Source organism: Gorilla gorilla, chromosome X, assembly GCF_029281585.2.
Source record: "Gorilla gorilla gorilla isolate KB3781 chromosome X, NHGRI_mGorGor1-v2.1_pri, whole genome shotgun sequence".
Classification (NCBI taxonomy): Eukaryota; Metazoa; Chordata; class Mammalia; order Primates; family Hominidae; genus Gorilla; species Gorilla gorilla.
The window spans coordinates 57,840,325-57,912,413 of NC_073247.2; the positions used below are offsets into that span (position 1 = coordinate 57,840,325).

At 43.4% G+C, this 72,089-nt stretch overlaps 1 protein-coding gene and 1 pseudogene across 24 annotated transcripts; one reads left to right on the forward strand and one right to left on the reverse strand.

Annotated features, from left to right (window-relative positions):
* Nucleotides 1–460: 460 nt before the first annotated feature.
* Nucleotides 461–44,209, reverse strand: ZNF41 (zinc finger protein 41). Of its 24 annotated transcripts, none has more exons than XM_055375668.2 (5): nt 41,358–44,209; nt 24,070–24,330; nt 11,556–11,682; nt 11,205–11,300; nt 461–4,762 (listed from the first exon to the last, which is right to left on the reverse strand). In XM_055375668.2, exons 2-5 carry the CDS (start codon nt 24,139–24,141, stop codon nt 2,718–2,720), a joined length of 2,340 nt encoding a protein of 779 aa, XP_055231643.1. In that variant the 5' UTR covers nt 24,142–24,330; nt 41,358–44,209; the 3' UTR covers nt 461–2,717. The 24 variants fall into 24 exon arrangements, with proteins under 24 accessions (XP_055231643.1, XP_063559259.1, XP_055231639.1 ...); XM_063703189.1 differs by having other exon boundaries at nt 461–4,654; nt 11,556–11,698; nt 41,358–41,520; XM_055375664.2 differs by having other exon boundaries at nt 11,556–11,698; nt 24,070–24,420; nt 41,358–41,514.
* LOC115932542 (uncharacterized) lies at nt 33,839–34,010 on the forward strand (annotated as a pseudogene).
* Nucleotides 44,210–72,089: the final 27,880 nt, after the last annotated feature.

The window sequence follows — 72,089 nt, forward strand, 5'->3', positions numbered from 1 at the left end:
AAATGGTGTGGAAACATTTGAATATCCATAAGCAAAAACAAAACAAAACAAAACAAAAACATAAAAGAACTTGGATCCATATTTCACACCATATAACTCAAAATACATGCTAGATCTAGATGTAAAACTTAAACCTTTAGAAGAAAACACAGGAAAAAATCATTGTAATCTTTGGTTAGGCAAGGATTTCTTAGATACAGCACCCAAAGCACAACCCAGAAATGAACAAATGGAAAGAACGGACTTCATCAAAATAAGCAGTTCTGTTCTTCAAAAGACACTCTTAAGAGAATGAAAAGACAATCCAGAGACTGGGAGAAAACCTTTGCAAGGATAATGGACTGATAGTGAAGTTACGCCCAGAATATATTTTTAAAAACTATCAGTGCTCAACAATAAAAAAACCCAAATAACCCAACTGATAATGGGCAAAAGATTTAAACAGACACTTCATCAAAGATTCTCAATAAAAGATGATCAATATTATTAATCATTAGGGCAGTGTAAATTAATATCACAATATCACTTCACATGTACTAGGATAGCTATAATAAAAAAGACTGATAATAATAAGAGTTGGTAAGGATGTGGAGAAACCGGAACCCTCATACATTGATAGAATGTAAAATGGTGCAGTCATGTGAGGAACAGGCCTAGGTCTCAGGTCTCAGCCATCACTCATCTATCCTGGGGAGATACTACAATGGTTTGGAGGACAAGAAAATAAAACCGAAAACTAAAACTGACATATCACTATATGCCCACCACTAATGGCTATAGTAAAAAAGATGGAAAATGCCAAATGTTGGCAAGTATGTGGAGCACTAGAACTCGCATACTGGGTTGGTGGGGGTGTACATTGGTACAACCACTTGAAAACTGGTTTTATAACATATAGCTGAACATATGGATACACTTAGGTACATACCTAACAGGAATACATACATATGTTCACCAATACACAGCAACACAATTCCTAATAGGCCAAGCTGCAAACAACCCAAATGTCTACAAACAGTAGAATGGATAAATTATATTGCAGCATATTCACAGAATGGGATACAACATGACAATGAAAATGAATTATCTACAACTATATGCAACATATGGATGACTCTCACATAGATAATGTGAATGACAGAAGACAGATGCTAAAGAGTATATGGCTCAATTATATGATATATAATTGACTCAATTTATATAAAATACAAAACAGGCAAAATGAATCTATGCTGTGAGAAGCCAGGATAGCGTATACCCTTGGGGGCTTGCCTGGAAGGGAAAGTGGGGAAGGCTTCTGGGGTGCTGGTCATGTTCTGTTTCTTGATCTGAGTATGTTCAGTTTTTGAGAATGCACTGAGCTGTATGTTTATGATATATGCATTTTCTGTATACATTATAGTTTAATAAAAAGATTTTAAAATAAAATAAAAATACAATTGCATGCTAGAAAGAAAGTTCCTTTTTATGAGTATTGTAAAAAATGTTTAAGGGAAAATGAGAACGTGTCTATATATCAGTGTTAAAAAAGAGCAGTGCTCTTTCTTGAGAAGTCTTCCAGTTATTCAACTATGATAAACTGTAATTATGTCTTAGAATAACTAATTGCAATGCAACATGACTTTATCACATATCAGTCTACACAAAACTACCCTTAATGTGCATGTAGGAAATGAATATACCTTAACCAAATAGGAAGAAAAACAAAATATTAGGAAGTGAAACTCAATTTTTCAACCATTCTTTTTCAGGAAATCCCAAGGAAAGCAGGGGTGTTGGTGGGTTAGCCTGAAAATCTAGAGTGCCGTGGATCAGTTCCATTGTCGTAGGGTCAGTTACTGAGGGGATCAGGAATCTATGGCCTGCAGCTTATGCAAATGACAGCTTTGGGGACATAGGTTAGAAGGCATGCATACTTCTTATAGGGTATGACTCACCTGCTCTCCCAGCAGGGAATTAACAATGAGACAACTACTACGTTTATATGTCTGTATCATTCAATGACTATATTTCTGTAACATAGGCTAGAGCTAGGCCTAATTTCTCAATTCATAAAGTTATATCTTTAAATTTAAAAATTCCATTGCACTTAGAATATATATACCATGAGGACTTCCCAAGGGAAGAGAAAAGAAAAAAGTTTTTCATGGGAATCTTTTCTATGTCTTAAGTGCCAATGATCACAAAAACAGATATCTGCATTCCCAAGTAGGTTTTCTGCCTTGATGTCAGTGCCCTGCCAGTGTCTGGACAATGAAAACTCTTCTCCTCAACCTAGAAATTTGAAAAAGTTTTTCCCAGTAGTGAGTACTTTTATGTCCCAGGATATGCTGAACCGATCAGTACTGAATTTAAAAAGTTCTTTATCCAAAAAGTGAAGCATAAGAGATGACGAGTCATCTCCTCAGATCTTAATTCTACTATTTCCAGGAGCTCAAGAGGTCTGTATGAATCATGTCACCAAACATGACTTTCGCTCAAATGCTTTCTCTAAAGGCTCTTCCTATGCATAGAATTGCATATACACTGTGGTGATGCAGGAACTTGTCTTTCCAGTGGACTGAAGGATACTTGGCTCTGTTTGCCTTCAGTTCACTCAAGCCTCAGTCTCTCATACCCATTTCCCCCTGTACAATGATTGCAGCAACAGGCCTTCCTCCTCCCTACTATTAGATACCTGATGCATACCCAGTTGTGATTTCCAGGTGAAGACTTTCTCAGTCACTGGCTTTATAGCGTTTTTCTCCACTATGCGTTTTCTGGTGTTTAATGAGATTCGATCTGTCAGTAAAGGCCTTCTGACATTCTGTACAAGCATAAGGTTTCTTTCCTGTATGAATTATCTGATGCATACTTAGTGTGGCTTTCTGGATGAAAGCTTTCCCACATTTACTACATTCATAGTGTCTTTCTCCAGTATGAGACTTCTGATGTATATTGAGGCGTGACTTCCAGGTGAAGGTTTTCCCGCAGTCACCACATTCATAGGGTTTCTCCCTAGTGTGGATTTTCTGATGTGTTATGAGATTTGATCGGTCAGTGAAGGCCTTTCCACATTCAGCACATATATTGGGCTTCTCACCTGTGTGGATTTTCTGATGCACACGGAGTTGTGACTTCTTAGTGAAGCATTTCCCACAGTCGCTGCATTCATAAGGCTTCTCTCCAGTATGGATTCTATGATGCGCAATGAAGTGCGATTTCTGGATAAAGGCCTTCCCGCATTCAGGACAAACGTACGGTTTCTCTCCTGTATGGATTCTCTGATGCACGCTTAGTGTTGATTTCTGGATGAAGGCTTTCCCGCAGTCCTTGCATTCATAGTGTCTCTCTCCAATATGAGATTTCTGATGTATTTTGAGGCGTGACTTCCATATGAAGGCTTTTCCACAGCCGTTGCACTTATAGGGTTTCTCTCCAGTGTGAGTTTTCTGGTGTTTAATGAGATTTGACTGGTCAGTAAAAGCCTTTCCACATTCAGCACACATATAGGGTTTTTCCCCAGTATGAGTTTTCTGATGTGTGGTGAGGTTTGTCCTGTGAGTGAAGACCTTTCCACATTCTGTACATATATAGGGTTTCTCTCCGGTGTGAATCCTTTGATGCACATGGAGTTGTGACTTCTTAGTGAAGGATTTCCCACAGTCACTGCATTCATACGGCTTTTCTCCAGTATGAATTCTCTGATGTGTGTTGAAATGTGATTTCTGGATGAAGGCCTTCCCACAGTCAGCGCATACATAAGGTTTCTCTCCCGTGTGGATTCTCTGATGCATCCTGAGTGCTGATTTTCTTGTGAAAGCCTTCCCACATTCATTGCATTCATAGTGTTTCTCTCCGGTATGAGTTTTCTGATGTATACTGAGGTCTGAGTTCTGGGAGAAGCCTTTTCCACATTCACTGCATTCATAAGGTTTTTCTCCTGTATGAATTCTCAGATGTCTAAAGAGGTCTGATCTCTGGAAAAAGGCTTTTCCACATTCACTGCATTTGTAGGGTTTCTGCCCGGTATGAATTTTTTGATGTGTAATGAGGTTTGATTTGAGGGTAAAGACTTTCCCACATTGAGTACACAGATAGGGTTTTTCTCCTGTATAAACACTTGGATGTACATCAACCTGGGGTTTCTGGGGGAAGACTTTGTTGCTTTTGTCACATTCACGGGACTTTTCTTCAGCATGAATTCTCTGATGCTCAAACAGATGTGACTTCTGAGTGAAGCCCATTACACATTCAGTACACACATAAAGCTTCTCCTCAGGATGAATTTTCTGATGGTGGGTGGGAGCTTGTTTGTGGCTGAGATGTTTTTCATAGTGATCATGTTCACAGGAATTTGCTCCTGTCTTAGCATTCTCATTCTTAGTAGAGGAAGGGCTATGGGGGAAATTGTTACCATTTCCAAAAATCTTGCCAACGTTCTTTGTTGCACTGTTTCTGTTATGATTATGTGAGTTTAAAGTATGCTTCAAAATTGTGTCACAGTTATGGAGTCTTTTAATTGAAGGAAAAAGCTTGGTAGTCACATGAATTATTTTTTCAATGTTTTTATGTTCATAGCCCCTCTCCTTAATCAATACTTTCACATGACTTAAAAGGTTATTCTGGTTTTCCTGACGTTGCTCTAGCTGGTCATTATCTTGCCACAGTTCTTCTAAAATAGAACACAATGAATATTCTCCTATGGGTTGATCAAATCTCTCACAGTGGAAGAAAATTCCTCCAGGAATTCCCTGTTGCTGCATTTTCCCAATAGCCTCACCTAAAAAGAAAATGAAAGAAATGAAAACGACACAAAGAACAATCAGCAGAGGCTAGAGGGGACATGTAGTTCAGACAGGATGAACACAGATAAATGGAAGAGCCCATAGGACAATATAGTAGTAATAATGTAGCAACACAATATTCTTATAGAACACTTAATAAATGCAAAACAACTGTATACCATTTATGATGCACAGAGACTGTTACAAGTGCTTTACATGAAACAGCTCATTTAATCCTCACTAAACCCTATGAGGTAGCTACGATTATCATTTGTTTTACAATTAAGAAAACAGAGGCACAGAGAAGTCATGCAACTTGCTGAATATCGAATAGCTAAATAAGTGGGAGAGATGGGATTTGAATTCTGGGAGTCCAGCTCCACTATGTAAGAGGCCTGGATTGTGAGTAGAGTAACCAGAAGAAACTGCAGCCTGTGAGGGGAAGCTTGGCATGGAAGAAATATTTCAGAATTTATGTTCTTAATACATATCAGCTCCACCACTTTACTAAGCTCTCTGCTTCTTCTTGCTTTTCCCTCTATACCATTACGAGTGGAGCCCTTCAAATTTAATGTTAATTTGAACATTAAATCTATATGCCTCAAACACCAATTCCTTTATATCTATAGGAAAACTAGTTGCAACATGCCATCCTGACATAGACAAACAGTAAATAGACATTTGCACTCCAACTTTATAACCAGCTGCAAGTTTCTTTCTTTCTTTCTTTCTTTCTTTTTTTTGAAATGGAGTCTTGCTCTGTCACCCAGGCTGGAGTGCGGTGGTGCGATCTCGGCTCACTGCAACCTCCGCCTCCCGGGTTCAAGTGGTTCGCCTGCTTCAGCCTCCCGAGTAGCTGGGATTACAGGCATGCACCACCACGCCCAGCTAATTTTTGTATTTTTAGTAGAGACGGGGTTTCACCATGTTGGCCAGGCTGGTCTTGAACTCCTGACCTCAAGTGATCTGCCCACCTCGGGCTCCCAAAGTGCTGGGATTACAGGTGTGAGCCACCGTGCCGGCCCCAGCTGCAGTTTCTATTGGTTCCAGGAATACATGCTTATAACAAGGCGTGTAAAAGAGGAAAGGGAAAGCTATCTGTGGCAGAATCTGCAGGCCCTCCCCTGAGATCTATTCTCCCCTTCTTTTACAGGAATAGAATGTAGCTGGGCCTTATATCCACTGGCCTCGCTATGTTCTCACCAGTGGAATATGAGCAGAAGTGATATATGCTACTTGCAGGCCAGCCTTAAGACAGTGGGCAAATGTCCTCTATTTCCTCTTCCCTCTTCCCACTGGACTCCACAGTGACCCATCATTAACCAGGCAGGTGACAACAATGCCCCAGGAGATGCCAGAGGAGTGACTTAGAACATGGTCCCTGAATGACCCGTCAGGATTAGAGTTGACTTGTTGAACTGGACCCATTCACCTCAGAATTATCATGTAGGGGAAGACATACATCTATATTTAGCCTCTTGTTTCGTTCCTCTGTGCATATCCAAATGTATTGTCTTTCTAAATATTAGCTCTAATTTTGGTATACCTCTAGGGAGCTTATGTTTGCTATGAATTTGTAAAGCAGACACTGTACCATTCATATTGATACTCAGTTTGGCACAGTTTATAACAGAAAGGACAAATACACAAAGGGTGAGAGTGTTAACATTTCATGCGGTCATCTTCCCTTTCCAAATATAATGTATGTTCCTTTGAATTCCTCTGAGCAGACACTTGAAAATTTCATCTGAAAGAGGAAAAATCTCCTCCTCTGCCTATATCCCCAAATTCAATAAATTCATTTACTAAATATTTTCTACATGCTCCACTTCAGGAAACTGAAGAATAAGTGTGCTGGTTATCAATGTTTTGCCTCTCAGTTCCAAATTCACCCTTCCTTGCCTGCTCAACAAAAACGGATCTGGCCCCAGTTACCCTGATGTGTTTATTACACATCGTATGCTGTATCAAAATATCCCATGCAGGCTGGGTGCGGTGGCTCATGTCTGTAATCCTAGCACTTTGGGAGGCTGAGGTGGGTGGATCACTTGAGGCCAGGAGTTTGAGACATGACAAAATCCCGTCTCTACTAAAGATACAAAAATTAGCTGGGCATGTTGGCATGTGCCTGTAATCCCAGCACTTTGGGAGGCCAAGGGAGGCGGATCACCTGAGGTCAGGAGTTAGAGACCAGCCTGGCCAACATGGCAAAACCCTGTCTCTACTAAAAATACAAAAATTAGCCAGGCATGGTGGCATGCACCTGTAATCCCAGCCACTCGGGAGGCTGAGGCAGGAGAATCGCTTGAATCCGGGAGGTGGAGGTTGCAGTGAGCCAAGATTGCACCACTGTACTCCAGCCTAGGTGACAGAGCGAGATTCTGTCTCAAAAATAAAAAACTCCAAAACTCCCAAATATCCCATGTACCCCATAAATATATATACCTATGTACCCATAAAAATTAAAAATTTAAACAGTGGATCTCGATCTCTTTAAATATTTTTTTCTTCTGCCAGCTGGCACGATATTAAACTTTGTCAGTGTAAGATGCTAGAGAGACGCTGCAGGATGAGGAAGGTTTGCTTCCTGGTTCTAGGGGGCTCACTCAGCAGGCTCATCCAGCAGGGGCAGGCTGTCTAGCACCAGGCTCATGTAGTGTGGGCATCTTTGCCAACATCTGGCTCCTGACGCACATGTAGTGTCCCCAGTACCCAGGTCTCGTGGTCTTCTCTAGAGCTTGGCTCCTGCAGTGTGGGTGACTTCTCCAGCACCCAGCTCCTGCAGCTCATATGGCTTCCCAAGCACCTAGTTCCTGCAGGCCCCCGCAGTGCTGTACAGTCAGCAGCACCCAACACCCCCCAGTTTACTCTCAGACGATTTGTAGTGGAATAGCTCTAGTGAGTCACCTCCGCATCAACAGCTTTCCCTGGAATCCTAGAGGGCAGGTTTCCAGCAAGTTCCACCAGCACAGCACCACAGCAAGTATTCTACCTGCCTCGAGCCATGGTTGTGCCCTCCCTACAAGGTCTGAATTTCATCCCTGGGAAGTAGGGAGCCTCTTCCTTGGATGCTTGCTCACAACCCTAGAAGAACCTGCTGTGCTTTCTATCTGCTATTCCTTTATTCTTCAGAGTTTCTTTTTTTGCTAGCAAATCCCTCATTATTCCAGTCCCATGGCTCACTGCAACCTCTGCCTCCTGGGTTCAAGCGATTCTCCTGCTTCAGCCACCTGAGTAACTGGGATTACAGGCGTGGGCCACCACACCCAGCTAATTTTTGTATTTTTAGTAGAGACGGGATTTCACCATGTTGGCCAGGATGGTCTTGAACTCTTGATCTCAGGTGATCTACCTGCCTTGTCCTCCCAAAGTGCTGGGATTATAGGTGTGAGCCACCACGCCTGGCTGCAAAGAATCTTTATGTTAACCATTCTCTGTTCACATTAGTCTGTGGTTTCTCCCTCGGTAAGACCCTGAGTTATACTACAAGAAATAGGCTCTTCATGTATACATATTTCAAAACATCATGTTTTACATGATAAATACATACAATTCTTATTTGTCAAATTAATAGATTTTTCTATAAAAAGAAATAGGCTCTTTTTTCTTAAATTCTTTTTTTGAAATAGAGATGGAATCTTGTTGTGTTGCCCAGGCTGGTCTTGAACTCCTGGCCTCAAGTGATCCTCCCGCCTCGGCCTCCCAAAGTTCTGGGTTTACAGACATGAGCTACCACACTCAGCCTGAAACAGGCTCTTAATTCCGGAGACTTTCTAAAAACATAGAGGTAAAAGCCTCAGTTACCCTATATGCTAAAATCCTGTGATTTTCTCAGAATTCTTGTGGGATGGAGGATGAGAAAAAGGAAAGAGCCATACAGGCTAGAATAATTAAAAGCCATTTTGTGAGACAGGTGAGAACTGATCACAAGGTGGAAAATGTCTCATCTGAATAGATAGAGCACAGAATAAACAGTCAGATTCAGGGAGGACTATCAGATATGGTCAACATTAAGAAAATATTAAAAATGGAGTTGAGCAGAGGTTACAGAAAATATACAGATATGAGTTGAACTGGAAATATGTGGCCATGTTGTTTATTTCTTTGAAAGAAGAGTTTAATTGTCACATACTAGGTAATGGAGAACAATTGTAGGTTTGTTTCATAATGCTCATGACAAGAGAAATAGAATGTTTTAGGTAAAGATATCTGTCATTAGCATTTAATATGAACTAGTAAAAACAATGGAATCAGCAAATCAAATCAGGAAGAGAATAATTACAATTCAGGCAGCAGAAAATATGGAGCTGGCCGGGCGCGGTGGGTCACACCTATAATCCCAGCACTTTGGGAGGCTGAGGCAGGCAGATCACTTGAGGTCAGGAGATCGAGACCAGCCTGGCCAACATGGCAAAACCCCATCTCTACTAAATATACAAGAATTAGCAGAGTATGGTGGTGCACATCTGTAATCCCAGCTACTCAGGAGGCTGAGGCAGGAGAATCGCTTGAACCCAGGAGGCATAGGCTGCAGTAAGCCGAAATGGCACCACTGCATTCCAGCCTGGGTGGCAGAGTGAGACTCTGTCTCAAAAAACAAAAAAAGAAAAGAAAAAGACTGAACAGGAGAAAAGGTCCCTAGGGAAACCTTGCTTATAGGGAAAATGAGGAAGAGAAGGCTGAAAAAGGGGCAAATAATAAATGGGATGCAGATCAGTAAGAAACAGACAATTGAGGAGGCACAATTGAAACCAGGGCAATGTTATGAACAAGGTAATTCATAGGAGGGAAGCTCAAAGAGGTATCAGGTAAATCATGAAATGTCCAAATTAAAAATGAGATACCCTACTGTTGCATCACGAGGTTAAAAAAAAAACAGAGAGCTACCCCTTTATACCCACTATTGACCAAAAAATGAGAAACTCTGGCACTACTAATTGTTAGCAGAAACACTGGGGAAGCCAGAACACTTGTACAGTGCAGCTAATCTGAGAATAATATGGTGGTACTCAGTCCTATTCTGGATGAGATACTCCATGATTAGGCGCAAATCCTCTCTTCTCTACACATCCCTGAGAAATTCTCATACCCTGTAAGGAAACATTTATGTAGAAGTTGATTGCAGAATTGTTTGTATTAGATGGGACTTGGACACAATGCTCAGCCTCCATGACTAGGTGAGTGGTTAAGTATGATGTGGTGCTGGGGACATTGTGAAATACTATGTAGCAATTTGAAGAACAGAGCCAGACAAACACACTAAAATATGGAGAGACCATAGGAATGAGCGAAAAAAAAAGGAACAGAATTGAGAAACATAGTACAATATGTTTTATATATAATAAAAATACATACTCATAAACCAATACTTCAGGCTTTAAGAGAATATCACACAATTTCAAGGTTCAAACACATTAGATCAGCTGCCCATGGGAGGAGGCATAAAGAATGGATATGGAGAATTGGAATAAAAGAAAAGACCTGGCCAAGCGCAGTGGCTCATGCCTGTAATCCCAGCACTTTGGGAGGCTGAGGCAGGCAGATCACCTGAGGTTGGGAGTTCGAGACCAGCCTGATCAACATGGAGAAACCCCATCTCTACTAAAAATACAAAATTAGCTGGGTGTGGTGGCACATGCCTGTAATCTCAGCTACTAGGGAGGCTGAGGCAGGAGAATCGCTTGAACCTGGGAGGCGGAAGTTGCAGTGAAACGAGATCGCGCCATTGCACTCCAGCCTGGGCAACAAGAGCGAAACTCCGTCTCAAAAAATAAATAAATAAATAAAAATAAAAATTAAAATTAAAATTAAAAAAAAAAAGACCCGTAATCCCAGCAATGACCTGTAATCCCAGCACTCTGGGAGGCCGAGTCAGGCAGATCAGTTGAGCCCAGGAGTTCGAGTCCAGCCTGGCCAACATGGTGAAATCACGTCTCTACAAAAAATACAAAAATTAGCTGGGCATGGTGGCATGTGCATGTAGTCCCCACTACTTGGGAGGCTGAGGTGGGAGGATCGCTTGAACCTGGGAGGTGGAGGTTGCATTGAGCCAAGATCATGTCACTGCACTCCAGCCTGGGCCACAGAAATTTTAAAACACTTGGATGTATAAGAAAAGACTAAGATGGGGGGCAGGGGTAGAGTAGGAAGAATAAAAAGGTCCTAGATAAGACAGGGTGGTATGTGATACAGAGTACAGAGACTAGAGACAGCTCTCTTGCCAAAAGGCCAATCAAAGAAGACAATAATGTGGCAAGGGTCATACATGGAAATGGCATTTAGGTATTTGAGGGCTATTGTCAACTATCTCCAATTGACTCCAAAAGTTTAGAACTTTCAAGATGGGTTATCTTCAGAGTGTTTCAAAGGCATCGGGCTTTCCTAGGGAAAGTGACACTGACTTCCATGTCCCCATCTGTCTGGGTCATGCTCACTCACCTGAACAGCTCTGATGTGGGGCTTCCCCCTCCAGCATCCATGGCCCCTCTCCTTGCTCCAACTTGAAGGCAGCCTCTGACTTGGGAACTTGGTACCCTGTTAACAGGACATGATACACGATTGGGTCCAGCTGATTGGGTTTCAGGGGCCTTTCAGTGACACTTTCCCTTTGTTTTTCAGAAAAGTAAACACATTTCACTGGGAACAGAGTAATAATCACAGAGGTGAAAAGGAACTGAATCCCAGACAAATCCAGGATGACACCATCACATAGGTTAGGTGTCGGGCAGCACTCAGCAGCCAAGAATGGAAATACCCTCATTAGCAGATGCAGAGGGCGGCCGTGCTTACCCACTGAGAGCAGGTGGCTGTAGTTCTCTAGTGTCACATCCCAGTACAGGCGTCTCTGGGCAGGGTCCAAGTGCTGCCACTCCTCCCTGCTGAAGTCCACAGTCACGTCCTCAAATGACACTGAAGCCTGTAACGACACAATGCTGTTCAAGGCAGCATGGTCAGCACTGGGGGATGGAAGAAGGTAGATAGCAAGTTGTTTTTAATGCTTTTTACCATAATGTATCATGTAGGGTTTTCACTAAGTACTTAGTTTTGTATTTTATTTTGTGAGAGCAAAAAAACTTATTAAAGTATCTTGACATTTGTTGTGTACTACATTAATTCATTTATTCATTCATTCTCTTTTCAAAATGAGGATTTTAAATGGGCTCTCTTTAAGTCCTCCAGCTAATTTAAAAACAAGATACTGGCCGATTATGTGTCAGATGATGTGCTAGGCAATGGTGATAAAGAGTTCAGTAAAATATAAAGCAACTTAAAGACTTGGATAACCAACAGAAGACACAAAGGGAGCTTTAGGAATTTGGAAGAAAAGTATAGGAGGTATAAGGTTAGATTTCATAGAGACAGTGGGGCGAGAGTTATCTAGAAGGGAGAAGCATGAGCAACAGTGTGGAGAAAGGAAAATAGAAAAATACATGGTGGATTCTGGGAACTGCAAGTAGTACCACATAAAGGAAAGGAGTCTGTATAGTATATTGAGAAGGTGACTATGAGGAAAATCCAGTAGAGATATACTAGCATCAGAAAAAGGAACAAGTCTTTTTTTCTAATAGAGAATGGACTGCAATTTATATGCAGGAAAAGACATGATTGTAATTGTGTGATTTCAAACAGTATTCAACATACATCAGGCTGGGCACGGTGGCTCACTCCTGTAATCTCAGCCCTTTGGGAGGCCGAGGCAGGTGGATCACCTGAGGTCAGGAGTTTGAGATCAGCCTGACCAATATGGTAAAGCCCCGTCTCTACTAAAAATACAAAAGTTAGCTGGGCGTGGTGGCGCACGCCCGTAATCCCAGCTACTTGAGAGGCTGAGACAGGAGAATTGCTTGAACCCAGGAGGTGGAGGTTGCAGTGAGCCGAGATTGTATCATTGCACTTCAGCCTGGGTGATACAGAGTGAGACTCCGTCTAAAAAAAAAAAGGATTGATCACGAGGAATGTTTGAAATGGGTGAGTCCAGATCAGTCTGGAGATGCACTGCAGAGTTTATGTGAGAGAATAAGACAATCTGGACTTAAGGCAGTGGTTGTCATGGGCAAGTAAAAGAAGGTGTTGGCTGGGCATGGTGGCTCATGCCTGTAATCCCACCACTTTGGGAGGCTGAGGCAGGCGGATCGCCTGAGGTCAGGAGTTCGAGACCAGCCTGGCCAACATGGCAAAAACCCCGTCTCTACCAAAAATACAAAAATTAGCCGGGCAGGGCGGGCGTCTGTAATCCCAGCTACTCGGGAAGCTGAGGCAGGAGAATTGCTTGAACTCAGGAGGCGGAGGTTGCAGTGAGCTGAGATCACGCCACTGCACTCCAGCCTGGGCAACAGAACGAGACTCCATCTCAAAAACAAACAAACAAACAAACAAAAAGAAGGTGTTCATGCTGTGTTTTAAAGAGTCTGAATTACGGGAGTGAGAAAAAGAAAGATTTCTAGGGCAATTCTCAGTTATCAGTTTTGTACAACCATGCAGACGGTGGTGTTATATACTGAGAGGGGCTAGTAGATTAGGAAGGGAGTGGGGAAGAGAATGAAACATAATGTTACATTTTGTCCATGTTGAAATAAAGGTGGTAAAACATGCAGGGAGTTATACAATAAGCTTTTGGGCTATTATAGAGGTAAGATTTGGGAGTTCTCATATAGAGCTGGGAAACAGATGAGACGAACCAGGAAGGGCACACAGATAGAGACGATACAGAAACCATCTCTTACAGACCATCTCTAAACCAAGTGTATTTAAGTCAGAAATCAGTAATAAGATGAAACTTTTCTGAAATCATCATTTTAAAGTTTAAAAATACAGTTCAAAATAACCGATCGTCTAAGAAGATACACTCAATATCAATGTAATCAGTACATGTAAGAATTTATTGGATTAAGAAATGGTAACTAAAGTGGAAATTAGGGTCTCCAGTGCTCATATTACAAAAGAATAAAGTCCAAAATTCCATGCATTAAGCATCGAAATAAAGACATTATAAAAATAACAATAGAGTAAAGCCCAAGAGAAAAAATCTTTAAAAAGCAGAAATCAATACATTCAATGCCATCCCAATTGAAATCACAACAGGATTTTTGTAAAATCTGACAAACCAATTCTAAAATTTCTGTGGAAGTGCAAATGGCCAGGAATAGCTAAGGCATTTAAAAAAAATATTTTGTATCTTGTTTTCAGAGACATGGTCTTGCTTTGTCACCCAGGCTAGGGTGCAGTGGCGCAACCACAGCCCACTGCAGCCTCAACCACAGGCATATGTCACCATATGCTGCTTCGTTGTTTTTTTTGTTTTGTTTTGTTTTGTTTTTTTGTATTTTGTAGAGACAGGGGTCTCCCTATGTTGCCTAGGCTGGTCTAGAACTCCTGGCCTCAAGTGATCCACCTGCCTCAGCCTCCTAAAGCACTGGGATTGTAGGCGTGAGCCACTGTGCCCGGCCTGCCAAGACACTCTTGAATAGTTAAAGCAATGTGGGAGGACATGCTTTACAAGACCTCAAGACTTACAAAGCAATGGAAATTTAAGACATTGTTGTCCTGGTGCTAGGATAGACAAATAATCCATTGCAACAGAATATAGAGTACAGGCCGGGTGCAGTGGATCAGGCCTGTAATCCCAGCACTTTGGGAGGCTGAGGCAGGTGGATCACTTGAGGTCAGGAGTTTGTGACCAGCCTGGCCAACATGGAGAAATCTCGTCTCTTCTAGAAATACAGAAATTACATGGGCATGGTGGCACGTGACTGTAGTCTCAGCTACTTGGGAGGCTGAAGCAGGAGGATCACTAGAACCTGGAAGGCGGAGGTTGCAGTGAGCCAAGACCGGGCCACTGCACTCCAGCTTGGACAACAGAGTGAGACTCAGTCTCAAAAAAAAAAAAGAGTACAGAAACAGACCCACATATACAGTCACCTGATTTATGCCAAAGGTGTCCAGGCAGATAGTGAGGAAAAATATTTTCAACAAATGTTGCCAGGGCCTGGGCGTGGAGGCTCACACCTGTAACCCCAGCACTTTGGGAGGCTGAGGCAGGTGGATCACTTGAGCTCAGGAGTTTGAGACCAGCCTGGACAACATGGCAAAACCCCATCTCTACAAAAAACACAAAAAATTAGCCAGGCATGGTTGCGCGTGCCTGTAGTCCCAGCTACTCAGGAGGCTGAGGTGGGAGAATCACCTGAACCTGGGAAGCTGAGGCTGCAGTGAGCCATGACTGTGCCACTGCACTCCAGCCTGGGTGACGGAGCAAGACCCTATCTAAAAAAAAAAAAAAAGAAAGAAAGAAAGAAAAGAAGACAAGGTTGTGTATAGAAAAAATAAAGTAAAATCTGAGCTCTATTTCACATTACATGCCAAAACAATAACATCGTTTGAACCTGGGAGGCGGATGTTGCAGTAAGCTGAGATCACGCCATTGCACTCCAGCCTGGGTGACAAAAGCGAGACTCCATCTCAAAAAAAAAAAAAAATCAATTCCAAGGCCAGGTGCAGTGGCTCATGCCTGTAATCCCAGCACTTTGGGAGGCCAAGGCAGGAGGATTGCTTGAGTCCAGGTTTAAAACCAGCCTGGGCAATATGGCGAGATTCGGTCTCTACAAAAAAATAAAATATATAGCACACATATAAAAATTAGCTAAGTGGGGTGGCAAGCACCTGCAGTCTCAGATACTCAGGAGGCTAGGCTGGAAGATCTCTTGAGCCTGGAAGGTGGAGGCTGCAGTGAACCATGTTTGTGTCACTGTACTCCAGTCTGGGTGACAGAGTGAGATCCCATTTCAAAAGTATATATAAATTCCAGATGTATTATAGACTTAAATGTGAAAGGCAAAAACTATAAAGCCTTTAGAAGATAATACAGATGGCTATCTTCATGACCTTGAATTAGGAAAATAGTTCTCAAACATGAACCATGAAAATTGATAAGTCTTTCTACAACAAAGCTTAGAACTACTATTCATTTAAAACACAGCATTAAAAGAGAACAAAGGGAAAGTCACAGAGTAGAAGATATCTCCAACATACATTATCAACAAAGGGCTCAGCTAGAAGATGTAGAGAATTTGTACAAACCAATAAGAAAAAAAGAGACCACCTAGTAGAAAAATGGGTGAAGCATTCATTTTACAAAAGAGGAAATCCAAGGCTTTAATAAACATAAAAAAAGGTTTAACCTTCTTAGTAGCCAGGGAATACAAATTAAAACCACAAAGGATAGCATTGCACAACCCCTAGAAAGTCTTAAATGAAAAAGACTGATAATACCAAGTGTTGAAGAGAATGTGGTGCAAGAACTCTCATACTGCTGATGGAGGAGGTGGGAATTGCTACAACTGTGCTGGAAAGTATTTTGGCCCTAACTGGTAATGTTGAAGACATGCAGGCAATATGACACAGTGAGTCCACTCATGGAAATATATATGCCCACGTGGAATATGTGCACATATACAACAGGAGATGCATTCAAGAATATTTATAGTGGCATTATTCAAAATATGTATAATATTTCATGATAAAAAGGTTTAAAAACAGTGATTTTAAAAAATCAGTATTCAAAAAAATCAGTATTCAATATATGTACAGTATCAACTGTCTTCATAAAAAAAATTAAGGATATTTTCTTTTCTTTTCTTTTTTTTTTTTTGAGACAGGATCTTAACTCTGTCGCCCAGGCTGGAGTGCAGTAGCTTGATCTTGGCTCACTGCAACCTCTACCTCCCGGGTTTAAGTGATCCTCCTGCCTCAGCCTCCCTAGTAGCTGGGATTACAGGCACCCACCATCGCGCCTAACCAATTTTTGTATTTTTAGTAGAGACAGGGTTTCACCATGTTGGCCAGGCTGGTCTTGAACTCCTGACCTCAGGTGATCCACCCGGCTCGGCCTCCCAAAGTGCTGGGATTACAGGCTTGAGCCACCGCACCTGGCCAGGATATTTTCTTTTTTTCCTTTGTTTTTTTGAGACAGAATCTCACTCTGTCGCCCAGGCTGGAGTGCAGTGGTGCAATCTTGGCTCACTGCAACCTCTGCCTCCCGGGTTCAAGCAATTCTAGTGCCTCAGCCTCCTGAGTAGCTGGGATTATAGACGCCTGCCACAGTGCCTGGCTAATTTTGTATTTTTAGTAGAGATGGGGTTTCACCATGTTGGTCAGGCTCATCTAGAATTCCTGGCCTCAAGTGATCTGCCCAGTCGGCCTCCCAAAGTTCTGGGATTACAGGTGTGAGCCACTGTGCCTAGCCTCTTTTTTTACTTTTTTGAGATAGGATCTTGCTCTGTTGCCCAGGCTGGAATGCAGTGGTGCAATCACGGCTCACTGCAGCCTCAAACTCCTGGGCTCAAGGGATCCTTCCCGCCTCAGCCTCCTTAGTAGCTGAGACTACAGGTGCACACCACCATGCCCAGCTAATTTTTAAATTTTATTTTTAATTTTTTGTAGAGATGGTGGTGCAGGAGGGTGTCTCACAGTGTTGCCCAGGCTGGCCTCAAACTCCTGGGCTCAAGCAACACTTTCACCTCTTAAGTAGTTGGGATTACAGGCATGAGCCACAGCACCCAGCTGTAAAAACTTTTATTATATGCACTGGGAGCTGGTAGACAAAAAAACCACCCTCACCTGTCTCTCCCTCCCTGGAAGTCATGAAGGTCACATTAACAATGCCACATTCACATGCACAAACACCATGCCAGGCATTGCAAGCATTGACAGATGCAAGAGAAATACAGACAAGGTACACTGCCCAGAGTTGTCCCTGTTTGGTCTCTTCCCCCACCAAAATAGAAGCTTTGGACTCCACCATGGCTGGGAAGGAATGTGTAGGGTGGTGAAAGAGGGCTCTGGAGAGATTTGGGTAGAAAGCTGATAACACAGACATGCCCAGATTCCAGCCTCACCTACCACATATGAAAAGGTGTCATTTTTCTGGGCAGTATCTACCATGGAGGATGGCGTGTGTCCCTACCACCACAAGGACTCCTACAAGGACTTCCTCATCCTAGGTAACGGCCCCCATCCCAGTCCCTCATGGATCTCCAGCTAGTCACACAGCAATGTCTCCATTCAGGGTCATCTCAGTCCCAGCACATTCTGCACCCTCACCCCTGGGGGTATACTCTGCTGTCAGGACTGGCTGCCAACTGCCCATTCTGTCCCTGATCCCTTAGCCACCTGCTCTGTCCCGCCCTGCAGCTGGCTGGGGGCTCAGGCCTCCTGCTTCAGGGCTGCTCTCATTCCTGCCTCAGCACACTTCTGTCACCTCCTGGTGTGATCTTGCCCTTCCACTCTGCCCCAGGCCTAGCAGAAGGGCTTCCAGGGCACGTAGGAGCATGGCTGGAAGTGAGCCTGGGGTGAGGGACCCAGCTGCTCTGCAGGTTCCCCCTGGGCTGGAGGTGCCCTGGTCTTTGCAGGATAATTTTCTGGGTGGCCTTGGACCAACCCAGTTGTCCCCTCTTTCTTGCTTGCAGTTCTCAAGAATAACTGTAGAATGTGCTGGAAATGGAACATCCTGAGCTGTGGAGGGACTGGCCCAAACAGGAGAGAGAGCCGGGGGCTCTCCTGCGAACAGGATGTCCAGTGCTTTAGCCCCGCACATTGGGTGTGCGTTGGGGTGTCCTAGGGTATAAAACCCAAGGCAGGCTGCTTTCTGGGATCCCTCAGCTATGGTGCAAGTGGGGCATGCGCAGATGAGACTCCAGCTGCACCAAGCAGCTTTTCTAAGGCTTGGGGGACCAGCTTGCAATGAATCATAGGCTTCTGCTGTCCCTGGCTGCCTACCTGTAAGTAATAAGCCTGCTCCATGTAACTTGTATGCATGGGTGTTTCTGTCTCATGGGACGTAGACAAGCTGGTAGCTAGTACGTAGAGACCCTGCTTTGGTCTTTTTGAAAAAAACATGAAGGATATTTTCTTTTTTTTTTTTTACTTTTTTGAGACAGGGTCTTGCTCTGTTGCTGGAGGGCAGTGGTGCAATCATGGCTCACTGCAGCCTCAAACTCCCGGGCTCAAGGGATCCTTCCGGCCTCAGCCTCCTGAATAGCTGAGACTACAGGTGCACCCCACCATGTCCAGCTAATTTTTAAATTTTTAAGTTGTATTTTTACTTTTACTCCTCCCTGTCCATCTGAGTGTTTCCTGTTCCCCGGGACTGTTCTCTGTGGCCCTGCAACTGCTCTTCCCTCCCTCTGGCTTTCCCCGCTTCCCTTGCTGCTTCCTGTACAGCTGTTTGCTGCCTGCCCAGATCTGTCCCTGCTCCCTTTGCTGGTCCTTGTTCCCTCTGACTTTTCCTTGGTCCCTCTGTTTCCTATTCCCTCTAAATGTCTCTTGTTCCTTCCGAGTACCCCCGTTCTTTTATCGCTTTCTTTGACTCTACCTGGATCGCTCTAACTATTCATGCCTCCTGTTTCCTGTTCTGACTGTCCTGTGTTCCCTTTGTTGTCCCTCCAGCTGATCCTTGTTCTGTGGCACCATTCTGATTGTGTGCTAGTCTACCTGACTGTTCCCTGGTCCCTAAGGGCCTTTCTTGTTCCTTCCAGCTGTTCCTGGCTCACACAGACTGACTGCTGTTGGATTCTGCTGACTAATCTCTAGTCTCCTGATTCTTCCCTGTCCTTGGACAGTTCCTTGAGTACATTTCTTTCTTTCCATTCTTTCCTTCCTTTTCTTCCTCCCTTCCTGTTTCTGAGACAGGGCATCACTCTGCCACCCAGGCTGGAGTGCAGTGGCACAATCACGGCTCACTGCAGCCTCCACCTCCCAGGCTCAGATGATCCTCCCACCTCAGTACCACCCTACCCGGCTGATTTTTTTTGTATATATATATATATATCACACACATACACACACAAACACACACACACACACACACACATACACACATATATTTATTTATTTTGTAGACATGGGGTTTCACCATGTTGCCCAGGCTGGTCTTGAACTCCTGGCCTCAAACAATCCTCCCGCTTTGGCCTCCCAAAGTGTTGGGATTACAGGTGCGAACCACCGTGCCTGGCCATTGAATACATTTCTACTATGCTCTCCCGTGATGTTCATGCATCTGGTCTGTGGACCACACTTTGAGTAGTACCTAACTAGCTAGCTTATGCCCTTACCCACTAAAGTGCACTATTACGTGTTCTATGCCACAGCTGGATTCTGTACTTCCACTGCCTCCATTACTCAACATTACATCTAATTATTGGCTGGTTCCTCTGATTGCTTCCTGGGTAGGGTGACCAAGTGTCTCAGTTTGCCCAGGAATGTTCCTGTTTTAGCACTGGAAGTCCCATGTCCCCTCAGTCACAGGCAAACCAGGATGGTCCTGGGAACTCTGGCTGTTTCCCAGACTCTCCAATTGTGCCTTCATCCCAGTAACTACTGCATGGACCCTCGGGCTGTTAACTCGCTTCAGTTATACCATTCTTTCTGGCTCTCCTCTAGTCTCTCTAGCTGGCCACTGGTCAATCACGCTGCTACCCACACTGGATACATGTTTAATGCTCACCTGACTTGTTCCCTAGTTCCTCTGGTTACTTCCCAGGGCCTCTGGTGGACCCTCAGCCCCAAGCACATTTTGGCTGCTCCCTCTGGCTGCCCCCCAGCCTCAGTGACTGTTCCTTGTTCCAGGTGTTCCACAGTACTCTAGGCCATTCTGCAGCTTCAGAGGCTCTTCTCTCATCTTTCCACCTGTTCCATGGGCTCTGTCCCTTCCCTGATCCCTCTGCCCATTCTACAGCCTCAGCAATTGTCTCCTGGTTCCTCTGGCTGCAATCCATTCTCTGGGTCGTATTTCACATTTCTTGTTCCCTGGTATCGCTGTCTTTTGCCTATGTCCTCAAGCTCTCTTCTAAACCAAGGAACTGCTTCCTGGTTCCTCGGGAAGTTGCTTGTCCCTCAGGCTCATACCCAGTTCCTTGGATATGTTTGCCTTTTCCATTTTATCTGATTCTTCTGCTTCCTCACCCCTCTGGATACTGACTGCTCCGTCTGGCTGCTATTTGGTTCCTCTATTTCCTGGTACCTCCTCCTATTTCATGATCCTTCTCACTGTTCTTTAACCCTCGGCTCTTCCCTGCTCCTCAGTGATCACCACTTCTCCAGCCTCAGAAACTGTTTCTTGGTCTCTGGCTCCAGCGTCTGACTCATGTCCTGTTTGTTTCATTATTCTTCCACCTATACCCTGGACCCCTTGGCTATTCTTCGTCTCTAGTAAGTGCACCACGGTACCTGTTCCTTATTCCGTTGTGACTCCTCCCAGCCCTCTTTACCTTACTGATCCCTCTGCTTCTTCTCCATCTTCAGCCACTGTTTCTTGGTACAACTGGCTGCTCCTCAAACCCTGGGGATATTTTTATTGGTTTCTAGGTATCTCTGCCTATACCCCGCTCCCTGATGTTTAATGAAAAAACCAAGAACCTAACCAATAAATAAGTCAATAAATAATATTCCCCCCAGGGTCTCGGTCATTTCCATCTCTTGAGGTGGGTCAGAGATCTGTGGTTGGGAAAGAAGAGATGAATGGAGAAATGTGCCTTGCAGAGCCCAGAATCATTCGTCTAGAAATCCCCACTATTGGCTGGGCAAGAGGCCATGTGCAGGAGTGGGGAGGACCACATTGTCATGGCCCTAACCTGTGGGTCCGTGACTGACATGATTGAGCAGAGCTTAGACAAGGTGGAAGTGTACTACTGTCAAGCATTGATTCCCTTGCTATTTAATGCCCCTATACCTTTGACTCAAAAACATAATTTCAATGACTTGGCAGAAAGATGTATTTATTTATTTACTTATTTATTTATTTTGAGATGGAGTCTCGCTCTGTCACCCAGGCTGGAGTGCAGTGGTGTGATCTCGGCTCACTGTAGCCTCAACCTCCTGGGCTCAAATGATTCTCCGACCTCAGCCTCCCAGGTAGCTGCGACTACAGGTGCACACCACCACACCTGGCTAATTTTTGTATTTTTGTTGAGATAGGGTCTTACTATGTTGCCCAGGCTGGTCTCAAACTCCTGAGCTCAAGTGATCCGCCTGCCTTGGCCTCTCAAAGTGCTGGGATTATAGGCATGAGCCACCATGCCCAGCTGGCAGAAAGATTTAAATGTAGGAATTTTATCATAGCAGTTTTAATCACAATAGAAAACTTGAAATACCCTAAATGCACATTATTAGTGGACTGGTTGTGGGGGGATGGGGAGACATTGGTCAAAGTATACAAAGTTTTGTTAGAGGGAATAAGTTTTTGAGATCTATTGCAGTTTGGTGGCTATAGTTAATAATGATGTAATGTTATTTCAAAATTGCAAAGGGAGCAGATTTTAAATGTTCACATCACCAAAGAAATAAGTCTTTGAGGTAATGGATATGTTAATTAGGTTGATTTGAATATTCTACAATGTATACAAATATCAAAACATCACGTTGTACACCATAAATATACATAATTATTATTCGTCAATTAAAAATAAAATATGCAGGGCATGGTGGTGACTCAAGCCTGTAATTCCAGCACTCGGGGAGGCCAAGGCAGGAAGATCGCTTGACCCCAGGAGTTTGAGCCCAGCTGGGTGTGGTCCCATGTGCCTGTAGTCCCAGCTACTTGGGAGGCTAAGGTGGGAGGATCGCCTGAGCCCAGGAGGTTGAGGCTGCAGTAAGCTGAGATTGCACCACTGCACTCTAGCCTGGGCAACAGAGGGAGACTGCCTCAGAGAAAAAACATTAAAATAAATAAATAAAATTTAAAAAATAGTGAACTGGCTAAATTATGGACATCATAAGTGTATGAAGAAAAATACTTGCTGCTTAGCAAATTATGTCAAACTGCCCAGTTAAAAATGAGGTAACCAAAGAGTATGATTCTGTTTTAAAACTTTAGCTATATATGTGTATGTGTATAGTATGTATGCACACTCTGGCCCCACACGTATACTCACACACATGCACACATGCACATACAAAGGAAAAAACAACTGAAAGGAAATACAGCTAAATGTTAACACTGGTTAACTTTGGGTAATGTTGGAACGACAAGTAATTTTTTAGTTTCTTCTATTTGCTAACGTATACTTTCTAATATTTATTATGAAGTTATAAAATGACCAAAAAAATAATATTTAAAAGTTTAATATTATCCTAATGACTGCATGACCCCGAGTCCCTGAGATAATGAACCCTTCCAGAGCCAACAGCATCCACAGGTAGGTCTGAAAGGAGGGAGCTGTCGGGCAAGGTCTGGCTCACTCGTGGTCCTCCTCGGCTTATAGAATCTCAATGGGAACTCTGATCTGAAAGGGAGCTCTGAGCGGGAAACCTGATCTCAGCTGTGGTGCGATGAGGGTGGAAGACACAGTCAGGAGACCTGGCTCCAGTCTAGTGTTGTCACCGCCAACTTGAGAGGCCTGGGCGAGTCATGTGTCTTCTGGGGCATTTTATTCATCTTTTTTTTTTTTGAGTCTCACTCAGGCTGGAATGCAGTGGCATGATCTCAGCTCACTGCAACCTCCACCTCCCAGGTTCAAGCCATTCTCCTCCTGCCTCAGCCTCCCAAGTAGCTGGGATTACAGGCATGTGCCACCACATTCAGCTAACTTTTTGTATGTTTAGTAGAGATGGGGGTTCGCCATGTTGGTCAGGCTGGTCTTGAACTCCTGACCTCAAGCAATCCACCCACCTCGGCCGCCCAAAGGTGCTGGGATTACAGGCATGAGCCACCGTGCCCGGCCATTTTATTCATCTTTGAAAGAAGGGACAGCCAGAAGGGCCCCAGAGACTGTGGTGGCCCTACTACCCTGCCAGTCTCTAAGTTCCAAAGAAAAAGGATTTTTCTCTACCTAAATCAGGATAGAGGAGAAATCGCCAGATCCCCAGAGACCTGGGGGAAAGGGGCACTGGTGGGGATCAGCTGACATCTGTAAAGAGCCGATGGAGAGGGAAGGGTTGGTGCTGGGGTGGGGGATGGAGGCTCCCTGGCTATGGATAGTGGCTGCTTCTACCTGGACCTCACCCTCATTTGCCCTGCAGGGAGCTGCCCCCACTCCCTAGGCTGTAAGGCTCACCTTCCACATCCTCCCTCTCCTCTAGTGTAATCAGCCACATTACACTGTCCACTGAAACACACGGGGCTTTGGATGTGGCCGCATCAGCCAAGTGGTGCTCACTCTCAGCAAGAGGACCCTGATCTGTCTCCAGGGTGGCAGGTCCGGAATCTGCCACTTCCTCTGACTCACCTGCTTCTGCCCTTAGGCCCTGGGGACAGGTCAGGGTATCTCTTCACTGAATGAATTCTTGCCTCTGGGGTCCTCTCCCTCCTCACCTCACATGAGCTGCCACGTCCCTCTGCAGCCAGGGCCGGGGACCATGGGGGAGAGTCCCCATTAGCTGCCATGTTCACGCTGGGCCTCAGCCCTCAGGCTCTCCTGCTGACAACCCCACTCTTCCCCAAGCTGGAAGCTGAGCTGGCATCTGTGGACTCAACCGGAGCTGCTGGGGCGAGGCAAGCAGGGGTCAGAAGGAAGATCCTGCAGTTTCCACTAAGAAGCCTGGCCCCCAGACTCTGCAGAGGCTCCAAGAAACCCTGGAAAGACAGTGTCCACATGGTCATCACTCCACGTTCACCCACAAATGTTTTCTGGTGGTGCCCGGGGGCCGCTCACTGTGCTGGATGCTGTGGAAGAGAAAAGTTTGGTAAAACCCACACCAAGTATTAAAGCAAAACATGGGAAAAATTCACAAGATCTGGTGTAAAATGAATGAGGATTTGTATTTAAGCTCTTCTATGTTCTAGCTAGAATTTGGGGAAGTCACTTTATGTGAAGTTTCTTCATCTTATAACAGGATGAAAATACCTATCTCATAGGGTTGTTAGAATTAGATGAAATGATGCTTCTACGCACACCTACTTGGTACCTGGAACATGCTCAACTCATATTAAATAGTGCTATTATTACAAGGTGCGAGGCATGTTTTATTAGGTACCTCATTTAATTTTCACACTCATCCTGTGGACTAGGCATTACTATTATTACTAATCCCATTTACCATCAGATAGAGCTGTTCAGAAATATTAAGAAATTTGCCCCAGGATCACTCAGATGAGGGGGAAGGACAAGGATTCAAACCCAGGTATGCCTGGCTCCAAAGCATACTTTCTTAACTACTGAGCCATTTGGTACTCTATACATGGCAGAATCACAATAAACACTGTGGTTCCTGCTACCTTCAAAGTGCTCTGGCTGAGGGGTGACCATGCCACTTGAGCATAAACTGAGCTTCTGTGTAATTCAGTGTACATTCTATGCAAAGGATAGAGCCCATCTTCTTCTGTCAAAGATGAAAACTCATACTTATCCCTTCCCATCAGGCCCTGAAAACCTGCAGGTCTGCACAGGCTCCCAAATCCCTATAGCCCACACCGTTGACAAAAAACTGTGTCCCAAATGGTGTCATCAACTGGTTTCCACAGGCTCCTCAAATTATCACCAACCCAGGCAGCACACCATCAATAGGATCAATGACTCCCATAAAACCCTCAGTAATAGAAGTTCTAGTCCATTACAAAGCAACTCACACAGTACTATAATAACCAATGTCCATAGGTCCCAATCCAGGACTGCTACAGGCCCCCCAAAACTGACTTGTAATCCCTGTGAATCCCAGACTTGCAGTCATTCACCACCTTAACACCCCAATCAATAAACTCTCATGGACTGAATCAACGACCTCAGATACTGACATTTCCAACACTTCCAGGCAGAACCAACACGTCATTTACAAGGAAAAGGGATCACAATGGCACTAGATTTATTTGCAACAACAGAAGCCATGTTAGAAGAAAACTCTACAAATCATTGAGACAGAAGGACTGAGATCCAAGAATTCTAAACCTGTCCTAGCTAGATACCATTCTTTTGTCAGAGCAAAAGAAAGACAATTTTAGATATAAAAGCATTTCTAGCATTTTATGCCAATATTCCAATCTCAGGAGAACACTCAAGGGAATAGTCTAAACAATGGTAAATGGAATAGAAACAGAAACGTCAAAACAGGAAAGCAGTTTTGAGAAAGGATTCTTGCAATTGATATATAATTATATCTGGATAAAGAAAAACAATGTAATTGGGCATTTGTAGTAAATAAGGCTGTTACTATTAACTATGTGGAAATTTAAAAATTCCCTGGCCGGGTGCCATGGCTCACGCCTGTAATTCCAGCACTTTGGGAGGCCAAGGCGAGCGGATCACGAAGTCAGGAGATCAAGACCATCCTGGCTAACACTGTGAAACACTAAAAATATAAAAAATTAGCCAGGCGTGGTGGCACGCACCTGTAGTCCCAGCTACTCGGGAGGCTGAGGCAGGAGAATCGCTTGAACCTGGGAGGCGGAGGTTGCAGTGAGCCGAGATCGTGCCACTGCACTCCAGCCTGAGTGAGAGAGAGAGACTGTCTCAAAAAAACACAAACAAACGAACAAACAAATTCCCTGGAAAATTTACTGAGTGAAATGAGGAGAAGGCAAATTACAAATTTCCATGGGCAGATATTGGTACCATATTATTTGGATTTAGTAATATAGAAAATATATACAATCATATTTGTAAGGAAGGTAAAGGCAACTACTAGCAGAAATTGATTAAAAAATAATCAAAATTGCAAACAATCAAAATTCAAAAGTAATAAAAACCTAAAAGGAAAGAGAAACATGACTGAGGCCAGGTGCAGTGGCTCACACCTGTAATCCTAGCACTTTGGGAGGCCGAGGCAGGCGAATCACGAGGTCAGGAGTTCAAGCCCATCCTGGCCAACATGGTGAAACCCCGTCTCTACTAAAATTACAAAAATTAGCTGCATGTGGTGGTGTGTGCCTGTACTCCCAGCTACTCAGGAGGTTGAGGCAGGGGAATTGCTTGAACCCAGGAGGCGGAGGTTGCAGTGAGCTGAGATTGTGCCACTGCACTCCAGCCTGGGTGACAGAGCGAGACTCCGTCTCAAAAAAAAAAAAAAAAAAAGAGAAACACGACTGGCCAGGCGCAGTGGCTCACACTTGTAATCCCAGCACTTTGGGAGGCTGAGGCAGGCAGATTACCTGAGGTCAGGAGTTTGACACCAGCCTGGTCAACATGGTGAAACCCTATCTCTACTAAAAATACAAAAATTAGCCGGGCGTGGTGGCAGGTGCCTGTAATCCCAGCTACTCGGGAGGCTAAGGCGTGAGAATCGCTTGAACCCAGGAGGCGGAGGTTGCAGTGAGCCGAGATCGTGCCACTGCACTCCAGCCTGGGGGGACAGAGTGAGACTCTGTTTCAAAAAAAAAAAAATAGTAAACAAAAAATAATAGGAGAAAAAAAGGAAAAAAAATAATAGGAGGCATAAAATCAAGTATGTTATAACGCAAAGAAATTGAAATGAGTTGAATTCTGCTACAAAAGGCAAAGATTATAGGACTGGGCTAAAAAACAAAATATAGTTGCAACATGTCTAAAAAAAATGATGAAGATGTGAAATGAAGCATTTGATAGAAACACACCATATCGTTGATCATTCTTTCCTTAATGGTTGGCTTGTTAGGAAACCTTCACCTACCTCAGGGTCATGTAAAAGTTTTATCATTTTAGCTTTCACATTTAGGTCCACAGTCCATCTGGGAAGGATTTTAGCGTGTGGTATGTGTTAGAGTCAAGATTCATTTCTTTCATATGGAAGCAAGATGATCCAGCACCATTTATTGAAAAGCCTACCCATGGCCGGGCACAGTGGCTCATGTCTGTAATCCCAACACTTTGGGAGACTGAGGTGGGCGGATCACCTGAGCTCAGGAGTTCGAGGTCAACCTGGCCAATATGGTAAAACCCTATCTCTACTGAAAATACAAAAATTAGCCAGGCGTGGTGGCAGACGCCTGTAATTGTAGCTACTCGGGAGGTTGAGGCAGGAGAATTGCTTGAACCCAGGAGGCGGGGGTTACAGTGAGCTGAGATCTCACCACTGCACTCCAGCCTGGGGGGATAGAGTGAGACTCTGTCTCCAAAAAAGAAAAAAAAAAGAAAAGATTATCCTTTCTCCACTGCTCTGTAGTGTCTCCTTGTGATCATATATGTGGGGGCCATTTCTGAACTCTGTATTTCCATTGGTTTATTTGTCTATTCTGGGACCAGTGTTATAGTCTTAATTAATGTGCTTTATATTAAGTCCTGATAAAGGATACCTAAATTGGACTACATTAAAATTAAGGACTTCTGTTCATCAGAAGATAAAATTAAAAATATAAAGGCAAATCCTACAGTGGCAGAAGGTAATTGTAATACCTATATTTGACAAATGATTAATATCTCAAATATATCAAGAATGTCTAGAAATCACTAAGAGCCACAGAAAAAGGGCAAAAGGAAAAGGCATTTCACAAAGAAAATATCCAAACAGCAAATAAGTTTATAAAAAGATGCTCGACTTCACCAGTTGGCAAGGAAATAGAAGTTAAACTACAATAAGATAATCCTCCACATAATCCTCCATATCTACAATAAGATAATCCCACCAGAAATTGCCAAAATGAAAAAGATGGGAAATAAACAAGAGTGGGCAAGGATGTGGAGCAGCCAAAACTCATAGATTGCTTGTTAGGATCATAAACTAGTACATACACTTTGAAAAACTATTTGGTAGTATCTATTAATGGTGAATACATGCAACATCCTATGACCCTGCTATTTGACTCCAGTTCTCTCTCACTCAAGAGAAATGCAAATATATGTTTACTAAAAGAGATGATAATGCTCATGGTAGCTTTATTCAAAACTAAAAATTATGTAAATGCCCATCAACATCAGAATGGATAGACAAGTTGTGTTATATTTATACAAGGAAATACTACACAGCAATGAGAAAGAATAAATTGCCATACTCAACACGCATGAGTCTCATCCCATGAACACTCTGTTAAACTAAAGAAGCCAGACTCAAAAGAGCAATGAAGCAATGCCATATGATTATGTTTAAAAACACGGCTTCTTTTTTTTTTTTTTTTTGAGACAGAGTCTCACTCTGTCTCCAGCCTGGTGTGCAGTGGTGAGATCTCGGCTCACTGCAACCTCCACCTCCAGGGTTCAAGCGATTCTCCTGCCTCAACCTCCCAAGTAGGTGGGACTACAGGCGTGCGCCACCATGCCCAGCTAATGTTTGCATTTTTAGCAGAGATGGGGTTTCACCATGTTGGGCAGGATGGTCTCAATCTCCTGACCTCATGATCTGACTGCCTCAGCCTCCCAAAGAAAGAAACATGGCTTCTTTAAAACTTTTTTTGTTTTTTTTGAGATGGCATCTTGCCCTGTCACCCAGGCTGGAGTGCAGTGGCATGATCTTGGCTCACTGCAACATCTGCCTCCCGAGTTCAAGCAATTCTCCTGCCTCAGCCTCCTGAGTAGCTGGGATTACAGGTGTCTGCCACCACGCCTGGCTAATTTTTACATTTTTAGTAGAGACGGGGTTTCACCATATTGGTCAGGCTGGTCTCGAACTCCTGACCTCGTGATCCATCCGCCTCGGCCCCCCAAAGTGCTGGGATTACAAGCATAAGCCACTGCGCCTGGTCTACAAAAAAATTTTTTTTTTAGAGACAGGGTCCTGCTCTGTCACCCAGCCAGGAGTGCAGTGGCATGATCACAGCTCACTGCAGCCTCAAATTCCTAAGCTCAAGTAATCGTCCTGCCTCAGCCTCCTAAGTCGCTGGGACTACAGGTGCATGCCACCACACCCAGCTAAAAAACATGACTTCTTGAGAGCTAGTAACATTTCTTCATCTAGGTGGTGGCTATGCAGGTTTGTCTGGTCTGTTAAAAAATCATCAAGCTAAATATGCACAATGTGTGTACTTTTCTGTATTATGTTATATTTCAATGAGGATTTAAAACTATACAATTTACTAGGCAAATACCAAGAAAATGAAAGGAGGTCTCAAAATACAATTATCGTGGGGGAAATTAAGGTCCAAAGCATTCAACAGATTAACATTTCAAAAGGGGAATATCCTTTAATAATAAAAGAAACAATAAAGAAGTACTAACTGGCATAAACCTTCAGGATCATTCAACGCATACAAATAAAACCAGCACAAATGCATTAAACCACATGAAGTCTTAAAAATCATAATTGTTTTTGTATTATACTTAACAAGTGTTGCTATTAAGGTTATGCCAGTTTTCAAAAGGAACTCAGGAAATTTATTTTTATGTGTTAAAATGGCATAGATATTATCTTCTTTAAAGTTCAGCTATAAACACATTTAGAACTGGTGCCTTTTAAAAATGGTACATTTTAACTATTTTCCTTTCTTTGAATTTTGGTCTTTACCAAATGTTGGAGAGGATGCAGATAAACTAGATCTCTAACATATTGCCAGCAGGAATGTAAAGTGGTACAGCCACTCTGGAAAATAGTTTGGCAGCTTCTTTAAAAACTAAAATACTTATCACTTGATCCAGCAATTGCACTTCTGGGCATTCATCCCAGAGAAAGGAAATCTTATGTGTATACAAAAACCTGTACAAGACTGTTCATTACAGCTTGATATGTAATAGCCTCAGACTGGAAACAAGCAAAATGGCCCTCAATAGGTGAATGGCTAAACAAACTGTAGTAAATCTATAATATGGAATACTACTCAGCAACAAAAAGAAATGAATTATTGTTCTAGCAACAGTTTGGATGGTTTTCAACGACATTATGCTGAGTGAAAAAACCAACCTGAAAAGATCACACACATTGGGCCAGGCGCGGTGGCTCATGCCTGTAATCCCAGCACTTTGGGAGGCCAAGGTGTGTGGATCACCTGAGATCAGGAGCTTGAGACCAGCCTGGCCAACATGGTGAAACCCCATCTCTACTAAAAATACAAAAATTAGCTGGGCATGGTGGCAGGCGCCTGTAATCCCAGCTACTCAGGACGCTGAGGCAGGAGAACCGCTTGAACCCAGGAGGAGGTTGCAGTGAGCCAAGATTGTGCCACCGCACTCTAGCCTGGGTGACAGAGTGAAACTCCATCTCAAAAAAAAAAAAAAAATCACAGACTGTATGGTTCCATTTATATAACATTCTCAAAATGGCAAAACTAGAGAAATGAGAAACAGATGGTTGGTTGCCAGGGGTTAGGGATGGCAGTGGGAGTAGACTATAAAAGGTCTGGGTACAGTGGTTTGTGCCTGTAATCCCAGCACTTTGGGAGGCCAAGGTGGGTGGATCGCTTGAGGCCAGGAGTTTGAGACCAGCCTGGGCAACATGGTGAGACCCCCATCTCTACAAAAAATTTAGAAAGTAGCCAGGCATGGTGGCATGCGCCTGTAGTCTCAGCTACTCAGGAGGCCAAGGCGGGAGGATCACTTGAACCCAAGAGTTCGAGGCTGCAGTGAGTGATGATGGCCCTACTGTACTTCAGCCTGAGCAACACAGTGAGAACCCATCTAAAAAAAAAAAAAAAAGAGTAGGCCGGGCACAGTTGCTCATGCCTGTAATCCCAGCACTTTGGGAGGCCGAGGCGGGTGGATCACGAGGTCAGGAGATTGAGACCATCCTGGCTAACACGGTGAAACCCCGTCTCTACTAAAAATACAAAAATTTAGCCGGGTGTGGTGGTGGCAGGTACCTGTAGTCCCAGCTACTCGGGAGGCTGTGGCAGGAGAATGGTGTGAACCTGGGAGGTGGAGCTTGCAGTGAGCCGAGATCGTGCCACTGCACTCCAGCCTGGGCGACAGAGCGAGACTCCGTCTCACAGAAAAAAAAAAAAAAGACTATAAAGGAGTAGTAGTTCTGTATCTTGATTGTGGTGGCTGTTACATGAATCTATGCACACGACAAAACGACATAGAATTAACTATGCACACCCTAGGCCGGGTGCGGTGACTCACACCTGTAATCCTAGCACTTTGGGAGGCCGAAGCAGGTGGATCATGAGGTCAGGAGTTCGAGACCAGCCTGGCCAACATGGTCAAACCCCATCTCTACTAAAAATACAAAAATTAGCTGGGCATGGTGGCCCATGCTTGTAGTTCCAGCTATTTGGGAGGCCGAGACAGGAGAATTGCTTGAACCCAGGAGGCAGAGGTTGCAGTGAGCGGAGATTGCGCCATTGCACTCCAGCCTGGGTAACAGAGCAAGACTCTGTCTCAAAAAACAAACAAACAAAAAACCACAAAAAACAAAAAAGAACTATGCACACACCTTGTACCAATGTCAAATTCTACATTTTTATATTGTATTGTGATTTTATAAGATGTAATCATTGGAGAAAACTGGGTGAGCGTATACAGGGCTCTGTGCTATGTTTGCAACTTCCTATGAATTTATAATTATTTCAAAATAAAAAGTTTAAGAAAAATCATAATTATGCCAGGAGATTTTATTGTATCTCTTCTATGATATAATGGATCAAGTAAACAAACAAACAAAAAACAAGTAAAGCAGATTTGAGAAATAGAATCAACAAGCTAGGCTTAAGACACATAACTTAACTATACCCAATGAATATACTCTCTTTTCTTAGACCCATGGCATAGTTTACAAAAATTTTTTTAAATTATGTAACTTGGACTCAAAGAAAAAATCTTGATACATTTAAAAATTACAGTTTTGGCAGGCTATATTGACTATAATCCTGTAAAATCATAAATAGATAATAAAAAGATAAACTACCAAATCCAGATTTCATTTAAGAAATATTCTCTAAACATATACAGATTGAAGATGGCATTTGATAACACAATTTTAGACTTCATAACAAATTTGGAGACATAGCTAAAGCTATATTTAAAGAATATTTTATCTTTGACTAGAGTTGCAGAGGAAAAAAAGAATATTTTGGCCTAATTATTTTTAATGCTTAAAAATAAAAGCTAAAGGTAAATGAACTAGCTGTTCAATCCAAGAAATTAAAAAAAAAAAAAAAAAAAGGCCAGGTGCAGTAGCTCACGCTTGTAATCCCAGCACTTTGGGAGGCTGAGGTGGATGGATAATCTGAGGTCAGGAGTTCCAGACCAGCCTGGCCAACATGGTGAAACGCCATCTCTACTAAAAATACCAAAATTAGCCAGGCATGGTGGCACACACCTGTAATCTCAGCTACTCGGGAGGCTAAGGTGGAAGAATTGCTTGAAACTGGGAGGCAGAGGTTGAGGTGAGCCGAGATCGCACCACTGCATTCCAGCCTGGGCAACAGAGCGAGACTCCATCTCAAAAAACAAACAAACAAACAAACAGACAACAACAACAAAAATTAGCTGGATTGCTTGAGCCCAGGAGGTGCCGGCAGCAGTGAGCCGAGATCGCACCACTGCACTCCAGCCTGGATGACAGAGGGAGACCTTGTCTCAAAAAAAGGAAAAAAAAGTCAGGGTGCAGTAGCTCATGCCTGTAATCCCAGCACTTTGGGAGGCCAAGGCGGGCAGATCACGAGGTCAGAAGTTCGAGACCAGTCTGGCCAACATAGTGAAACCCCGTCTCTACTAAAAATACAAAAAATTAGCCGAGTGTGGTGGTGTGCGCCTGTAATCCCAGCTACTTGGGAGGTTGAAAAAAAAAAGAAATTAAAAGAAGACAACAAAATATTCATGAGAACCCTGATCAAGGTAAAAGAGAAAGGAAAAAAAAATATATATATATATGTATATATACACCCACACACCTCACAAGCATGCACACAGTTTTAGGAGTGAAAAAAGAAGCTATTGCCACAGGTATGGAAATGATCAAGGTAAATTAATGAAGCATTATGCACAGATGCACAAAAACATAACATCTCTAGCAAACATACACTACCAAAATTAATCCCCCCCACCAGAAATCTGTAGAGCAATAATCAGAGAAAATAAAATAGTTAAAATCTGCCATTTTAAAAAAGGCATCAGTTCTAAATGTGTATACAGTCGAACTTAAGAGAATGTGTATGCTATTTTAACACATAAAAAATGGAAATCTCCTCATTTCCTTTTAATAACTGGCATAACCTTAATACCAACACTTGTTAAATATAGTAAAAACAAGAAAACTATAAGCAAATTTTTTATAGTGGCAAAAATTCTAAATAAAATATTACTAACTCAGGCCTCCTGGTGCTTACCACAGGCTGTGTTCTTACACTGACTGTATAGAAAAAGAAGTGGGCCTGCCTTCTCTGTTCTTGTACTGACTGTATAGAAAGAGAAGAGCTCCTACCCTATATACACCTCTGCCCAGGCTCTAGTCCTGGTCTGAATTGTGAATGGGGCGACACAGAGTTGAGGAAAAAGAAAAAACTACATTACTAACTCAAATCTGACCATGACTCATAAGAAAAATTGCCTTTGACCAACAAAATTATCCCAGGAAGGCAAGGATGGATCCACATTATGTATCAATATCATTCATTACAACAACCAATTTAGGAAAATAACACCATTAGGCTATTACATCAAAAAGGCAGCTGACATAATTCAAGAGCCATTCCTAAGAAAAATACAAATCAAGATAGGAACATATGAAAACTATAAGGACACCATCAGGAAAGTGAAAAGACACAGAGGCTGGGCACAGTGGCTCACATCTGTAATCCCAGTACTTTGGGAGGTCGAGGCAGGAGGATCACTTGAGGCCAGGAGCTCAAGACCAGCCTGGCTGAAGTGGCGAAACTCTGTCTCTACTAAAAATACAAAAATTAGCTGGGTGTGATGCGCACCTGTAATCCCAGCTACTTGGGAGGCTGAGGCACGAGAATTGCTTGAACCCGGGAGGCAGAGATTGCAGTGAGCCGAGATGGCACCACTACGCTCCAGCCTAGGCAACAGAGCGAGACTCTGTCTCAGAAAAACAAACAAACAACAACAACAACAACAACAAACACCCATAAAATGAGAGGAAATACATGCAAATCACATATGTGACAAGGGACTTCTATCGAGATTATCTAGAGAACTCTTACAACTTGATAATACAAAGACAATTCAATTTAAAAATAGGCCAAGGATTTGAATAGATATTTCTTCAAAGAAGATATACAGATGGGCAATAAGTACAGGAAAAGATGCTCAACATCAGTGGCCACTAGAGAAATGGAAATCAAAACCACAAGATACCACTTCACACCTACTAGGAAGGCTAGAATTAAAAAGACAATAAGCATTAGCAAGGATGTGATAAACTGGAACCCTCATACATTGCTGCTGGGACATAAAGTGATGCAGCAGTTTTGGAAAATGGTTTGGCAGTTCTTCAAAATGTTAAACATAGAAGGCTGGGCGCAGTGGCTTATGCCTGTAATCCTAGCACTTTGGGAGGCTGAGGCGGGTGGATCACTTGAGGTCAGGAGATCGAGACCAGCCTGGCCAACATGGTGAAACCCTGTCTCTACTAAAAGTACAAAAATTAGCTGGGCATGGTGGTGGGTGCCTGTAATCCTAGCTACTTGGGAGACTAAGGCAGAAGAATCCTCAGCCTCCTGAGTAGCTGGGACTACAGGCACGCGCCACCACGCCCAGCTAATTTTTGTATTTTTAGTAGAGATGGGGTTTCACCATGTTGGCCAGGCTGGTCTCGATCTCCTGACCTCATGATCCGCACGCCTCGGCCTCCCAAAGTGTTGGGATTACAGGCGTGAGCCACAGCACCCGGCCTTTTTTTGGAGACTGAGTCTCGCTCTGTCACCCAGGCTGGAGTGCAGTGGCACGATCTCTGCTCACTGCAACCTCTGCCTTCCGGGCTCAAGCGATTCTCCTGCCTCAGCCTCCCAAGTAGCTGGGATTACTGGTGCCCGCCGCCACGCCCAGCTAGTTTTTGTATTTTTAATAGAGATGGTATTTCACCATGTTGGCCAGGCTGGTCTCAAACTCCTGACCTCAGGTGATCCACCCACCTCGGCCTCCCAAAGTGCTGGGATTACAGGCGTGAGCCACCGTGCCCAGCTGGAATGCCACATTCTTACTATCAAGGCCAGGAAATTGAGAGCAAGAGAATTGTGTACAGATCTTATGAAAAATAACTTTTTTTCTTGGAGAAATAAGCCAAAAAAATTTTTAAAAACTCTTATGTTTTAAGCCTCCCCACATAACTGAGTTGCTTTTTCACAACTTAAGTATTCTTTGTCCAATCCAGTATATAAGTGATTGACTCTAACTACTACTTTGGGTCTTCATTTCTTTATGAAGGCTCCTGTGCCACATAAAACTTGTATTAAATAAATCTGTACACTTTTCTCTGTTGATCTGTCGTATGTCAATTTAACTTTCAGGCCCAGACAAAAAGAAATCCTAAAAGGGAAGAGGTAAATTTCTACCTCACTCCTTATACCAGTCATTCCACTCCTGGGTATCCACCCAAGAGAAATGAAAACATATGTCCATACAAAAACTTGTACGCAAATGCTCATAGCAGCATTATTCATAATAGCTAAAAAGTGGAAACAACCCAAATGTCCATCGACTGATGAATGGATAAACAAAATGTGGTGTATCCATACAATGAAATATCATTCAGGAATAAACAGACATGAAGTACTTCTAAAATAAACTGATAGAAACAGATAGTAGAATGGTGGTTGCCAGGGGCTGAGAGGAGGGGGTAATAAGAAGTTGCTATTCAACGGGTATAAAATTTCAGGTATACAAGAGGGAAGTTCTAGAGATTGGCTGTATATTGCACCTATAGTTAACGGTACTGTACTGTGCACTTAAAAATTTAAGAGAATACACCACATGCGGTGGCTCACACCAGTAATCCCAGCACTTTGGGAGGCCGAGGCAGGTAGATTACCTGAGGTCAGGAGTTCGAACCAGCCTGACCAATATGTTGAAATCCTGTCTCTACTAAAAATACAAAAAATTAGCCAGGTGTGGTGGCACGCACCTATAGTTCCAGCTACGTGGGAGGCTGAGGCAGGAGAATTGCTTGAACCTGGGAGGTGGAGGTTGCAGTGAGCCGAGATCATGCCACTGCACTCCAGCCTGGGTGACAGAGCGAGACTCTGTCACAACAAAACAAAACAAAACAAACTAACAAACCAAATTTAAGAGGGTAGCTTTCATGTTAAGTGTTCGTACCACAACAAACAAAATAATAAAAGGAATAAGGTCCTAATACATACTATAACATGGATGAGCTTTGAAAACATTAGGCTAAGTTAAAGAAAACAATCATGGCCGGACACAGTGGATCATGCCTGTAGTCCCAGTACTTTGGGAGGCTGAGGTGGGCGGATCACCTGAGGTCAGGAGTTCAAGACCAGCCTGGCCAATGTCTCTACTAAAAATACAAAAGCTAGCCGGGCGTGGTGGCAGGCGCCTGTGATCGCAGCTACTTGGGAGGCTGAGGCAGGGAGAATTGCTTGAACCCGGGAGGTGGCAGCTGCAGTGAACTGAGATCCGGCCACTGCACTCCAGCCTGGGCGACAGAGTGAGACTCTGTCTAAAATAAATAAATAAGACAATCATAAAAGACCACATTTTATGATTCCATTTATATAAAATGTCTAGAATAGACCAATCTATAGAGACAGGAAGTAAATTAGTGGTTGCCTGTGGCTAGGGGTGAGGGTTGGGAATGAGGAATGATTGCTAATGGGTACGATGTTTCCTTTTGGGATGATAAAATACTCTAAAATTAGATTGTGATGATGGTTGCACAATTCGGTGAATATGCTAAGAACTGCTGAACTGTAAGCTTTAAATGGGTGAATTTTATGGTAGATGAATGATACAATAAAGCTGTTAGAAAAAAAAAATCATAGCTAGTAAGTGCCAAGCAGGGTTGCAAAGCCAATGTCTGGCAAGGGGTAGGTATTCAATAAATGTTTATTGAATAGATTAATGAATAAACACCTTTCACATTCAAATAAAAAATGCCCAAGTTATTTTCATTAACATTAGCAACAAGATAGCAAATACCCTCTATTAAATGTCACTCAACATTGTTCTGAAAGCTCTAACTAGTGCAACAGAAGATGAGGTGATCAGAATAAATATTTGAAAGGAAGAGACAGTATCATTTTTAATTGGATGGAATATGATAGCTAGGAAAAGTAAGAGACTGTAAAAAGCAACTAGATTCATATGAGAATTTGGTAATTGGATTGAATATGAAATAAAATTATAAAAATAGATTTTCCCTATGGAAATAGAAAAAAATATGCTATTCACAATGATGATAAAAACAAAGGTAAAATATCTAAGAATGAACTGTTAAAAAAAAAAAGGTGTTGGACCCATAAGAAAACTACCAAAAATTATAGTTTTAGTGGTTATTTTTGAAACTAGATAAAATAGTTTTAACATTTACATGGAAGAATAAGGCTGGGTGCGGTGGCTCATGCCTGTAATCCCAGCATTTTGGGAGGCCGAGGCAGGCAGATCACGAGGTCAGGAGTTTGAGACCAGTCTGGCCAATATGGTGAAACCTCGTCTCTACTAAAAATACAAAAATTAGCTGGGCAGGGTGGCACGCGCCTATAGTCCCAGCTACTTGGGAGGCTGAGGCAGGAGAATTGCTTGAACCCGGGAGGTGGAGGTCGCAGTGAGCCAAGATTGCGCCACTGCACTCCAGGCTAGGTGACAGCAGAGCAAGACTCCATCTCAAAAAAAAAGGAAGAATAAACGCACAAGAAAATTAATTAAAGCAACCAAAAAGAAAGCAAGGGGGACTAGTTCTACATGATGTTAAAACTATTTCTAAAGTCAATATGATTTTTTAAAAAGGAGTAGATACATATATCAGAAGAACTAAACAGAGTTCAGAAATAAAACAATACACATTTGGGAACTTATGTGACAAAAGTGACATTTAATTGAATTAGAAAAGGGTATTCATTTAACGACTGGTGCTGGAAAATTAGCTATCCAAATGGAATATACGAACTGATTCCATCTCATACCATACACCAAAATAAATTCCAGTTAGATTAAAATTTAACTTTAAAAAATTGAAATAAATATATTAAAAATAAATTTAAGGCGTATTTGTTTGAACATGAAATGAGGAAGTCACTAGGCAAGACAAGACACTCAGAACCTGTAAAGGAAAAAGGCAGATATATCTTAATAGATGATTTTTTTAAAATCAAATGTGAAGACACCTTTCAAAGTCAAAATATAGAGATAGAGGAAATATAGTTACAATATAGGTTAATATTCACAAATTAGTAAGAAAGACAAACCACCTAAAGGAAAAAAAGGGCAAAGGATATGAAAAAGTTTAAATATATATTTCAATGGCCAATAAGAATGAAATAATGTTCAGTCACTAGTTGTCAGGAAAATGCACATCAAGGCAAACTAGATACCCTTGTGTTTGGCCCTCAGAATGGGGTAAATTAAAAAAAAATCCAATGTGGAACAGGATTTTGGAAGAAGCCTTTTCATATGTTGCTGGTGGGAGTTCCAATTTTACAAAAGTTTTGGAAAGTAGTTTGGTGGTATGTATTGAACTTAAAAGCATCATTCCTGCACGTAATGATCACTCAGGTGACGGCCTCTAACCACAATTTAGAAATCAATAACAAAAATGTCAACGTTTTGGGAAATCAAAATCTCATATCTAAATAACCCAGTGGTAAGAGTGAACATTGCAACTGCAATTAGAAAACATTAGAAGGAAACTATAGTGGAGATGCTACATATCAAAACTTGTGGGTCGGATGCTCACGCCTGTAGTTCCAGCACTTTGGGAGGATGAGGTGGGAGGACTACTTGAGGATTGCTTGAGGCCAAGGAGTTCAAGACCAGCCTGGGCAACATAGCAAGACCCCAATCTCTACAAAAAATTTAAAAATTAGCTGGGCAAGCCTGCCTGTAGTCCTAGCAACTTGGGAGGCTGAGGTGGGAGGGTCACTTGAGCCTAGGAGGTTGAGGCTGCGATGAGCCATGATGGTTTCACTGCACTCCAGCCTAGGCAACAGAGAGAGATTCTTGTATCTTTAAAACAAAAATCAGCCTGGGCAACATAGTGAGACCCCGTGTCTACACAAAATAAAAAATTAGTGGGTGTGGCAGCACATGCCTATAGTTCCAGCTACTTGGGAGGCTAAGTTGGGAGGATCGACTGAGCACAGGAGGTTGAGGCTGCAGTGAGCCATGATCGTGCCACTGCACTCCATCTCTGGGCGACAGAGTGAGACCCTGTCTCAAAACAAAATAAAACCGAACAGCAGCAACCACAACAAAACATGTGACACGGAGCTAAAGTGTTCTTAGAGAAAAATTTATAAACTGAATGTTTATATTATAAAATAAAATGACTGGATAGTAAGAGATAAGCATTAAATTCAGGACTTTAAAAATGAGAACAAAATTAAAAAACAGAAAAGAAATAACGAAGTTAAGGGCAGATATTAATGACAGAGAAACAAAGATACAGGAGGACCAACAAAGTCAAAAGTAGGTTTTTGAAATAACCTCATCTCAGACCTAAAGACCACCTATCACTGACCCCAGGAAGCTGCATATCTGATTCCACAGACCCCCATCACTAGTCCCAAAGAAACGCATCACTCACCCAGCAGGAACCTTGGTCAATCACCCAATAAACCCCATCCCACACCTCACAGACCTCCAGTAGTCACCCCGCACAGCCCTTTCTTACCCCCACGGACTTCTCATCACTCATCTCACATATACCTTATCACTCACCCTAGAGACCCTGTATCATTCACCCCACAGACCCCCTTATTATTCACTCCGGTGTCGCCAACACTCATCCCACAGGCTACCCATCAACTTTCTCTAGTGACTCATCACTCACCCACAAACCCCAATCACTCATTCTGCACCTCCCTATAAATGACCCCAGAGAAGCCTCCTTACTCATCCTACTGAGCATCATCGAGTACAAAATCCATGTCATAACATCCCCATAATTATCTCAATGCTTGATCCATGTCATAACATCTCCATATTTATCTCAATGCTTAAGTGGCCCTAAGTCCGTCTGTTAAACTCACTCCCAGAGCCTTAAGTCCTGAAAACTGCTTCGAGGAACCCCGGCGCTTCTGGACTTGATCTGCACATGCTTAGTGTCAGCTCCGAAGCGGCCGCTCGCCCACAATTACACCTGGTGGGTGCCCTTACACCGCGCCGGTGCGTGCGTGCGCGTGCGCGTGCGCGTGTGCGTCGAAGGAGAGGCGGGCTTTCCAATTTCCTTCAGTGACTCTCAGGCAAGGACCATGGCTGTCTCCTTGGGAGTGTCTCTACGGGAGCCGCCATCTTGGAAGGGCCGTCATTTCTGCCGCGGAGCCCGCAGTCCCCTACTCGATATACCCCTGTGGGATTTTCCAGTGGCCGAGGCACTGGGCCATGGAATGTACCACCAGGCTTCTCCCCTCCGCTGCAGCCTCCTCCCCTCCGCCGCAGCCTCTAGGAGTTAGTCACCTCCGAGGCCCCGGCGGGCGAGGCACTTTGCCTCTTCCGCCCTCAGGGTGCCCTCGGCCTCAGGCCGTCCATACCGGGGGGCCTCCGCCTCTTTAAATATCGCCCAGCCCCCACCCCCAGGAGCAGGTCGCGAGACGCACCCGCCCCCGCCCCTGCCGCCGCACTGCTCTGTGGGACGCGGCGACCCCTCTCCCGCGGCGGCCGGGACCCCGCGCCCACCGCGTCTGGAGCCCACCTGGCGGCCCCACTGGCTACATCTCCGACCTGGGCCCCGGCCGGCTGCGGGAAACACTCGGCGTCTCGGCTGTCACTGAACCTGTACAGTTGCCGCGGGGGGAGTCGTGCGTGTCAGATTTAGGCCAGGAAGCGGAAGTCGCCGGCAGCGAGAGTTTAACCTCTGTGGGCGCAGAGGGTTGCGGGGATTCAGCGCCCGGGACCGTGGATCTGTGCAGGGAGTCATAGGTGTGTGTGACATCAGTGGTGGAGCATTTTGGCCCGTTTTCACAATTCAGTCATTATCCTTTCTGCTTTCCTCCTGGAAGCATTAAGGTTGAAGTTTTCTTCTAAAGATCAAAGTTTTGATTTGTTATATTAGTTCGGATTTGTTTGATTTTTGTTTGTGTTCGGTTTCAAGTGCTGATTTGTAACTCTTCTCCCCCCCCCCACACGCCTTTTGACCCCTGAATTATTTAAAAGTCCATTGTCGGAGTGGCAAACATCCTCCGAGACTCAAAGGGCAAGGCCATGGGCGCTTTATTCCGGCTGCTGCTCCAGGAACGTAGGAAAGCAGCGGAGTTTTATTCTAGGGGAAGGAAACAAAGGCGGCCGAGTGCCAGCTGCACGTTTGGTGGGATTTGGTCATCGGGGTGGACATGCTGCCCAATGGAGCTGTCGGCAGTTTGACCCAGCTTGGTCCGTCGCGTCCTGTTCTAGGAATCGATTATTCAAAGAAGGAATTTAGAGGGACTGCAGAAAATGTTACAGGTCTTAACACCATTTTGCATTTCCGCAAACGAACAAGAAGTTAATCCGTGTGTTAGTGATTTCTAAGCCCATTTGCCTTGTGGCCCAAGAACGTTGAGTTTGAAATTTGATGAAACTTGCCTTAAGGCTCAAGTACGAGGCCAGCTTTCAAAAATGGTTTTGTGCCTTGATTGAAAACACTGTATCTTCTAGTTGTTGGATTTATCGTACTCTGCGGCTCTATTGGTTCAAGCTTGTTCGTTGGGCCTTTTAAAATGTGTGTTTCCTGATAATTCCCTTCAGCTTGTCAACTGGGGGTGATGTGGCGGGGAGAAAGAGAGAGAGGAGAGAGAGAGAGACTGTACTGGCAGGTTTTCCTTGTGCTATTCAATTTTTGCTTCCTATGTTTTGAAGTTTTATTATTAACTGCAGGTTTCATTACTGAATAGGTAGATACAGCCAAATTCCTTCCCCCAAAAGATTATAAAGTTTCCTAGTCCTACCAGCAAAATCATTAAGTTCATTAAGGCAAATCCCCTCCAGCGCTGGATGTTGATGCTGTCTTTAATTTTGTATTTTTCTGACTACTTGTGCAATTGAGGATTGTTTTGGTCTATTGGCCATTTGGCTTTTCTCTTTTGCAAATGTTCATATCCTTTTGTCCAGTTTTCTTTAGGGTGATTTTTCCTTTTCGTATCAATTTGTAAACAGTGTACAAATTACATTGTACATTAGGGATATTAACAGTCTGTCAGTTACACTGTACATTAGGGATATTACATTAGAGATATTAACATCTTTGTCCATTAAGGATATTAACCATCTGTCAGTTACATTGCAGTATTTTTCCCTAAACTCTTTTTGTCTTTTGCATTTTATGTTTTTTTAAATGTGCAGTTAGAAAAATTTTATATGGGCTGGGCACCCATCTCTACTAAAAATTAAAAAAAAAAAAATAGCCGGGCGTGGTATCTCTACTAAAAAAAAAAAAAAAAAAAAAAATTGCCGGGCATGGTGTTGGGCGCTTGTAATCCCAGCTACTCGGGAGGTTGAGGCAGGAGAATCGCTTGAACTTGGGAAGTGGAGATTGCAGTGAGCTGAGCTCGGGCCACTGCACTCCAGCCTGGGTGATAGAGCAAGACTTCATCTCAAAAAAAAAGAAAGAAAAATTTTATGTGTAATATGTAACTAGTGAAATGTAGCCTCTGATCAGATATGTCTAAACTTTCTTTTATGGCTTTTGTATATCCCATCTTGCCTAGTTTCACTTCCCTATTCCAGATAGAAAGATAATCTTAACATGTATTTCAGTGTTTTTATTGCTTTAATTTTTTCTACTTTAATCTAGTTGGAATTTACTCTGGTATATGGTATGAAATCAAGATCAAGCTTGAACAAGAAGCCTGTGTCACACTTTTTTCTGTGTCAAATAAAAAGAGACTTTAATTAGAAAGACAGACTATTGCAAAAGGGAGAATGCTCCCATCTCAGAAACCTGAGAGCATCTTGAAACCAAACAGAAAAAGGCTTTTCTTGTAGAGGGTAAGGAGGCAGGCAGAGATAAGCAGAATCTGTGGAAAGGAAGCTGCACAAACAAGGGGGAATGGCCAGTGGGGTCTGCCAGGAAATTGTCCCACAGTGGTGCGCCCATTCCCAGGAGAAGCTGAGAAGCAGGGTCCATTGGGAGGGGAGGAATTTCGACTTTTTTTGATGCTTGCCCAGGCTCGGGGGCAAGCAGAGTTAGGAGCTTGTAGGAAAGAAGCCTGGTTCAAGTTTGGCTAAAGAGCATTTTGTTCCAGTTGATCAGTGGAGACAAGCAGTTAGGCTTGTCATCTATGAGGCAAAGAATGGGAATTTGGAGAGTGGGTGTCTGGCCTTCTCATAGGTAAACAGGGGACATCCGTGACTTCTAAGTCATATGGGGAAGGATGGTTCTTTGCAGTAAGCCATTTTCCAGAAAAGCCATTTTCCCTTTGGAGTAAGGGGATTTCTTGACCTGCACTGCTCACCAGGATGAGGTAAAATTCAGTATTGCCTGTTGGCACCATTTATGAAACACACCACCTTGTAACCACTGAATTAAATATTGCTTCTGTTATATAAGTTCACAAATATACTTAGCTTGACCTGAACTCTATTTTGTGTCTGTAGTCTATTTGATTTCAAGGGATTTTTGTTCTTGCAAATTTATTTTCTAGGAATTCTCTGAAGTTTAAAATCATTTAATCAAGTTTCAAAATGAATGCTACCAACCCGTCCCCCACCCCCCGCAAAAAAAAACAAAAACACAACAAAACTAAATTGTTGTGACTGGGCGAGGTGGCTTATGCCTATAATCCCAGCATTTTGGGAGCCCAAGGTGGGCAAATAACTTGAGGCCAGGAGTTGGAGACCAGCCTGGCCAACATGGCGAAACCCTGTCTTTACTAAAAAATAAAAAAATTAGCCACCCGTGGTGGTGGGCACCTGTAATCCCAGCTACTTGGGAGGCTGAGGCAGGAGAATTGCTTGAACCCAGGAGGTGGAGGTTGCAATGAGTAGAGATCACGCCACTGCACTCCAGCCTGGGCAACAGAGTGAGACTGTCTCAAAAAAAAAAAAAAAAGCAAACCCTCAACTATTGCTGGGTGAGGGGGCTCACACCTGTAATCCCAGCACTTTGGGAGGCCCAGGCAGGCAGATCACTTGAGGTCAGGAGTTTAAGACCAGCCTGGCCAACATGGTGAAACCCCATCTCTACTAATAATACAAAAATTGGCACAGTGACGCACGCCTGTAATCCCAGCTACTCGGGAGGCTAAGGCAGGAGAATTGCTTGAAACCGGGAGGCAGAGGTTGCAATGAGCTAAGATCGTGCCACTGCACTCCAGCCTGGGTGACAGAGCAAGACTCTGTCTCAAAAAAAAAAAATAAACGATTATGATTTTGATTGGAATTGTATTTATATTAATATAATAGTTGGGGAGATTTAATGTTTTTATTACATTAAGCCTTTCTTTGTATCTAGGCATTTTATGTGTCTGTTTGATTACGTCTTATATGCTGCAATGATATTTATAATTTTTCTTCTTATAAATCCGTCATCTTTTTATCTTTTTTGGTTAAATTTATTTTTTGCATATTTATATTTTTGTTGTCATTAAGACTTATTTTTGCTAGTCCCATCTGCTTACTGCTAGTATAGGAATAACCTATTTTTATACTTTTCTCTTTTATTTTTATTTTTTGAGACAGGATCTTGCCTTGAAGTTCACTGGCATGATCACAGCTCACTGTAGCCTCAACCTTCCAGGCTCAAATGATCCTCCTTCCTCAGCCTCCCAAGTAGCTGGGACTACAGGTGTGCACTACCAGACCCAGCTAATTTTTAAATTTTTCTGTAGAGATAGGTTCTCCCTATGTTGCCCAGGCTGGTGTCAAACTCCTGGACTCAAGTGATCCTCCCACCTCAGCCTGCCTAATGGCTGGGACTACAGGTGATAATTTTATCTTGTATCCAACTCCTTATCAAAACTATCTACCTATTCTGGTAGCTTCTTATTACAGTTTTTTCCTAGGTTTTCTAATTGTACAGTCGTATCAGATATAGATAATATTTCCTATCTGACATTTGATATGATTATTTCTTCTTTTTTCACTGTATTAGCTGTCTAATAAGGTAGCTTCTAAGCTCATTGGCTATTTATTTTATTTTTTTATTATTACTTTTTGAGACAGGGTCTCACTCTGTCACCTAGGCTGGAGTGTAGTGGCACGATCTCTACTCACTGCAGCCTCTACCTCCCAGGCTCACGTGATCCCCTCACCTCAGCCCCCCAAGTAGCTGGGACTACAGGCATGTACCACCACGCCCAGCTAATTTTTGTATTTGTAGAGACTTGATTTCACCATGTTGCCCAGACTGATCTCAGACTCTTGACCTCAAGGGATCCACCTGCCTTGGCCTCCCAAAGTGCTGGGATTACAGGCATGAGCCACCACGCCTGGCCTGCTGTTTAAATTTAAGTTAAATAAAACTTAAAATTCGGTTTCTCAGTTGCCTAGCCACATTTCAAGTGCTCAGTACCCACATATGGCTAGTGGCTACTGTACTGGATGATGCTAAATATAAAAACATTTCCATCATTGCAGAATGATGGACAATGCTGTATTGGACAATGCTGAAATAGAGCCTCAGTTGTATTGGACAATGCTGAGATAAAGCCTTCAAAATAATGTCGAGTAATAGATGTGACAGAAAACATCCCTATCTTGTTGCCGGTGTTCATGGAAATGATTTAAACATTTTACCGTTTAGTATAAAGTTTTCTGGCAAATTTTGGAAAATAGTGTTGTCCATTTTAAGTAGTTTTCTTTTTTTTTTTTTTTTTGAGACAGAGTCTCGCTCTGTCACCCAGGCTGGAGTGCAGTGGTGCCATCTCAGCTCACTGCAGCCTCCACCTCCCGGGTTCAAGTGATTCTCGTGCCTCAGCCTCCTGAGAAGCTGGGACTACAGATATACATCGCCATGCCAGGCTAATTTTTATTTTTATAGAGATGAGGTCCCAGTCTGGTCTCAAACTCCCGGCTTCAAGTGATCCTCCCATCTTGGCCTCTCAAAGTCCTGGGATTACAGGCGTGAGCCACCCTGCCCCTCCAGTCTCTTTATTTTATTATTATTGTTATTTTTAGACTGAGTCTCACTCTATTGCCCAGGCTAGAGTGCAGTGGCGTGATCTCAGCTCACTACAACCTCCGCCTCCTGGGTTCAAGTGATTCTCCTGACTCAGCCTCCCAAGTAGCTGGGATTACAGGTGCCTGCCACCATGCCCAGCTCATTTTTGTATTTCTAGTAGAGACAGGGTTTCGCCATGTTGGCCAGGCTAGTCTTGAACTCCTGACCTCAGGTGATTCACCTGCCTCGGCCTCCCAGAGTGCTGGGATTACAGGCGTGAGCCACCACACCCAGCCCCAGTCTCTTTATTTTAAATGTGCTTCTAGGCTGGGCGTGGTGGCTCATGCCTGTAATCCCAGCACTTTGGGAGGCCGAGGTGGGTGGATCACCTGAGGTCAGGAGTTCGAGACCAGCCTGACCAACATAGAGAAACCCTGTCTCTACTAAAAATACAAAATTAGCCGGGCGTGGTGGCAGATGCCTGTAATCCCAGCTATTTGGGAGGCTGAGGCAGGAGAATTGCTTGAACCCAGGAGGTGGAGGTTGCAGTGAGCCGAGATCACGCCATTGCACTCCAGCCCGGGCAACAAGAACAAAACTCCATCTCAAAAAAAAAAAAACAAAAGTGCTTCTAGTAAATAACACATAACTTTTGTTTTATAACTCAATGTTACAGTCCCTCTCTTTTATAGGAGAACCCAATCCATTCAGTTTATCAGTGATATGCCTGTTTTTGTGTGTTACATCGGACTTTGTTTCCTTTTTTCGATTTTGTTATTGTTTCCACCTTTTCAATTTTCTTACATTTGTTGGCTCTCTCAAGCTTCTGTTTATTCCCCTTCTCCCTCCCTGAGTAATTTGGAAGTTCTACTCTGCTTATCAATTCTTCTGATGATTATCTTTCCATTCCTTATAAGCATAATTCACATTTTCTCTATTGGTAGATTAAGCACAGACATGGGCACACATACACACACACACACATACACAGGTGTGTTACTGGCCTTTACTCCTAATTTCTCAGGAGAATGAACCATTTAGAATGTTTTTACCTCTTCATTCTGCCCTCACCCAAAATTTCTGTTCTTAGAAAAGAACAGATCTTTTTTTTTCTGAGATTTTTTTTTTTTTAATTAGAAGAGACGCTGGAAGCATGATGGCAGCAGCGTAGTTTTCACTCTCTTGTTATGCCAGCATACAGACAGAGCAACCAGATGACAAAATCAAAACCCATGGATAATATTTACGGTGAGGCCAGTAGACACAGTGTCCCCAGTGTGGCAGATTTTCTGCAGATAGGGCTGCCAGCTGTATTTCCAGCCCCGTATGTGTTTGCCACCCTCCCATCAAGACATGGAGCCTATTTTTTCATCCTTTGTGTCTGGGCTGGCTTTGTGTTCCATTTGACCAATAAGGTATGGTAGAAATGGCATTCTGGGACTTCTGAGCCCAACCTTAAAAGACATTGAACTTTTGCTTTAGTGAGAGGGGAATCAAGATACCCTGTAAAGAGGTCTGTGCTGTCCTTCTGAAGACAGAGGTCCTGGAAGATGAGACACTTTTTCAAAATAGGTCATGCAGTGCTGTGGCAGCCACTCAGCTAGCTCAGTCGGTAGAGCATGAGACTCTTAAATATAGGCCATGTACATAACTGAGGCCCCAGCTGGCAGCTAGCACTGAGGTCTCAGTCGTATGATGAAATTATCTTGCATCCTCCAGTACCATTCCAGCTTCTCCAGGCATCATATAGAGAAGAAACAAGTCTGGGCGTGGTGGTTCACACCTGTAATTCCAGCACTTTGGTAGGCCGAAGCGGGCAGATCATCTGAAGCAGTGAAGCAAGGAGTTTGAGACCAGCCTGGGTAGCAAAGCAAGACCTCATCTCTACTAAAATATATTAGTCAGGCACAGTGGCACATGCTGGTAGTCCCAGCTACTCAGGAGGCTGAGGTGGGAGGATTGCTGTGCCCAGGATTTTGAGGCTGCAGTGAGCTATGATCGCACTACTGCACTCCAATGGTCAACAGAACAAGATCCCACCTCTTAAAAAAAAGAAGAAGAAGAAGAAACGAGCCATCCCCACTGAGCCATGCCCAGATTCGTGAGCAATAAAATAGTTATTAATCCACTAAGTTTTGGTGTGGTTTATTTACACAGCAATAGATAGCTGAAATATCCATGAATATCAAAATACACATGAGTAAGCACAAGTCACCAACAGCCACAACAACTTCATGGTACAATTATCTGTATAGGAAAAAGCAGGGGGAAGTAAGCAGTATTTGCCAGACCTGAGAACACAATACCAAAACAGCCAATGGGCATGGCAGACCAAGTTGAATTCAGCAGCTGAAACTGGGAGGAATTTTGCAAAATTCAGCAACGAGTGAGAGGGGTCTGCAGGAAGGTTGGAAGGGGTTGGAGCAGACTATAATAATTCCTAGGAACTCTTTTTTCTTTCTTTTCTTTTCTTTTCTTGGATCATGGCCGGAGTGCAGTGCCATGATCTTGGCTCACCTAAGCGTCAACCTCCCAGGCTCAAGCAATCCTCTCCCCGCAGCCTCCCGAATAGCTGAGACTACAGGCACATGCCATCACACTGAGCTCATTTCTTAAATTTTTAGTGGAGACAAGGTCTAGCTATGTTGCCCAGGCTGGTCTTGAACTCCTGAGCTCAAGTGATCCTCCTGCCTCAACTTCCCAAAATGCCAGGATTACAGGCATGAGCCACCATGCCCAGCCTTCTATGAACTCTTAAGACGGACTGTGCTTGGGGGTTCCCAGGACCAACCTCAGGTTCACTGATTGACTATGAAGGACTCAGAATTCAGCAATGGAAAAGGGCACATAGGGCAGAGTCCAGGGGAAACAAGGATCAAGCTTTGGGTTCTCCCTTCTTGGTGGAGTCATACGGCCAGTGCTTAATTCTCCTAGCAAGATGTGGGGTAACATACATGAAATATTACCAACCATGGACTCTCACTTTAGCCTCGGTGTCTGTGGTTTTTATTTGGAGTCAGTTTCAGGCATGGCCAACTACCTGTGTGGTTGACCTTACTCAGTCCTTCCAAGGTTCATGCTGATATTGCACAGCCCAAGACTCACCAAAAATCACAGCTATCTGGCATGGCTCATGCACTCAAGTAAACAAAGATTTCTTAACAGGCAGTATATTCCAAGGGTTTAGAGCAGTGGTCCCCAACCTTTTTGGCACCAGGGACCAGTTTTGTGGAAGACAATCTTTCCATGGACATGGAGCGGGGTGGAGGGGGATGGTTTTGGGATGAAACTGTTCCATCTCAGATCACCAGGCATTAGATTCTCATAAGGAGTGTGCAACCTAGATCCCTTGCATGCGCAGTTCACAATAGAGTTTGTGCTCCTATGAGAATCTAATGCTGCCACTGATCTGACAGGAGGTGGAGGTCAAGCAGTATCGCTCCCTTGCCTGCTTCTCACCTCCTGCTGTGTGGCCCAGTTCCTAACAGGCCTTGGACTCATACTGGTCTGTGGACTGGCAGTTGGGGACCCCTGACTTACAGGTTATATCCCAGGAGCTGGGGCAAGGGCCAAACCTTTCCTTGGAATGCACAAGGTTTAAACAACCCAGACCTCCTAAGTTAATTCTTTACTGTATGATGACATACCAGGGCTGTCTTCTAGGACAGCAGACCACACTAAGAAACTGCTGGGAGTGAAACAAAAATTGAGCAGGATAGGGCAATAGTAAATGTAATTTTTTTTGTTTTGTTTTTTTTCTGAGATGGTCTTGCTCTGTTGCCCAGGCTGGAGTGCAGTGGTGCGATCATAGCTCACTGCAGCCTCATCCTCCCCAGGCTCAAGTGATACTCCCACCTCAGCTTCCTGAGTAGCTGAGACAATGGGTGCATGCCATCACAGCTGGCTAATTTTTTGTATTTTTTTTTTTGTAGAGATGGGGTTTCACTGTGTTGCCCAGGCTGGTCTCAAACTCCTGGGCTCAAGCAGTCCACCCACCTCGGCCTTTGAAATTGCTGGGATTATAGGCATTCGCCACTGCACCCAGCCTCTCATGTTTGTTTTGTTTTGTTTTTATTATTATTTAATTGACAAAGAAAAATTGTATATATTTATGGTATTAATAGAGGTAGAGGGGAAAAACAGTCTTTCTTTCTTTTTTTTTTTTTTTGAGACGGGGTCTTGCTCTGTCTCCCAGGCTGGAGTGCAGTGGCGTGATCTTGGCTCACTACAACCTCCACCTCCCGGGTTCAAGCGATTCTCCTGCCTCAGCCTCCTGAGTAGCTGGGATTACAGGCACCCGCCATCATGCCCGGCTAATTTTTGTATTTTTGTAGAGACGGGGTTTTACCATGTTGGCCAGGCTAGTCTTGAACTCTTGACCTCGGGTGATCTGCCCACCTCGGCCTCCCAAAGTGCTGGGATTACAGGCATGAGCCACCACGCCTGGCCAAAACAGTGTTTCTCTTACCCTAACACAGCCAACACAACACTTCTGACATTAGATTCTCCAGTGGATACCACCTGGGTGTCCTCCAATTCAATTCTGACGCTACCTGAAAATACTGCCATTAGAGGGCTCAATACCACAAGACTGCCCCCACTTCAGATGCCAATTGTAAGTCCCAGGTTGTGACCTACACGTCTGACCAACCAGCTATAAATCAATGACCCCCTCTTTGGGTTCAATTAATTTGCTAGAGCAGCTCCTAGAATTTAGGGAAACATTACTTACATTTACCTATTTATTATCAAGGGTATTACAAAGGATGCAGATGAATAGCAGATGGAAGAGATGCATAGAGTGAGGAATGGGGGAAGGGGTGCAGAGCTTCCATGCCCTCTCTAGTCATGCCACCCTCTAGGAATCTCACTGTGTTCAACTATCTGGAAGCTCATCCAAAGCCAGTTCTTTTGGGCTTTTATGGAAACTTCATTATGTAGGCATGATTGGTTATATAATTGGCCATTGGTGATCAAGTCAACATTTTGCCCTTCTCCCCTCCCCAGAGTTTATGGTGAGTCTGCAAGTCTCAATCCTGTAATCATGCCTTGGTCTTTCTGGTGACCATCCACCATCCTGAGGCTATCTGGGGGCCACCAGTCATCATCATCTCATTAGTGTAAAAAGTCGCTCATCACTCTGGAGATTCCAAGGCTTTTAGGAACTCTGTGCCAGGAAATGGGGAATGTATTAAACTGTTCTTGTACTGCTATAAAGAAATACCTGAGACTGGGTGATTTATAAAGAAAAGAGGTTTAATTGGCTCACAGTTCCACAGGCTGTACAGGAAGCATAGCGGCTTCTGCTTCTGGGGAGGCCTCAGGAAACTTACAACCACGGCAGAAGGCAAAGGGGAAGCAGGCATGTCTTAGATGGCCAGCGCATGAGGGAGAGAGGGTGGAGGTTCCACACACTTTTAAACAACCAGATCTTTTGAGAACTTAGCACCAAGGGGATGGTGCTAAGCCATTCATAAGAAACTGTCTCCATGATCCAGTCACCTTCCACCAGGGCCCTCTTCCAATACTGAGGATTACAATTCAACATGATATTTGGGCAGGGACACAGATCCAAACCATATCAGGTGATGAAGACCAAATATATATATATCTTATTATAAATCATAATATCACAGGAGCACAACATGATGTTATGAAATATGTATACATTGTAGAATGGCCAAATCAAGCTGATTAACATATACATAACCTCAAATATTTATTTGTGGTGAGAGCCCTTAAAATCTATTGTCAGCAGTTTTCATGTATACAATACATTGTATATTAGTCTGTTTTCATACTGCTATAAAGAACTGCCTGAGACTGGGTAATTTATAAAGGAAAGAGGTTTAATTGACTCACAGTTCCGCATGGCTGGGGAGGCCTCAGGAAACTTACAATCATGGCAGAAGGTGAAGGGGAAGCAAGGCACCTTCTTCACAAGGCTGTAGGGAGAAGAAGTGCTGAGCGAAGGGGGAAGAACCCATAATAAAACCATCAGCTCTTGTGAGAATTCACTCACTATCATGAGAACGGCATGGAGGAAACTGCCCCCATGATTCAATTACTTCCACTTGGTGTCTCCCTTAACACATAGGGATTATGGGGATTACAATTCAAGATGAGATTTAGGTGGAGGCACAAAGCTTAACCATATCAATTGTTATTAACTATAGTCACCATGTTGTACAATAGATCTCTTGAACTTGCATATACATTTCCTTTGGCTACTGTAACAAAATACCTTAAACTTGGTGGCTTGAAACAACAGAAGTTTATTTTCTCACGGTTATAAAGGCCAGAAGTCTGAAATCAATATCACTGGGCCAAAATCAAGTATCAGCAGGGCTCTGCTCCCACCAGAGGCTGCCAGGATTCCTTGGCTTATGGCCACATCACTCCAGCCTCCGCTTCTGTAGTCACATTGTCTTCTCTTTTGTGCCATCTCCTTCTACCTCTCTCTAATAGGAACATTTATGATTGCATTTAGGGCTCATCTAGATAATTCAGGTGATCTCCTCATGGCAAGTTCCTTAACTTAATCACATCTGCAAAGTCCTTTTTTTGGCCAAATAATACAGCCAAATATGCCAAATTATGGCCAAATAATATATCTTTTAGGTAGTCATTATTCAACCTACACAATCCACTCTGTGGTTCCCAAACATTGATGTTCATCCCACCTACCAAGTACATTCACCCTATCCCAACACCCTCAAAAGTGTCAACTCATTACAGCATCAACTCAAGTTCAAAATCTTAGCTAAATATCATCAGCTCAGAAGTCTCAAATCTCATCATGTAAATCAGGTTTCAGTGAGACTCTATGGCAACCCAGGGGACAATTCCCCTTCATTTGTGGACCTTGTGAAACAAGAAAATGAGTTATCTATTCCCAAAATATAAGCATGGGACAGGCATCAGATAACAGTTATAGACATTCTCATTCTAAAAGGGAGAAAAATTGAAGGAATTAAGAAGTCATAGTTACCAAGCCACTTTGAAACCCAGCAGGAGAGGTTCCATTAGGGTTCAAGGCCTTGAAATAATCCTCTGTAGTTCATGAATTGACACTATGGGCCCAAAACTCCATCCTTTTTATTGAAGGGTAGCTCAGGTTTGAAGCTTAGTAGTTTTATTGCCTGCAGAATTTTTGGAATCTGGAAGCCTTCCTTCATTTCATTCCATCTCTGTCTGTCAGTATAAGCTGGCAATGTTTCTGCTGGCATAACATTCTTTGAAAACCTTGTGGATCTCCTGTATATGTCACAGGGATTCACACCATCAGGCAAGAGGGCCACAGGCTTTTCCTCGTTAATCTCATCTCTACTCCTGGCTTCTGCTGTGAAGATTGAGAGGATCCATGAATTACATGCCTAATCTCTTCGGTAGTAGCAAAAAGTTACCCAGCCATACCTTTGTTCTCTCCAGAGCATGCTTTCCTAAAAGCAAATGTCCTAATTTTAGTAGCTTTGGCAACCTGGATAGGCTAAGAATTTCCCATATTATCAACTCCTGATTCTTTCTTTTTCTTTCTTCTTTTCTTTTCTTTTCCTTTTTTTTTTTTTTTTTTTGAGACGGAGTCTCACTCTGTCACCCAGGCTGCAGTGCAGTGGTGCAATCTTGGCTCACTGCAATCTCTGCCTCCTGGGTTCACGCAATTCTCAGCCTCCAGAGCAACTGGAATTACAGGTGCGTGCCACCACACCCGGCTGATTTTTATATCTTTATTAGAGATGGGGTTTTGCCATGATGGCCAGGCTGGTCTTGAACTCCTGACCTCAAGTGATTCTCCCTCCTTGGCCACCCAAAGTGTCAGGATTACAGGCGGGAGCCACCGCGCCTGGCCCTGATTCATTTTTGCTTAGCAGTTCTTCTCTCAGTTTATCACTTCCCTCTCATCACATTTTACCATAAGCAGCAAGAAAAAACCAGGCTGCACTTCAACACTTTGCTTGGAAATCCCCTTAGCTAAATAAGCAAGTTCACTGCTTATAAGTCTGCTTTTAGCATAACTGTAGGACACAATTAACTTAATTGCTAAGTTTTCTGTCACTTTATAATGAAGATCACCTTTCCTATAGTTTCCAATAAGATTTTCCTTCTTAGCCCTCACCAGCAGCACTTTTAATGGTCGTATTTATACTAACATGCTTATGATGATACATGTCTTCTCTAAGATGATATAGACTTTCTCTACCATCTTCTTTACTTCTTCTGAGTCCTCACCAGCAGTGCTTTCAACATCCATATTTCTACCAACAGGGTGTTTTGGGTAATCTAGGAGTTTTCTATAATGTTTCTCAACATTCTTCCAGCCTCTACCTATTATCTAATTACTCTATTCCAAAGCCACTTCCACATTTTTGGTTTTTTTTTACAGCAACACCCCACTTTTGCTACCAAACGTTTCCTATTGCTAGTGTAACAAATTACCACAAACTTGGTGACTTAAAACAACAGAAATTTATTTGTTCACAATTCTAGAGGCCAGAAATCTAAAATCAGTATGGCTGGGCCAAGATCAAGGTGTTGGGAAGGCCATACTCTCTTCATTCCTTGGCTCTTCCAGCTGCTGGTGGCCGCTGGCATTCCTTGGCTTGTGACCACAACACTCGAATCTATGCCTCTGTATTCATATTTTCTTCTCCTATTTGTGTCATCTTCCTCCGCCTCCCTCTTATAACAACACCTGTGATTGCATTTAGGGCCTATGTTAATAATCTAGAATAATCTCTCCATCTCAAAATTTTCAACTTAATCACACCCCAAAAGTCCTTTTATCATATGGTAACATACACAGGTTCCAGAGACTTCTCTTGGGGAGTAATTATTCGGCCTACCTCAATAAGGGAAGAGACTGTCTAAATAAAAGTGGGGAAACAGAGCCAAGAATCTCAGAAACAAGCTTCCATAATTTTTAGCACTATGCAAAAACAACAGAAGAGGGAGCTCTGACATTTGAAAAGCTACCCTGAACCCCCACCTCCTTCTGAAAGTTCAGGAAAACTAATTTGATATAAAGAAGAATATACAGAGGACAAATCCTATAAAATATTGCTGTAAGAATAAAAGAATAAGGGGTAGAATACCATTCTTGGACACAATGAAAGAATGCCAAAAACACATGCTCACAGAATGGATCAAAATCATAGCCAACTATTTTGAACAAGCTAAACAACATTAAGAAAATGATGCAAGACAATGAAAGAATAACATAAATAAGAACTAGAAAAACTCAAGTTATGATAGATCTCAGAAAATATTTGGAAATAAAAGAAAAAATCTTTCAGAATAGAAAATTAAACGGCAAGGAACACAGAGCAAATAAACATAACACATGATGGCTTAAAAGAAATAGAAGGTGGAAAGGATGAACATATTTTTTAAAAAGCAAAAGAATAGTATTTGAGGACAAATGGCAAATATGAAAGTTATAAAAAGAAGATCCAATTCATATACCCTAGGAATCCTTGAAGAAAACAAGGGCAAAAGGATGAAAACAAATACTAAAAACTATAATTCAAGAAAACTTCCTGGAATTAAAAAAGAATTTAAACTACATATTGAAAGAGCACATCAGACTTCCTTTTCCTTCTGGCCAAGATGGAGTTACAGGAACCAGATTTACTCTTCCACTTGAAACAACTACAAAAATGATAAAATATATGAAACAATGGGGCCGGCCGTGGTGGCGCATGCCTGTAATCCCAGCACTCTGGGAGGCCAAGGCGGGCAGATCACTTGAGGCCAGAAGTTTGAGACCATCCTGGCACATGGCAAAACACCATCTCTGCTAAAAATACAAAAAATAGCCGGGCAAGGTGGGACACACCTGTAGTCCCAGCTACTCGGGAGGCTGAGGCATAAGAACTCCTTGAACCCAGGAAGCGGAGGTTGCAGTGAGCCGAGGTTGCAGTGAGCCGAGATTGCACCACTGCATTCCAGCCTGGGTGACAGAGTGAGAGCCTGTCTTGAAAAAAAGAATTTAAAAAAAAAGAAAAGAAAAGAATGCAGGTCTGAAAAATATCTCAAGCACCAATCTTAGGTTTTACAATAGTGATGTTATCAAAAGGAGCAATTGCGGAGGTTAGGAATTTTGTGACCTCCGGCCACATGACTTCTAAACCAGAATTTCTACTCTTGTGGCTAATTTGTTGGTTTTACAAAGGCTGTTTGGTCCCCAGGCAAAAAGGGGGTTTGTTTTGGGAAAGGGCTGTTACCATCTTTGTTTCAAAGTTGAACTATAAACTAAGGCTGGGCACAGTGGCTCATGTCTGTAATCCCAGCACTTTAGGGGTCGAGGTGGGTGGATCACTTGAGGTCAGGGGTTTGAGACCAGCCTGGCCAACATGGTGAAACCCCGTCTCTACCAAAAAATTAAAAAATTAGACAGGCATGTTGGCACACGCCTGTAATCCCAACCACTCAGGAGGCTGAGGCAGGAGAATTGCTTGAACCCGGGAGGCAGAGGTTGCAGTGAGCCAAGATCGCACCATTGCACTCCAGCCTGGGCGACAGAGTGAGACCCTGTCTCAAAAAAAAAATTAATATATATATACACTAAATTTTTCCTATAGTTAGCTTGGCCTATGCCCGGGAATGAACAAGGGCAGTTTGGAGGTTAAGGGCAAGATGGGGTCGGTTAGGTCAGATCTCTTTCACTGTCATTTTTTTTCAGTTATAATTTTTGCAAGGGCATTTCAGTATTGTTATTCAGAGACTGGATAACGTGGGTGCCTAGAAAGGGATTAACAGAGCAGGCCTGAGACTGTTATGCTGAGAAAAGCTTGTTCTCAAGGTTTGCCCTTGGCTGGTGTCTGGGAACTTGGATTTCTGGAGGGTTCCCACTTTTCCCTAACTGATAAGGGTGTCTCACTGTGTCTACGTTGTGCTGACAATCTGGTTTATGCTGGCCATCTGCCTCTCTTCTAGGAGTCTGGAATATTAGTGCGTGCTAGGCGGAGGGCACCTAGTGCCTAACTCCCAATAAAAACCTTTGACACTGAGTCTCTAATGGGCTTTTCTGGGCAGAAACATGACACGCTTGTTGCTGCATTTTTGATGCTGGGGGAGGGTACACTATGTGGGAGCCTTCCTGGGAGGGAAGAAGAGGGAAGATGGATGAGTAAATCATGCCTGGGTCGCTATGGAGTTACCTATGGTGTAAAACAGCAGCTGACCTGCTTGCTATCTCTTATGAGAGGTAGAAGTTACCCGTGGCATTTGAAAATGATAAATCCAGTCATAGACAGTTGGCTTGCTGGATCTCCTGGCTGCTTTTGGCCATGCTGGCTAAAGATAGGAAGAAGTGCAGCTCAAAGGATGACTTTGGTTTTTGTTCTCTCCTCCAATTGGGAGGAAAAAGGGCCCAGACATTCCCCCCAGTGAGCTTCCTATGCACTAAAGACAGGCTGGGTGCAGTGGCTCACGCCTGTAATCCCAGCACTTTGGGAGGCCAAGGTGGGCAGATTGCTTGAGGTCACAAGTTTGAGAACAGCCTGGCCACCATGGTGAAATCCTGTCTCTACTAAAAATACAAAAATTAGCCGGGTGTGGTAGCATGCACCTGCCGTCTCAGCTACTCAGGAGGCTGAGGCAGGATAATGGCTTGAACCGAGGAGGTGGAGGTTGCAGTGAGCTGAGATCATGCCACTGCACTCCAGCCTGGGCGACAGAGCGAGATTCTGTCTCAACAGAACAAAACAAAACAAAACAAAACAAAACAAAACAAAACCAACGAAAAGACAATAACAGTTCATTGGAGTTGCTCTCTCTTTTAGGTGGGAGGGGGAAGGGTCAGAAAATTTCTGAAGGCAGGTTTTGGGTGAATCAAGAACGTTCAAAGTTTGCATTGCTCGCTCCTCCAAGTGGAAGAAAAATAGTTAAATCAGTTCCCAGGGCTGGAGCAAGGCTTTAGATAAACCAGAGGTGGAGAAAGAGTAAAAAACATTCCCCCCAAACAAGAAAACCACTCTAGCCTTTTCTACAGCTGAGTAGCTGCCTCTGCAACTCAAAGCCCTCCTTACACTGCAACCTTCATCTCCAGCAGCTGTAATTTAACCTTGTAAATGCGGTGTGGAAACTAAAGCAACTCCATCTTGGATGCTAATCCACGATGTTGACTTCAGATTAACTCCAGTGCCAGGAAGGCCTCTCAGATTTCCAGTCTAGCTATCTTTCCTTGTGAAAGAGCACATACTTACCATAAATCCTGCCCTTAGGTCAAAATAACCTCAATGTGATCGTTCTTCAATTCTACACATCACTTCTGAATCACCCCTTCCCTATGGTATATAAGCCCTGAGTCTGGGGGTGATGGCACAGGGATCCACTTTCTCCTCTTACCGCTGCCTGAGACGCAGACATGGCTTCTGTTTGCAAGTCCCTATTAAATGTTTCCTTCTAAGAAATTGGATATGTCAGCCTCTTTCTTTGGCCTCTCAGCTTCCTGGGACTTTGGGGGTAGTTTTGTATAGACCTGCTCACTGTGGAACATGCTGATTTTACAGCTACGGGTTTGGGGAAAACAGAGGGGAATGTTTATTCAAAGGCTTTGTATTTTGTGGCTGTCGCATCTGGGTGTATGATAAAATTTGATGTAAAATGTTATCTGCTTTATTTCATCAACGTTAGACAAATCATCCTAATAGGGAAAGCTGCAAAGAAAAAAAACCAGTGTTTGTGGAATCAGAGCTCCCTTGCTTTTTGCTGCCTGTGGGTGGATTGCAATTTAAACTCTTCGAGGATTGGAAACAGAACAAGTCTCCATAACCACTGATTTTTGCCCATTGGAGCCTCTGGAAAAAGGGAGAGAACATAAAGAGAGAGGCAATCTCCGGGTAGAAACATGCTTTGGGAGTTTTCAAAAACAGCTTTTAGTTTGCTAATGTGCTCTTGCTGCCATGAACTGCCTGACCCATAGAGGCTAATGGTTTTCAGCCTGCTGTGCATATATTTGAGTAGGTCTATTTGGCCTCTAAAATGAACAAGATAAAAAGGACTTTTAGAAAAGTCTTGTTTGTCACTTGGGCTTGGTATACAGCTGTCTGGCTCTTCCTTGTATCAGCTTTGCTGCTACTGAAGGAAAGCCAGGGGCTTTTTAAAAATCCCAGATTCACAGATCCTAATTGCCTGTGCCTGCCTCTGAGCTGAAACTTGATGCTGTCTTCTGCAGCTGTTTCAGCCTTGCGGTGAGCTGTGCGGAACTGAAGGCTCATCTCAAAGAACAGGACTCAGATTCTGAATTGTTGCCCATTTAAGACAGCGTCTGTGGGGCTATAAATGACGAAAATACAGATGCTGACTGGACTGTCTGGGTCACATAAAAATGCCAACAGGAAAGGGTGTGTTCTCATGAGACCATCTAAAATTGGGTGGCTGAATGGCTCTAGATTTCTGATACAGAGACTAATTGCATTCTTAACTTGTGATTTCTCTTGAAAGCTTCAGGTTGGGGACGGACACATAACAGAGAATGTGACCCCTTCACCTACTTCACACAGATTGGACTGGTGCCCCTCTTTGAGATGTCTCATTGCTGTTGACTTGTTGCATCATTCAGCTTTCAGGATTAGATGCAGTTTGTGCCAATGGACTGATAGCCTGACTCTATTTCCCTCACCTTTCTTTTCTTTCTTTCTTTCTTTTTTTCTTTTTTTTTTAGACAGGGTCTCACTCTGTCACCCAGGATGGAGTGCAGTGGCACGATCATGGCTCACTGCAGCCTTGACCTCCCGGGCTCAGGTGATCCTCCTACCTCAGCCTCCCAAGTAGCTGGGACTACAGGCTCCTGCCACCCAGATAATTTTTTTTTTTAAGAGATGGGGTTTCGCCATGTTTCCCAGGCTGGTCTCGAACTCCTGAGCTCAAGCAGTCCGCCCACCTTGGCCTCCCAAAGTGCTGGAATTACAGGCGTGAGCCACTGAGCCCAGCCTACTACCCTCACCTTTCTCCTAGTGCACACATCTTAGTGAAACAGTTTGATTATTCAGTGCAGCTGTCCCCAGCAAGAGATTGATTTTTTTTTCCCTAGGCTGCTCACTGGGTAAATGATGAGGAGGAAAGGAATGGGAAGTTAATGGAAACCCATTTTGAAAAAATTGGAAAGTTCCGGATTCTTCCTGACCAATTTCTGGACATGATATGTCTTTCTGGTTAAATTGCATAAAAATATTTTCCTGGAAAAATGTTTCTTTCCTTCTAGCATATAACCCTTCCAGACAAATGGTCTGGATGAGAGTAAAATGATTGGGAAATATGAAGTCATATTTCTTCAGTAAGTCATGAAGTCTTACTGAATGAGACTCACTGATTTTGTAACAATGGAGAAAAAAGAAAAGCCTATGGAGGTGCCAGGGTGTAGAGAGTGTATTAATGATCTTTGTTTTTTCGGAACTGCTCCTGGCAGCTTTCCCCTCTTTCTGTAGAAGAATGCCCCATGTTTCATTTCCAAGCTGCTGTGAGTGCTTTGAATGTAAATTGGCTGCTGAGCCTCTGATCACCCCTGACAGCACTGACTATGACACAGCAGGGGTGGCACCTGCTCCTGTGATTTGCCGGCAGAACACCTGCAGATGCCATCCACACACATGAGAGGGATGAACTGATGTCACGGATAAGCAAAACTGAGGGAACCTGACTACCTCTGGGCAGTCCCGCTGAAACCAAGGACCAAACTGAATTATTTGGATTAGACTCGGTGGGAGTTTTCCCCATGGGAGGCCACACTGGGAACCCTGTTAACCTGCCCTGTCTGACTAATGTATGCCCTGCTCGGGATACCTGAACAATTGTAAACTCTTGGTTTCCAGGGCTATCACGTGTTCCCTCTGGGATTGTACTTGCATGTGCACCCTAACTGTCCTGACACTGCCTCAGCCTGGAAGACATTGACATCAACTTCAGTTTACTGGCCAGAGTGGTGCTGAGCTTGAATTGATGTGGCAGGCTGGGCAAAAAGGGGTTAATACAGAAATTTAAGGAAGAAGCCCCCTGACTTTCAAAGATGAACTTTTGTGGTTAATGGATTTTTTTTTCTTTGTGTGTGTGTGTGTGTGTATTTTGAGACAGTGTCTCACTCTGTTGCCCAGGCTTTAGTGTAGTGGTGTGATCAGCTCACTGCAGCCTCAAACTCCTGGGCTCAAGTGATCCTCCCACCTCAGCCTCCCAAGTAGCTGGGACTACAGGTGCATGCCACCATGCCCAGCTAAATTAAAAAAAAAAATTTTTTTTGTAGAGATGGGGGGTGTATTAGGGTTCCCTTAGAGGGACGGAACTAATAGGATATATGTATATATATATATAGGCTGTCTGCAAGCTGAGGAACAAGGAAAGCCAGTCTCAATCCCAAAACTGAGGAACTTGGAGTCCGATGTTCAAGGGAAGGAAGCATCCAGCACAGGAGAAAGATGGAGGCTAGGAGGCTAGGCCCATGTTGTTCTTTTCTCATTTTTCTGCCCGCTTCATATTCGATGGAAGCTGATTAGATTGTGCCCACCAGATTAAGGGTGGATCTGCCTTTTCCAGCCCACTGACTCAAATGTTAATCTGTTTTGGGCAACACCCACACAGACACACCCAGGATTAATATTTTGCATCCCTCAATCCAATCAAGTTGACAACTCAGTATTAACCATAACAGGGGGTCTCACTATGTTGGCCAGGCTGCCCTCCAACCCCTGGGCTCAAGCAATCCTGCTGCCTTGGCCTCCCGGAGTGCTGGGATTACAGGTGTGAGCCACTGTGCCCCACCTGGAATTTGTTTTAACTGGCTAAATCCAGGACCCCTGGAGGGTATAAGTGAGGTTAAATCTGCAGGGTGGTCTCACCTGGCTGCATGGGGTCCTACTGATAATTTTGCTGTGAAGATGCCAGGGCCAAGGGGTAGACTAAGCAGAAGGGGGTTAACATAGCAGTCCTGTAACTATTGTCCTTTGAAAGTCCTGCTTACAAGCTTGGCCCTTGGCTGGCAACTAGAAACTTGGATTTCGGGAGTATTCCCAGAATTCCTTAACTGATAAGGATGGCTTACTGTTCCCAACCTGTTTGTGCAAACAGTGGTTTCTGCTGATCACCGGCTTTCATTCTGGGAGCCTGGAATTTTGGCAAGCACTAGGTAGAGGGTGCCTAGTGACCAGCCCCCAGTGAAACCTTTGGGCACCAAACCTCTAATGGGCTTCCCTGGGGAGAAGCATTATACATGTGTTCCTGGATTTTTGTTGCTAGAAGGATAGCTCTGTGCAAGCCTCCTGCGAGGGGGAGACAGCATGAGGAGGCCTGTGTACAGCATCCTTCACATTCTGCCTGTGTCTTTTTACCTTGACGATTCTGTCACATATCCTTTTGCTGTCATAAACCTTAGCTGTGAGGACAATTATATGCTATGCTCAGTGCTATGAGTTCCTCCAGCAAGTCACTGAACATGGGGGGTGGCCCTGGGACCCCCCAACAGAATGGGTTAAATTATAATTATGAGATATTCCAATTCTATCATCCCTGCATCTTTGAGAACCTGTAATTTTGTTGTGAGAGAAATGGAATGCAGGCCGGGTGTGGTGGCTCATGCCTATAATCCCTGTACTTTGGGAGGCTGAGGCGGGTGGATCACTTGAGGTCAGGAGTTTGAGACCAGCCTGGCCAACATGATGAAACCCCGTCTCTACTAAAAATACAAAAAATTAGTCAGGCATGGTGGCGGCTGCCTGTAATCCCAGCTACTCGGGAGGCGAATCGCTTGAGCCTGGGAGGCGGAGGTTACAGTTAGCTGAGATCACGCCACTGCACTCCAGCCTGAGTGACAGAGCGAGACTCCGTCTCAAAAAAAAAAAAAAAAAAGAAATGGAATACAGATACAATATAAAAGAGAGCTTAAGGAAAAAAAAACCTATATTCCTGAATTTGAGTTGGACATATCAATATGATCTCACAAGAGTTTATTTTTAAAAAGAATGTGCACACACACACACACACACACACACACACACACTTCATAGCTCTGTCTGCTGAAGAGGCCTACAAACAACGACCAACACAGCAGTAATGAGCAACCCTGGCACCCAAATTGTGGCCTTGACATTCCATTTCCCATGAAAAGGAATCAGTACCAGATCTGGTACTGGAAATGTACAAGATAATCCTGGAATCTTGTCATAAGAGCAGATAGTGAGAAAGCTGTTAATATCTATTAGGGTCAAGTCAAAAGGGTGTGGGAGCCAACTCCAGGAGTCTCTCACGGGCCGCAGATGAGATAATTTGAGCTTCAAGAAGTTAATAAATGCAATTTGACTGAAACCTGCCTAATATGCTTAAATTCATGAGTTCACAATGATCTTTTTAAAAATAGTTACCTTTGGGGAATGATAGGGAACCAAATCATTTTCTTGAAAACTGATAAAGGGACAAAGAATAAAGCATTTATGTTGCCTTTCCTAAATAAACTGTAGTATCAGTAACCAAATGATAAATGAACAAAAGCATCTCTATAAAAGTGTTGCAATTAATAAATGAAAAAGAATTGTTGGTTGGAATTTGTATATCACCATTTTGCAACCACCAATCAATTTCATGGATCTTCTAGGCATTGAAGCATCTCAGCTGCTAACATCACACGAGTGACAACCAGACATTCTGTGCCACCTGATGAGAGCACATGTAGTCTTGCTAAAGGAATTAAGCTTGAACCAGATCTGGCCCCTGCATTGACCTGCCAATTTGCAGGAAACATGGAGTACAGAGAAATATATTGCCATGCACATGCAATCACCCAAATCCAGGCTGTGAAAAATCCAGATTTGAGTGAGGACCTTGAAAGTAAAAGAGACTTAAAAAACGAATCATTTTTTTTTCATGAGCAAGACTAACATATAATGTTTGAGGATGTACACTTGGGTGATATAATTATAAAGAAATGCAAGGAAGTAATTACTATAAAGTCAAGGTCAAGGTTGGTGAGTTGAAATTGCATGGGGCTTCTGGGTTGGCTGGCAAAGTTCTTTCTTGAATTTGGTGGTTGTTACAAAGGTGTTTGCCTTGTAAGAACCAGTTAAACTACACTTTGGTGTTACACGGCTTTATGTAGCTATATTTTATTTTACTTTAATAAAAATAAAGTCCTGAGCTATTACTGTTTTTTTCCTTATGGTAGAAAATATTTATTTCAAATGCCCAGTCATGGCTAGGCGCAGTGGCTCACGCCTGTAATCCCAGCACTTTGGGAGGCCGAGGCGGGAGGATCATTTGAGGTCAGGAGTCTGAGACCAGCCTGGCCAACATGGTGAAACCCTGTCTCTACTAAAAATACAAAAATTAGCTGGGCATGGTGGTGGGTGCCTGTAATCCCAGCTACTCAGGAGACTGAGGCAGGAAAATTGCTTGAGCCCGGGAGGCAGAGGTTGCAGTGAGCAGAGATCGCAGCATTGTGCTCCAGCCTGGGCAACAAAGCAAGACTCCGTCTCAAAAAACAACAACAACAACAAACCCAAATGCCCAGTCATCATCCATTTAGATTCAATTTTATGCATATGTTGCAAGAGTCACTGCTTGATATTATTTTATTACTAGTTTGAGATTTCTCTTCTAAAGTGAGAGAACTTTGTTGATTATTTGCCTTAAGTCTAGAACATTACTGGTAACTTCTCTATACAGTATTCTTTGTCGAAAAATATCTTTGCATTGACTGATAAGAATTTTCATACTTATTTTTAAGATGAAGTGAAAATGAAGCAACTTTTTAATATTCTCATGCCTAAAAAGAGGAAGAGCTGGAATTGAAACTGTCATTAATTCTACCCAGAATGTCATTGGTATTTCCAGTATTCCATCATGACTAAAATCTAGAGTTAATTCTCACTGAACTTTGTATACTGTATTGTATGTAGCATAGTGGCCTATATCAAATTTACCAGGCAAATATATCTTTTAAACATTTTAATTGTGGTAAAATATACACAACATAAAATTTACCATCTTAACCATTTTTAAGTATACAGTTAAGTAGTATGACGTATGTTCACATTGTTGTGCAACCAATCTCCAGAACTTTTTCATCTTGCAAAACTGAAACTCTGTACCCCTTAAGCAACAACTATTCATTTCCCCTCCCCAGCCCCTGGTAACCACCATTCTACTTTCTGTCTCCATAAATTTGACTACTTTAGGTATTTCGTATAAGCAGAATCATACAGTAGTTGTCTTTCTGTGACTGGCTTATTTCTTTTAGCATAATGTCCTAAAGTTTCATCCCAGTACAACTTTTATTTTATTTATTTATTTATTTTATTTTTTTGAGATGCAGTCTCACTCTGTCACCCAGGCTGGAGTGCAATGGCAGGATCTTGGCTCACTGCAACCTCTGCCTCCCCAGTTCAAGCCATTCTGCCTCAGCCTCCCAAGTAGTTAGGATTACAGGCATCCGCCACCACACCGGCTAATTTTTGTATTTTTAGTAGAGATGGGGTTTCACCATGTTGGCCAGGCTAGTCTCGAACTCTTGACCTCAAGTGATCCACCCACCTTGACCTCCCAAAGTGCTGGGATTACAGGTGTGAGCCACCTCGCCTGGCCACAATTTTCTTTTTTTTAGAGATAGTCTCACTATGTTTCCCAGGCTAGTCTCCAACTCCTGGCCTCAAGTGATCCTCCTGCCTCAGTCTCTCAAGTCATTGGAATTACAGGCATGAGCCACCATGCCTGGCCACAAACAATTTTATGGGGCCACTTTACCAAGTTCTTCCCTTCTGGGAGGGAAAGAGGCCCCACCTTCCTGGAACCACAGCTCCACAGATGGCAGAGGAGGGTTCCCCTCCCTCAGAGTTGTGGCTCCTATGAGGTGCCATTTGGCCACTGCCAAGGCTACCATGAGATTGCTTAGGGGCCTGGACACAGGAGACAAGAGAAAATAAAATAGTGGAGGATTTTCATACTATCTCTGAGCTCTAGGAGTTCTCTTTCCTATTTCTCAAGCCAGAGCTAGAGGGCTTCCCTAGATCTCTGTCTGCACCATAGTGCTCACTTCTGGGCTTCAATCTGCCTTAAGTTCAGGCTGGAGAATACTGGAGGGGAAAAAAGGATGAATACTACATTTCAGTGCTACTGCAAATGTTGATCTTTTTCCTCAGTCCTCCTGCTGTTTACTTTTCTGAGCCCTGAAATAGCTGGTTCTGGTATTTTGTCCAGATTCTACAGCTGAATGAAATCTGTGAAGTCTGTCTCCCCTGCAAGGTACAGCTGCTGATGTCTCTGCTCAGTTATTTTTTCTTGTTTTATATCCTTAAGGCTGGCTTTCTAGGGGTCATCCCCTGTCTGTACAGCTTGGTGTTCAACCGAAGATTGATCAAAGGTTGTGTTCAATCATGTCAAGCCATCTTTGACTTGCTTTGCCCTGGGGAGCACATTCAAACTTCAGGCCTTTTACAAGCCAGACCTGGCTTTTACTTTCTGACAGGCTTGCTCATGTCTCCTCTGTGCATCCACAGGCTCAGAAGGTCACGGATATGGGGGTGGTTTGGGTCTGCTGTGATCCCTGCTACCCATGTGCATGGTCTCCAGTCTGCCCAAGATAGAGGGAGACTTTGTCAAGTCCCCCATGGATTGCTTACATTCCAGATCTCCATGTTCAATTCCCAGCAGATCAGTCCATTGCTTGCCCCAAAAAGGCTGTAAGGTGAATCTAAGGGTGCTGCTGGCCCTCTCCATTTGCTTGCTGTGGAGACAGTTACTTAAAATGACCATGCTCCAAATCCGGTTAGCCATCTCCAGCAGTGGCAGTGAAGCCTGTTGTTTTCATGGCCTCCCTTGTCCTGGTTGAACCATGGCACTGACAAAGCTGGAGGAAGGATAGGAGCCACACTGGGAAAAAGCCCACCATAGACTCACTGTTCTGAGCCAAAGTTGAGTCATTTTGATGAATAAAACACCTCTCAGCTTGTACTTATGTGTTCAGCTGAATTCCAGAATACTGAAAGGGTTGCTTTTGACACTTTTCCCCAGCTTTTAGAGTTGCTTTCCAGGGAGAGGACTTGCCAACCTCCTTACTCCCTCATGCCAGGAGCACAATCTGCCTTATGTTTTTTCTTTTCTTTTTATTAAAAAAAAATTTGGTTCGGGGCGGGGTCTCACTATGTTGCCCAGGCTGGACTGGGCTCAAGCGATCCACCTGCCTCAGCCTCCTAAAGTGCTGGGATTCCAGGCATGAGCCACCGCGCCCGGCCATGCCTTCTATTTTATACAAGCAAAAAGAATAGAAGAAAGCAGCTTACCTGCCACCAGCCCCAAACCTCACTTTAAAATCAAGTCAGTCCACATAGCCAAGGATGCTTGTCTTTTCACAGACATCCTCAAAATGAAACATCTGCTGCCTGCTAACAGCATGATGAAGACTCCAAACTTTCCCATCAACCACACGCTCTCCTGGAATACATCACTCCACCGTTATCCTCCTCTGTATTCCAGAACTGAATTCTCATGACCTTTAACCTCCAGTCACTTCCCCAAATTGGAATGTGTAGGGCAGCAGTGAACTGCATAACCGGACCTAACATGCTTACGAAAACGTCTCCCACTTTTTCATTTTCAACCTCTCCATTACAAGTATTCCCATCCTGAAGCTTGGATATAGCTCTATTTCATTCATATATCCAATCTGAGATCCTCTTTCATTATTAGATGAGTTAAATCATTTATATTCAGTGTGAGCTTTTGGCTTTCTCTCTAAAGCAGTGAGTCTTTTTTTTTTTTTTTTTTAATGGGACAAAGTCTCGCTCTGTTGCTCAGGCTGGAGTACAGTGGGACGCGGTCTTGGCTCACTGCAACCTCCACCTCCTGGGTTCAAGTGATTCTCCTGCATCAGCCTCCCGAGTAGCTGGGATTACAGTCATGTACCGCCACACCTGGCTAATTTTTGTATTTTTAGTAGAGACGGGGTTTCACCATGTTGGCCAGGCTGGTCTCCAACTCCTGACCTCAGGTGATCTGCCCGCCTCAGTCTCCCAAAGTGCTGAGATTACAGGTGTGAGCCACCATGCCAGGCTGAGCCGAGAGTCTAGCAGTGAGTCTTAACAGGGGGCAGTCTTGCCCCCCAAGGGACATTCAGGAATATCTGCAGACGTTTGTTTTGATTTTCACAATGAGGGAGTGGTGGTGCTATCAGCATCTAGTTTGTAGAAGCCAGAGATGCTGCTAAACATCCTACAATGCACAGTCTGCTCCACCCACCACGAAGGAGTTGTTATAGATGTTCAAGAGTCATATATTCTATTTCTTAATAATTATCTCCTAGAGATGCAATCGTTGACATTTATGGGCTGTGAATCACTGGCCCAGTACACACGCTATAAATCACCTCCACAGAACACCCTGTTTTCTGACTTCCAAAGGCTCCTAATCACTGCTTCACATGCTCAGCAACACTGACTCCAGGATCTGGTGTTGATTAACAAACACTGATCCATAATCACTTCCGTCTACTGTCCCCCAAAAACTCACTTGCTTCATCCCCAAACCCCTTAATTACAAACACTTAATCACTAAGAAGCATAGATTTCATAACACTAAGGCCCCACCCAGACCACATGGAACAAAAGCTACCCCACAGACACCAGTCATATGGCCTCTAACCACTGACCCCTAGAGCACCCATATCCCAGAAGCCCACCAGTCACTATCTTGTAGCTTGGAAGTTGTCACTCCCATCCTCACAAGAAAAAGAGCTGAACAAACGGAAACACAACAACTCTTTCCAGATTTGTCAGAGAATTGAGGGCACAGGGCAAATTGATGCCCTGAAAAAGTGGAAAGACAGCAATACAGAGAATCACAGCTTATCAGGAGCAGGCATGAGTAGGAAAAGGTAAACCAACAGATCAACTATTGGAGTCTGAGCTGCTCTCAACTACTGGACATGAAGTTCCTCTGTCCCCTCATCCCTGCCAAAACATGGCATGATCCAGCTCTCCAATTTATGGCAGGTGTAATGGGGCGGGTGTAAATAAGTTGATTACATCATGTTTCCTTTTTTTTTTTTTGAGACGGAGTCTGTCTCTGTTGCCCAGGCTGCAGTGCAGTGGCGCGATCTTGGCTCACTGCAACCTCCACCTCCCGGGTTCAAGGGATTCTTCTGCCTCAGCCTCCCAAGTAGCTGGGATTACAGGCACCCACCACCATGCTCAGCTAATTTTTATATTTTTAGTAGAGACAGGGTTTCACCATGTTGGCCAGGCTGGTCTCAAACTCCTGACCTCAGGTGATCCACCCACCACTGCCTCCCAAAGTCCTGGGATTACAGGCATGAGCCACTGCACCCGGCCGCTAAGATGTTTCTTAGCATCTCTCTGTGAACCGCATGTCGCATGCTTTGCCTATTTTTCTATTGAAGTTCCTAGCTTTTTGCTGTGGCAGCTGATTTGCAGGAGTTCCTTGTATATACTAAATATTGTTCTTGGTTGGTGTTAGACACTTAAAAGATCTCCTAATTTTTCGTGTATCAATTAACTTTATCATTTCCTTAACTGAGCAGAAATCCTACCGTGATGTAATGATATGTATCATATTTTTGCCTTATACATTGTGTATTTGTAATTTTCTTTAAGAAGTCCTTCTTTGCCACCCCTAAGCAAGGCTTTAAAAATATAAGTTTGGTTTGATTGTGTGCAGTATACATTAAAGACATGTATAGGGGCTCAACACCCTATAGTGCAACCCTATAGGGTGACCCCAATAAAGTCACTTTTCCCTTGATGACAACAGTAAATTCCTCCCTTGTGGAGAGACTGTTAGGCTTGTAGCATGGCATATGCTCACAGTAGAGGCACAGTGGAGGTTGGTTCTGCTGTGAGAAAAGAGACACCATCACCTCTCTAGGCCCATCCTCAGGTTGGATGATACACTCAGGAATGGGGGTGCATCTAGGAACTACTCAGTTTCCCCAGATCCTTACCTAAATTGCAATGAGTCTGATTTCCTGTGGCCCTGAAGACGGGACCAGAGCAACTTCTCTGTACTGAGCTCCCCAGACCTAAGACCACACCATTCCCTGCCCCACAAACACCAGCAGTCTCTTTGCCCAACCTGCTTTAGGGCTATCTTCTCCACCTGATATCATGCTCACGCTCAATAACGATTCCTTTAAAAATCCTATATAGAAGACAAAAGTGTATTTTTTCCCCATTAGGACAGATCAATAATATACAACATTGACAAGGGTGTCAGAAAATACTCCCTCTCACTCTTGCAAGAAATGAGATTGGTAAAAATATTTAGGAGGGAAATGTATCAAGAACCATCCTCCATCCTTTTTTTTTTTTTCAGGAATGCAGCTGGTCTTGAACTCCCGGGCTCAAGCCAGCAAAGTGCTGGGATTACAGGCCTGAGCCACTGCACCCAGCCAAGACCCACCCATTTAAATAGCTGCATACTATCCCATCATGGCACATGAAGTCTGCACCATGATTCACTGAATCATTCCCCTATTGAATTTTCCCCCTATTTACTATTTGAAAGAGCTGCACTAAATATCCTTGGACATATACCTTCATTTACTTTCTCCGATAATTCTAATGATAAAACGTAATATCCAGTCATTGCAAATAATTAGAATACAAAAACATAATTTATAATTTGACCTCCTAGACTTCATCATTGTTAATGTTTTTGTGTGTGTCTTTCCAGTGATGCCTAAACTCGCCAACATTATTCTAAAAATCTCTGGTATTATTTTGAAACCTACCTTAAAAAGTGTTTATTATTTTTATTATAAATATTTTCAAACTTATATAAAAGAAGAAATATTAGTAAAATAGCCTCTCATGTATTTATCGCTTAGCTTCAATAATTATCAATATATATCTAAAATAGTTTTATCTGTACTTCAATTTCCCCAATGAAATATTCAAAAGTAAGACCCAGATATCATATCATTTTTTCTTTTTTCTTTTTTACTGTGCTCAAAACTACATAAGATAAAATTTACTATCTTAGCCATTTTTAAGTGTACAGTTCAGTAATGTTTATTATGTTCAAACTGTTGTGTGACAGATCTGTATTTTTTTCATCTTGCAAATCTAAAACTACACCCATTAAACAACTCTCCTTTCCCCTCCTCTCGGCCCCTGGTAATCACCATTCTACTTTCTGCTTCTATGAGTTTGACTACTTTAGATACCTTATATACGTGAAATCATAATCATACAGTGTTTAGCTTTTTTTTTTTTTTTGAGATGGAATTTTGCTCTTGTTGCCCAGGTTGGAGTGCAATGGTGTGATCTCGGCTCACTGCAACCTCCACCTCCTGGGTTCAAGTGATTCTCCTGCCTCAGCCTCCCAAGTAGCAGAGACTACAGGCACACGCCACCAGCC

What these genes read in the sequence shown, in the direction of transcription:
- ZNF41 (XM_063703183.1), bottom strand. Translation starts at nt 24,141, where the DNA reads ATGGCAGCTAATGGGGACTCTCCCCCATGGTCCCCGGCCCTGGCTGCA. An exon ending in GGGCCTAAGGGCAGAAGCAG is followed by an intron (nt 11,699 to 23,983) that starts GTGAGTCAGAGG and finishes TGCCTTGAACAG; the next exon opens with CATTGTGTCGTTACAGGCTT. An exon ending in CAGCCACCTGCTCTCAGTGG is followed by an intron (nt 11,301 to 11,555) that starts GTAAGCACGGCC and finishes TCCTGTTAACAG; the next exon opens with GGTACCAAGTTCCCAAGTCA.